Consider the following 72,089-nt stretch of genomic DNA (forward strand, 5'->3'; position numbering starts at 1 on the left):
CAGTGGAACATAGTGTCTGGCTGCCACAATGGCCTCCAGTTCCCCATGAAACTGATGGCTGGACACAGAAATGCTGACTTGGCTGCAAGCACTCACATCTTTCTGATCTGTTGGTCAGCAGCAATGACAGCATGAAGATGACCTTTGCCTGTCTTCAAAGGCTCATGTGAAGGCTCACTGGTAAAACCTAATTTACATCCAGAATAATAATTCAAAGGAGTCTGTAAAATGGAGTTTTAAGCTTTGAAGACCCTAAAATTTTAAAAAGTTAATAAAAAGAAGTAGGAATGGATGACAGGTGCCAATAGCACACTAGGGAAGCATCACTGGTTCAAAGGATCTTGTCCCAGAAATTGAATTTAGTACTTAATTGCTTTGAGGGCTAAACTTTCAGTGGAACAAGAATTTTCTGGCTACAAAACACACCACCAGGGTGGCGCAGTGGTTGAGAATCTGCCTGCCAATGCAGGGGACACGTGTTTGAGCCCTGGTCCAGGAAGATCCCATGTGCCGTGGAGCAACTAAGCCCGTGAGCCACAGCTACTGAGCCTTTGTGCCGCAACTACTGAAGCCTGCGCGCCTAGAGCCTGTGCTCTGCAACAAGAGAAGACACCAGGATGAGAAGCCCACGCACCGCAACAAAGAGTAGTCCCCACTCACAGCAACTAGAGAAAGCCCACACACAGCAACGAAGACCCAACACAGCCAAAAATAAATAAATAAATAAAATAAAATTTAAAAATAAATAAATAAATAAAACATACCACCAATATGGAGAAATACAATCATATGCTCCTCTAAAAACCAATCCAATCAGGCAATGTATTTGATCCTATCTCCTCCTAGTGGGTAGTGGGGGCTACAGCTATGGTCTGAGTGGGTATGACATAGACTACTAATTTCACCCAAATATATGGTCTCCCATTATTTATTATTAACAGACTTCTCATTTTTAGCTGCCCATGTGGATATGTGGGCTATAGATTATACTTTCCAACTTCTGTTGTGGCTGGGGATGGTCTTATAACTAAGTTATGGCCGGTGAGACATGAGCACAAGTGCCATGGAATACTTCTTAGAAGTAGTCTTTTAAAAAGGAAGGCACAGCTTTCCCTTTCTCCTATTTGCTGGTCTGAATGGCAATGTAATAGCTGGATATTAGGCAGCTGTCTTGGACTGTTAGGTAAAGGTCATGTCCTGAAGATGGTAAAGCAACAAAATGGAATGGGACTGGGTCCCAGATATCATGCAGTGCATTTCAGCCACTAGCCTTATTTTATGAGAGAAAAATAAAATTCTATTTTGTGTAAGCAGTTGTTGTTAGGGTTTTTCTATTATTTCAGGCTAAAATTATATAGAACATTTCTATATATAGAAATTATATAGAACATAATTCTAGCTGATATAGTAAGCTTTTTAAATAAAGTGATATTTAAGGTAGGAACCAAAGAATGAATAGAGAAAATTGTGAGACTTACATGCATTTCTTAGAAATCAAGGTTTATTGAGAATAGGCTAAGCAAACAACTCAGGATTCAAGAAAAACAATTTAAAAAATAAAGAAAATAAAAGAAATGGAATTTATAAATATGAAAGCATAAATTACTTAAATAAAATAAAAACCACATAGATTTGACCAATTAAACACAAGTCTATTTCTCTGAAAAATTCAAGGGTATTTTGAGATAAATTGGTGGATTGGACATGTGCCTTTAACTTGGCTCTCTCTAAAAATGCACTAACACAAAAGTGAAGAGATATTTTCAAAAATATAAACCTACAAGGATGGAGGGAATAAGGTATAAGACAGCAGATAAAAATCTTAGTAGCTGGAAAGCAGATGAATAACTTAGTAGAACTGATAAACCAACTACCCATCCTGAAGTAGGAAAAGCTGAGAACCAATCATGGTTAGACTGCAGGATTTTCAGAAGTATTGGATATCAGAACTATTAGCCCTAGACACTCTGGAAATGATGACAGGGTGCCAAATAAGGAGAATTGTGTTAAAATTGCCTGAGAATCAGTTAAATCTCTAATGGTCAAATCATTTTCCCTGACTCCAGTCACGGAGTAACCTACTTTCCCATCCCTAGCGTAAGTCTGGAGTTTTGTTTTCTGACGACTGAAGGAAAAGAGAGTCATCATATTAGAGGGTCCACAGTCAAAACTGAGGGCAGGGGTAATATGCGTAGTGGAAATAGGTGACCATCTAAACAGTGAAAGCTAATTGTTAAAATGCTATTTTAGTCACTGGGACCAATTACAAATATTTCAGTTCTCCTCCTCTCAGACACATGGTAGAATTTCAATTCTATTTCCTCTTTAAAATACATGTGGCTATGTAATTTAATTTCACCATTAAAATGGGAGAAGTGACATATAGTATTTCTGGGCTGGAGCTTTTGGAGACAGTGCATGGTTTAACACATTTACTTTGCCCACTATAGTGATCATGAAAGCCTTTGTAGAGATGGGAGTCTCCAGAAGCCTGGATCCCTCACTGACAGCTGTGAGGAGGGTCCCATGCTGAACTGTATGGGACATGTAGTGTGAGAAAGAAATCAACCTTCATTGTGTTAAATCACTGAGATTTGGAGTAACTGTTTAGTATTGAAGCATAACCTAACCTATCCTGAATAATGCAGGCCTACACTCCACTTCCCCCATTCAATCCTTTACCTTTTCAATCCATACCTTTTTCTCCTGGGTAGGAGATTTTTAAAGAGTTGGGGAATCTGACCAGTCGAAGTGAAAAGACCTAATCACACTGACACTGGGGTTTCTCCAACAACAAGAGCTCCCAGTTCACCTTAGAGTAATAATCAGAATGGACAAGCCCTGATAACACGCTCAAAACTATTACTGAGCTCTTTAGTCTCCCAAACTAAATCAAGAACAGACACCTGAATGAGACTCCTAAAGAAAGTTTCTAAGAAGAAATATAGAAATAAAAACAAAGCAGTATGGTGTAAGGAATAGATCTTAATTTTATCTTTTTCCAAATAGTTATATAATTGATAAAAAACTTTATTAAAACCCTTTTCTCAATGGAAAAAATAAAAATAAAAACAAAGCAAAGCAAAAAAAAGGGTAAATTGGAGAAAATAGAAAGTTTCTAAGAGCAGGAGGAAATTAGTTTCCTAGATGAAACTGCTTACCAATTGTCCTGTACAATGGATGAAAATAAGCTCAAACAAAGACACATCAGTGTTTAATTTTCAAATGCTTGGGACAATGACAATATACTACAAGAAGAACTAAAAATACAGGTCTCAAAAAGAAGATATAAAATAAAATTCACTTTAGACTTCTTAACAAACACATTGGTTTAGAGCTCATGGACAAAATATTTTAAAATTCTGAAGAAAAATTATTTCCAACCTAAAACTCTATAATCAGTCAAACTTACAATCAAGTTTGAGAGTAAAATAAAGATAATTTAATACACTCAAGGTCACAGCAAAATTTACCTTTCATACACCATTCTCTGGAAACTACTAGAAGATATCTATCAAAATGTGAGAGTAATCTAGGAGAGAGAAAGTAAGAAGAAAGAGAAAAGAGATGATCCAAAGCAGAACAAGTGAGGGACTTCCCTGGTGGTCCAGTGGTTAAGACTCCATGCTCCCAGTGCAGGCGGCCCAGGTTCGATCCCTAGTCAGGGAACTAGATCCCACATGCCACAACTAAGAGCCCGCATGCTGCAACTAAAGATTCCACATGCCGCAATGAAGATCCTACGTGCCACAACTAAGACCCAGTGCAGCCAAATAAATAAATATTAAAACAAAACAAAACAAAGAAACAAAAAACAAAGCAGAACAAGTAAAATGAATCTCCACATGATGTTGAAGGATGATCCCAGGATGACACTTGTCTCCAGTATAGTGAACAACTAGTCCAGTTTGGAGCTGTATGACTCAAGAGACAGGCATTTTGAAGGATATCATCAGCAAGTCCCCTGACATATCTTCAATCAGATGAAACTCTTGGAAGATGTAATCTCTTAAAGCTATAGAATAAACCAAAAAAGAGGAAGAATAAAATCCTTGAAATAGGAAACCCAATCAGAATAAAAGGCAAAGGGAATTCCAAGAATGATAGCAAAGGAAAGTTCCAGGATGAGACCTATGCAGCAGACGTAGGGAACAGCCACTCAATTTAAAGGAGAATTGATATCTCAGGAGACATGGGAATGACCATGTGGAAAATTGTACTGAGAGGAATTGGAAGTGTGAGAAGAATAGGTGACATATCTAAAGAAAACCAAGCAAATGAAAAGGCAAGGCAATCATTAACTTCAAGAAAAAAAGTGGGACTTCCCTGGTGATGCAGTAGTTAAGAATCTGCCTGCCAATGCAGGGGACATGGGATAAAACTGGACAGCCAAATGCAAAATAATGAAACTAGACCACTATCTTACACCATACATAAATATCAACTCAAAATGGATTAAAGACTTGAATGTAAGACCTGAAACTATAAAACTCCCAGGAGAAAACATAGGCAGTATGCTCTTTGATATTGGTCTTAATTTCTTCCCCGATATGTCTCTTTAGGCAAGGGAAACAAAAATGAAAATAAACAAATGGGGCTACATCAAACTAAAAAGCTTCTGCACAGCAAAGGAAACCATCAACAAAACAAAAGGACAACCTAAAGAATGGGAGAAGATATTTGCAAATCATATATCCAATAAGGGGTTAATATCCAAAATATATAAAGACTCATATAACTCCACAAAAACAAAACAACCGGATTTAAAAATGAGCAGAGGATCTGAACAGAGATTTTTCCAAAGAAAAAGAGATGGCCAACAGCCGCATCAAAAGATATTCAACCATCACTAATTTTAAGGAAATGCAAATGTTTCGTGTATTTGCAAAGAATAAGATATGTATTTGTGGTTTTATTTTCTTATAAACTAATAATCCAGTTTTTCTGGATCAATTATTCAGCTATTATTTTTAAAGCTCTGATCTATCCAAATCTCAAGTAAAAAAAATGGAAAGATCTGTGCTTTCTCCTTGTTATCTGAATGTGACCTTCATTTCATAGAAAAGATTAATGACCATGAATAGAAATATTACATAATTTTGATCGCTTCATTTATTTATTTTCCTCACATTGCAGTAATTTTCCTACAATAGTCCCTACCTTTTTAACACGTTTTCTCCTTTAATTTGAAAGTTTATTTTTTAAAGTTTCTATTCCATATACTTCAGTGCTGAATCGGAAAAGTATAAGAAAAAGAATGCTTTTAAATATGCAATATTAAAGAGAAACAAATTATCATTGAGTTACTTAAAGATTCTGGAAAGTTAAGGAGAAGCTTTGTTTGTTATAATAATCTGTAACTGCTTTTTCTTTAACAGTTACCCAGATCATTTTTGCAGAGCTGTATTCTGAATATATCATAAGCTAGTGCTGATAACTCTTAAAATAGTAATATTACTGTGCATTACTAATGGGATATAGTCTAACGACAAAAAAAAAAGAACCTCACAGCATTAAAATCTTAAGTTGTTTCCATAGCATCAGGATAAAATTATTTAGTTTTTCAAGCAAATCAATGGCATGGAAAAAGGGAGGAGGGAATCTTACACAATGAGAGAAATTAAGACATACCAACCAAATGCAGTGGATAGTGGATCTTGTTTAATCTTGATTCAAACAATCATAACAACTTTGAAATAATTGGAAACATCTGAATATAGATGGGATATTAAACAATATTAACTTAATTTCTTAGGTGTGGTAAGGGCATTGTAGTGGGTTTTTTTAAGACATTAAAAGTTAGAGATTTATAATGAAGTTTTATGGGTAAAAATTTAGTTTGGAAGGTGAAAATGTTGGGGAGATAGGGTAAACAATTGTGGCAAAATATTGATAATTGTTCTAGCTAGTTATGAGTACCTGGGGGTTCATCGTACTATTCTCCTTCATTATGGGGTTTGAAAATTTTCAAAATAAAAGGTTTTTAAAAATTGATACTGTAAGAAGAGAAGAGGACACCCTTCTGAGATACAGAATCATCACTACCATCACAGATTATACATGTATTAGAAAGATTCTCCAGCCTTTCTGGTTTCATCGTTTGATATGATAACTTCATTCTGAAATAATGCTGCTCATGAATTCTTCTACCACGTGAATCTTGGGGGGTTTTCTAGTCATGACAATGGATTAATGCAAACTGAGCCACCTGATGGCATCACATTACATGCCGTGTGTGTGTGTGTGTGTGTGTGTGTGTGTGTGTGTGTGTGTGAGAGAGAGGTTAATCTCTTTCTGCCTCAGTTTCCCCATCTGTAAGGTGAGGAACTCAGAGCAGCCCTATGTAGTAAGTTCCATTAATATCTCCACCTTAGATGAGAAAACTGAGGCAGAGGTTAAATAACGTGTCCAAGGTTCACAGCTACTAATTATTCCCATAGTTCATGGCAATAAAAGTATATAATTCTGAAAGTTTTCTATGTTATTATATATATATATTTAAATTTCTGCATATAGTCTTTCTTCTCAGGCAAACTGTTACATAAATATTTTCTTTTTGCTCCAAACTCAATTAGCATTATTGAAAGTAGTCTCTACTAATATCATTTCTCCTGTATGGCCCTCAGACAATTGCCTCAACCTTAGGGTTCAGAGATAGTAAAAATAGTATTGTAACCTTACATAGCTCGGTGATACGTACTGGCAAGAGTTGGGAACATTGGGGAGTTCCCTGGTGGTCCCGGGTTCAGTTCCTGGTCGGGGAACTGAGATCCCGCAAGCCACGCGGCTCAGCCAAAATTAAAAAAAAAAACAAAACGAAAAGATCTGGAAACATTGCATCCATTTTCAACCCAGAAAATGTAAGATCCTCTGAGGACGCGTGGTGGCGCTGCACGATAAGGTACAAACCGGAACCGCAGCTGCGTCTCCATTAACAGGCAAAACTCAACAGCAGAGCCTGGAAGCCCACGGGGAGCTTGGATGCCACAGAAGGAGGACTGGGTCCTCTGTAAAGGACTACTCACTGGAATATTTCTGAAGTACCTTGTGGAATAACTACAGTCTCAGAAACGTACTGAGGCCTTTACAGCTCAGCGGAACCACCCTCGCCAGAGGCTATACCGAGCAAGAACAATGGAGGCCAGCAGGAAGCTCATTTGCAGACAAAGGCAAGTCTTTTTCTTCTTTTTCTTCTTGGGCTTAGCTCAGGCGGGCTCTGAATTTAGGCGTTATTCTGTGGTGGAGGAAACTGAGGGGAGCTCTTTTGTAACCAATTTAGCAAAAGACCTGGGTCTGGGGCAGGGGGAACTTTCCAGGCGGGGAGCTAGGGTCATTTCCAAAGGAAACAAACTGTATTTGCAGCTCGATCAGGAGACTGGGGATTTACTGCTAAATGAGAAACTGGACCGCGAAGAACTGTGTGGTCAGACGGAGCCCTGTATGCTGCGTTTCCAGGTGTTGCTAGAGAATCCCTTAGAGTTTTTTCAAGCTGAGCTACAGGTAATAGACATAAATGACCATGCTCCAGTGTTCATGGACAGAGATATGTTGCTAAAAATATCAGAGAGCAGTCCTCCTGGGACTAAGTTTCCTCTGAAGAACGCTCAGGACATGGATGTAGGCCGAAACAATATTGAAAACTATATAATCAGTCCCAACTCCTATTTTCGGGTCCTCACCCGCAAACGCAGCGATGGCAGGAAATATCCGGAACTTGTGCTGAACAAAGTGCTGGATCGGGAGGAGGAACCTGAACTCAGGTTAACCCTCACTGCTCAGGATGGCGGTTCTCCACCCCGGTTTGGCACCGCTCAGGTCTACATCGAAGTCGTGGACATCAACGATAATGCCCCTGAATTTGAGCCGCCTTTCTATACGGTGCAGATCCCCGAGGACAGTTCCATAGGCTACCTGATTGTCAAAGTCTCTGCTACGGATATAGACATAGGAGTCAATAGAGAGATTTCCTATTCACTTTTCCAGGCTTCAGAAGAGATTAGCAAAACCTTTGAGATCAATGCCATGACAGGAGAAATTCGACTGAAAAGACAACTTGATTTCGAAACAACTCAGTCTTATGAGGTCAATATCGAGGCCAGAGATACTGGAAGTCTTTCTGGGAAATGCACCGTTCTGATTCAAGTCATGGATGTGAACGACAATGCTCCAGAAGTCACCATGTCTGCACTCACCAGGCAGATCCCCGAGAACTCGCCTGAGACTGTGGTTGCAGTTTTCAGTGTTTCAGATCTTGATTCTGAAGAGAATGGGAAAATAAGTTGCTACATTCAGGACGATCTACCTTTTTTCCTTAAATCTTCCATGGAAAACTTTTATACCCTAGTAACAGAGAGACCGCTAGACAGAGAGACCAGGGCAGAATACAACGTCAGCATCACCGTCACGGACTTGGGGACACCCAGGCTGAAAACCGAGCACAACATAACCGTGCTGGTGGCCGACGTCAACGACAACGCCCCCGCCTTCACCCAGACCTCCTACACCCTGTCCGTCCGCGAGAACAACAGCCCCGCCCTGCACATCGGCACCGTCCGCGCCACAGACAGAGACGCGGGCGCCAACGCCCAGGTCACCTACTCGCTGCTGCCCCCCCTCGACCCGCAAGTGCCCCTGGCCTCCCTGGTGTCCATCAACCCGGACAACGGCCACCTGTTCGCCCTGAGATCCCTGGACTACGAGGCCCTGCGGGCGTTCGAGTTCCGCGTGGGCGCCGCCGACCGCGGCTCGCCCGCGCTCAGCAGCCAGGCGCTGGTGCGCGTGCTCGTGGCGGACGACAACGACAACGCGCCCTTCGTGCTGTACCCGCTGCAGAACGCCTCGGCGCCCTGCACTGAGCTGGTGCCCAGGGCGGCCGAGGCGGGCTACCTGGTGACCAAGGTGGTGGCGGTGGACGGCGACTCGGGCCAGAACGCCTGGCTGTCGTACCAGCTGCTCAAGGCCACGGAGCCCGGGCTCTTCCGCGTGTGGGCGCACAACGGCGAGGTGCGCACGGCCCGGCTGCTGAGCGAGCGCGACGCGGCCAAGCACAGGCTGGTGGTGCTGGTCAAGGACAACGGCGAGCCGCCGCTCTCGGCCAGCGTCACGCTGCACCTGCTGCTGGTGGACGGCTTCTCGCAGCCCTACCTGCCGGCCCCGGAAGCGGAAGCGGCGGACGCGGCCCCGGCCGCCCCGCTCACCGTCTACCTGGTGGTCGCCTTGGTGTCGGTGTCGTCGCTGTTCCTCTTCTCGGTGCTGGTGTTCATCGCGGTGCGGCTGTGCAGGAGAGGCGGGGCGGCCTCGGTGGGTCGCTGCTCGGTGCCCGAGGGCCCCTTTCCGGGCCACCTGGTGGACGTCAGCGGCACGGGGACCCTGTCCCAGAGCTACCAGTACGAGGTGTGTCTGAAGGGGGACTCTGGGACCAGCGAGTTCAAGTTTCTGAAACCAGTTGTGACCAATTTTCAGGGCCATTCCCCTGGCCCTGATATAGAAGAAACCCCCAACTTTAGGAAAGATTTTGGTTTTAGTATTCAATGACAGCAATTGTTTTTCACGTTCCATATATTTTAAATTGATGATACTTCAAGGTGATTGTTTTTCTGGCAACCTATCATGAACTTATAAACTACACTAAACTTGCTTGCAAATTTTGTTTTAAAGAAAGGTATCTTTTCTTCATTACTGTAAGAATATTAATGGTCCTAAGTCTTGCCTCTCATAACACTGTTGAAGTCAATAAATGTACAAGTCCTTTCTGGCATAGCTTAGAAATGTGTTAGGAAAAAAACAGTGGGAAATTAATTCTATATAATCAGTTGTATTTCCTTGAGTTTTTCTTATTAGTTTTTAAACCATTACGTACATAAGAGCAGTACTGCACTAACACACTGAAGCATGCCCAATCAGGAAGGAGAGAGAACTGGTACAGTGAGAATCTGGCTCTTACTTTATTCTGCTCTCATAGCACTTTAATCTTATTTTCTCTTATCAATTGTGCTTCCTTTCATTAATATACCAGTGTTAGTTTTAATATAGTTATTGTAATTGCTTTCCATTTAGTTTTACTGGTGTAAAAGGGGAGAAAAAGCTACACTGTTTTTATCCAGTGTGATGAAAGGGCATAGCAGGAAATTGGCTTTTCCCACTTGAGAAACATTGGTCATCTTGTGACAGAAAATCCAGTAGCTGTCCAATCTCCATTCATCTTTTCTTCTTTGGTAACACACTCCAAATTTCATTTAGAGCATTAGTGTGCTTAGTCAAAAGAACATGTTTTCCCAGGCTCCTTGGCAGCTAAAACAGGACATTTGACTACATGTATATGCAAATGTTGTTAGAGACTTCCAAGAAGGCCATTAAAAGGGAGGTGGCTCATCTAGGAAGGGGTCCCTTTGTGTCCTCTAACTGCTTCTTGCTGCTTGCAATGTGGGAGTCTTGGTTGGAACACAGTCATATTGAGCCATAAAGCAACACTAAGGATGGAAATAATGGACCAAGACAGTCAGTATAGAATAAACTTTAAAGAGATGAGGATCCCTGATAATCACAGTTATCCTGTCATCCCTGGATTGCTCACTTCTGAGCTTTCTTCACATGAGAAATAAAGGAACTTCTATCTCATTTAAGCCACCATCATTTTAGTTTTGTGCTACCTCCAGTGGAATCCAATCCTAATGCTTTCACAGTAAGATTTTTTGTTAAAATGTTATATAATACAGTAAAATGGACAGATCTTAAGTGTATAGTTTGATCTAACTGATCTTTGTCAAGTTTTCCTTGATTTCTAATTTAGTTAAGAGTACAGAGTGCTTTACATTCATTATCTTTTTAATCCTCTGCCAAACCCTAAGGAAGTTGGCATGTTATTTCCTCTTTTACTTGTTCACAATTCTGAAGTAATAAAAGGAAAAATTTGGAATATATTCTAAGTCTACTTGAATGGAATGTCCCAGTTCTTAACCTGTATGCTATCACAGCAGGCATTAACTGGTGGCATTGTCTTCCTAACCAAGGAAGTGAAATCCTTCTATTGCATGAATTGAACTCCTATGTAGAAATGTAACTTTTAGTCTGTAGCTTGATTTTGTTTCTATACCAGAGATCACACTGCTCTGGACCAATAAACCCAAAGTTCTTACAGAAGCACTGACCTAAGTAAGCTGGGTCAGGTACCACAATTGACCTTCATCATGATCGAATCAGCCTGATTACCTTCCTGTACCTTCTCAACATATCACATTCATTATTGCAGAAATGAAGGCCCTAAACAGGGAGTAGAATTACCCTATGGTTGTATTTCTTGAGGTTTTTTTGTACTATTCCTTCAGTCTTTTTCTGTCACTCCTAATATATATTTTATCTTTTTCTGAAAGTTTATTATATACATTCTGTAAGTCCCTTATTCAAATTAAATATACTGTATTCATTTTAGCACACTATTTCTTTGAAAGCAGTTGCTATTCTAGTATTAGCTCTAAATGAAATAACTAAGTTCAGAAAAGTATAGGCAATGATGTGGAGGAATTTTTATCACTAAATAATGTAAAGATTCTGGAAATTAAATAGAAATAAAGCTGATAGGCTCCAGTTATTTTCTATTAAAACTAACCATATGTCTTTGACAACACCTCTTAAAATTATGCTGAAAAAAGATTTAGAGGGTCATAAATGACTTTATTCTGAAAGGATGGCTCACAAGAGCTGAATCAGACATTCTTCAGCATTTGCTGTGATAATCCAATTTTGTAGAGTGATAAATTTTTGTTGACTCAGATGCTGGGTGCATGAAATTTCATGCTTATGTATTCATTTTCTGTTTCTACTATTAAAAATTACCACAAACTTGGTTGCTTAAAACAATAAAAATGCACTGCTATATAGTTCTGTAGGTCTGATGTCTGATATGGGTATGACTGGGTTAAATTCAAGATGTCACCAGGGGTGCATTCTCTTCTGGTGGCTCTAGAGGAGAATCTATTTCTTTCTCTTTTCCAGCTTCTAGATGCTGCCTACAGTACTTGACTCATGGCCCCTTTCATCCATCTTCAAAGGCAGCAACATTGTGTCTCTTAGTCCACTTCTTCTGTAATCACATACCCCTCTGACCATAGCCAGGAAAGGTTCTGTCCCTCCCAGATAATCCAGGATAACCTACCCCCCAACAAGGTCCTCAATTTACTTATATCTGTGCATTCTCTTTTGCCATGTAAGATAACATATTTACAGATTTGGGGAATTAGGGCATGAACATCTTTCGATGGGTGGCCATTATTCTGCCTACCGCAGGTTGACTGCTTGGAAGAAAATTATCTGGTCTAGCAGGACCAACTGTGGCCAAAGGAAGGCATACAAAGACCTTTATAACAGAAGTTTAGACCCCATTGATTGAATGCTTTAACCCCAGACAAGGTATTTATCAAAAATTGTTCTACAGATTGTTAACAAAAACACTGGATTTATAAAAACATTATGAATCTTTACTGGAATTCAATTTAAATTTTAAAAATGGAAAATCTGAACTAAAGAGTATTTTGGGGTTTTTTTAGATGATGAAAATGTTCTAAAATTGACTGTGGTGATGGATGCACTACTCTGTGAATATACTAAAAGTCACTGAATTGTAGACTTTAAACGAGTGAATTGTATGGTATGTGAATTACATCTCATTAAACCTGTCTTTTAAAAGGAATAAAACAGAAATTATTCTTGTCAGGATAAAAAAAAATCCCAAAACATGGCAGGCCTAACATTTAGACTGCCTTTTTGGGAAATAACTTTCCAATAATTTGAAAGTTTCAAAAACTCATGTCCTCAGGCTTAGGTGTTGAAAAGAAGAGGAAGTAATCTACTCTTTAATAAGGCGTTGATAAAATACTCTCTTTAGAACCATCACTGATTGCAATTTTGCAGTGTCCACTCATCTGCAATTCTATAACATGTACCATGAAAATAATGTACTTGTGAAACTGTTCCCATATTACTTCACAAATATTTTGCTCCTAAACTTAAATTCTTCTCAGCTTAAATGTTAATTAAATTATTTTACTTAATTATTCACCCTGAACAGCTTTAAACAGTCAACATAATGAAAGTCTGCTCTTAGTACTCCTCCTTTGTAACAACACAGCTCTCTCTGAACTCATAAAAACCACAAGAAAATAGAACTAAGTGCTTCATATTACAGAACACGGTTGACACAGCCTATGTGTTACATTTAGAAGAATTTTGCATCCAACGTTAAACCAGAAAAGATAAGACACAGTGAGAACGCATGGTGGCGCTGCAGGTTAAGGTGGTGAGAAACAGAACTGCAGACGTAGCTCCAGGATCCAGCCAGTTTCACACTGCCTGGAAGCTGAAGAACAGCTTTCTCAGTCAGAGCACAATGTGCGTGAAACCTCTTTAAAACTGTATTTAGAGACATAGTTCTGACCTGCTATACTGCAGGACCGGACTACCAGGATCCTGGGCATATATGAAGCTCCTGTGAACTCAGTTTTCAGGAAAGAGCAATGGAGATTGGATGGATGCACAATCTGAGACAAAGGCAAGTCCTAGTTTTCTTTGTTTTGCTGAGCATGTATGGGGCGAGTGCCGATTTGGGGCCCTATTCAGTAGTGGAAGAAACAGAGAGAGGCTCCTTTGTGGCAAATGTAGGAAAAGACCTGGGGCTGGGGTTGACAGAGATGTCCACCCGCGGTGCCCGGATCATTTCCCAGTGGAACAAAGAGCATTTGCAGCTCAAGGTTCAGACTGGGGATTTGCTCATAAATGACAAACTAGATCGAGAGAAGCTATGCGGTCCGAGTGAGCCTTGCATACTACATTTCCAAGTATTAATGGAAAAACCGTTAGAGATATTTCAGGCAGAACTGAGAGTGAAAGACATAAATGACCATTCCCCCGTGTTCACTGAAAGAGAAATGATTCTAAAAATACCGGAAAACAGTCCTATAGGAACTGCATTCCCTCTGAGTAATGCTCTGGACTTGGATGTAGGCAGCAACAATGTTCAGAACTATAAAATCAGCCCCAACTCCCATTTTCGGGTTCTAACCCAAAATCACAGCGACGGCAGAAAATACCCTGAGCTGGTGTTGGACAAAGAGCTGGATCGGGAGGAGGAGCCTGAAATCTCATTAACCCTGACAGCGCTGGATGGTGGCTCTCCGCCTCGGTATGGAACCGCCCAGGTGCGCATTGAAGTGGTGGACAGTAACGATAACGCCCCTGAGTTTGAGCAGTCGCTCTACAAGGTGCATATTCCCGAAGACAGCCCCGTAGGCTCCCTGGTTGTCACTGTCTCTGCCAGCGATGTAGACAGTGGAGTCTATGGAAAAATATCATACACATTCTTTCAGCCTTCAGAAGATATTAGTAAAACTTTGGAGGTAAATCCTATGACAGGCGAAATTCGACTGAGAGAAAAAGTAGATTTTGAAACAGTTCTGTCTTATGAAGTGGACATCAAGGCCACTGATGGGGGAGGTCTTTCAGGAAAATGCACTCTTCTCCTGCAAGTAGTGGATGTGAATGACAATCCTCCAGAAGTGACAGTGTCTGCACTCACCACTCCCATCCCAGAGAACTCCCCTGACATTGTAGTTGCTGTTTTCAGTGTTTCAGATCCTGACTCTGGGGACAATGGGAAAACTATTTCCTCCATCCAGGATGACCTTCCTTTTCTTCTAAAACCTTCAGTCAAGAACTTTTACACCTTAGTAACCCAGAAAACACTAGATAGAGAAGAAAGAGCCGAGTACAACATCACCATCACCGTCACTGACATGGGAACCCCCAGGCTGAAAACCGAGCACAACATAACCGTGCTGGTGGCCGACGTCAACGACAACGCCCCCGCCTTCACCCAGACCTCCTACACCCTGTCCGTCCGCGAGAACAACAGCCCCGCCCTGCGCATCGGCAGCGTCCGCGCCACAGACAGAGACGCGGGCGCCAACGCCCAGGTCACCTACTCGCTGCTGCCGCCCCTCGACCCGCACGTGCCCCTGGCCTCCCTGGTGTCCATCAACCCGGACAACGGCCACCTGTTCGCCCTGAGGTCCCTGGACTACGAGGCCCTGCGGGCGTTCGAGTTCCGCGTGGGCGCCGCCGACCGCGGCTCGCCCGCGCTCAGCAGCCAGGCGCTGGTGCGCGTGCTCGTGGCGGACGACAACGACAACGCGCCCTTCGTGCTGTACCCGCTGCAGAACGCCTCGGCGCCCTGCACCGAGCTGGTGCCCAGGGCGGCCGAGGCGGGCTACCTGGTGACCAAGGTGGTGGCGGTGGACGGCGACTCGGGCCAGAACGCCTGGCTGTCGTACCAGCTGCTCAAGGCCACGGAGCCCGGGCTCTTCCGCGTGTGGGCGCACAACGGCGAGGTGCGCACGGCCCGGCTGCTGAGCGAGCGCGACGCGGCCAAGCACAGGCTGGTGGTGCTGGTCAAGGACAACGGCGAGCCGCCGCTCTCGGCCAGCGTCACGCTGCACCTGCTGCTGGTGGACGGCTTCTCGCAGCCCTACCTGCCGGCCCCGGAAGCGGAAGCGGCGGACGCGGCCCCAGCCGCCCCGCTCACCGTCTACCTGGTGGTCGCCTTGGCGTCGGTGTCGTCGCTCTTCCTCTTCTCGGTGCTGGTGTTCGTCGCGGTGCGGCTGTGCAGGAGGGGCGGGGCGGCCTCGGTGGGTCGCTGCTCGGTGCCCGAGGGCCCCTTTCCGGGCCACCTGGTGGACGTCAGCGGCACGGGGACCCTGTCCCAGAGCTACCAGTACGAGGTGTGTCTGACGGGAGGCTCTGGGAGTAATGAGTTCAAATTCTTGAAGCCGATTCTCCCCAACCTCCCGCCCCAATGCCCTGGGAAAGAAATAGAGGAAAATCGTACCTTCTACAATAGCTTTGGGTTCAATATTCAGTGACCATAATTAACTTTTATATCTCAGAGATATGTTGTTTTGTGGCACTTCCATACCAACATTATTTCCCCCAAAATGTGTGTGTTTGAAGTCGTACTGATGTTACTTTTATATTTTCGCATGTTCTACCCACCTTTAAGTGAATGTTTATCTTTACCTGTGGTTGTAGTTAGATAGCAATTTATTCTCTAACCAATGAGGTCTTAATTTGTAATTAATTTGCCTCCTTAAATAATAACACCAAATCAGTTTTTGCTCATGGCCCTCTCTCCAGTTGAACTTTCATTCACAATTATGCTTATGATAAAATAAAGCAGACCACTTTCAAAGTATTTCAAGTGTTCAAGTATTTCTTCATTTTATTTCTTGCGGTTTTTCTTGTGGTTGAATAATGGTTGCTATTCAGAAATTTCATTCTTTCTTTAAATTCACCACTTTTTTAGTTAACATTTTAAAATGTTTATTACTGCTGAAAATATACCTGAAAAATCATGTCCTATGATACAATCATAAACACCTTGTTAGAATGGGCCAGAAGGCAATTTTCTTAGTGTCTCTTCTTTACTCATCTTGGAGGGTTATTCTGAAGACACATTAATATTGTGGCCACCCACAGAATACTGGAATATGAAGTTATAATTTTCCAGATGTCTCATTAATGTTACAAAGGTATAATGCAACCTAGTTGAATACAGGCTCCCAAATAATAATTTGTTTATTGTAGAGTGGACTTGTTTGCTAATGTGTATAATTTTTTGCCTCATGTGTTATCCCAGAATTTAATATATATACACTGGGCACTAATTTTCAAACTTTAAAAAATCACAGGCAACTGAAAAATTATATTGTATATATTATATAACATACATGTTTTACATGAAGAAATGTTTTGTGAACAGTGCTTAGCTTTTTTGTGATACAATCTGAAATTGCCTGTATTATTCCATTCTATTTAATTTTCAAATGTGGTCATGATCCACTAAATTGATTTCATGACCTACTAATGGGTAGCAATCCAAAGTTTCAAAACCACTTTTCTCAGATATTTGTAGAGTACTGAAAAGTATGAAAAGATAGTCCTTTAACATTCTAATTTTCGAACTTTTTTCAAGTCATTGTAGGAGGAAGTTTTGTTTCATGCTGTACAAGCACCAACCAACCACTCTTGCCTTTAGTAACCTGACTATATTACAGAAGAGAAAGGCTTCATTGTTGGGGGAGGATCTTTCCAATGAATTTCATCAAAAAATCTAAAGTCTGTATGTTGTGGAAGGAAAATGTAGATGAGCAAAATGAGTAAGGGTATAGAAGGAAAGGAAGTGTGTGTGAGAGAGAGAGAGTAGGCATGAGAAAGAGGAGGTGCATGAGGGTGAGTAAAATGATTGCTTTTATGCCTGAGGTGGGGCCACAGACTGGAGTCAATGCCACGCACTGCCTCTTGAAGATATTCTAATCTTAACATTATAGAGGAGCTGGGTATTAGTCACTTAATAATGCCTGGAAGTCAAACCTCTTGCTCTAACAGACCCAAAATAATCTAATGTTTACAGTCCTTGAATGCTAAAATTTCACCACCAGTTCTTTTGAACTCTGTGGACTGATTAATTACTCCTTGAATTCAAGAAAAATGGAGGGAACAAAAGTCTCTCCATGCAGACTAACTAAATTCTAATTTTCTATTTTCAGAAGTGGAACTTGGAGTAAGTTCTTCTTCCCTAAACGAAAGCTTCCTTACATAGAGAACAAAAATTCATATTAATTAATCAAAATTAAGTATTAAGGTTACCTCCTGTGTTTACTGTTCTTAGTGGGGAAAAGATGGAGGACTACTAGCTTAAAGAGATATACAGTATTATAACTGTCAACAACCAAGGTGGGAGTGTTCTAGCAGCTTGTTTCCCCAATAAGCTTGGTCTCTCTCATCTATAATGGGGGAGGGGGAAAGAGCAGTTTAAACAGCTCAGGCAGAAAATCTAACAGGTGCAACAGCAGAGAAAAGGATGAGGTACTTGTCCTCTTGCTTAGAGTTTTTCCAGCTATCTGAACAGGAGGACTTGTCTATTTCTGGAAAGAACTATGTGTTTCCTGACTCTAATGGAGACAGGCCAGGCCTTCAGGAGCTCAGATGCCCAGATATAAGTAAACCAACCAGTTATCTTACAATGTATTGCTAAAAACAGATTTTACTCTTATGCTTCAGATACCTTATTTATAGTTAAATATAAACCAGTGCATAGGAATCCAACTGTATCAGCCAATTTTATATTAAAGGACTATAAGTTGTCCAATGGGAAGAGGTCACTTACAAAATGGAGATGCAAGAGACTGCTCAGCCTCCCAGAATTGATTTTCTTGAAAACCCTTACCAATAAGAACAAAATAACACTTTAGGTTGGAATTTGCCAAGAGTATGGGAAAGAAAGGACATTTTCACATACAAACACATTGTTTTCCTCATCTCCTTTCTACTTCAAGTCCCTATCCTACTACTGCATTCCTGTAGCCACTGATTAATCTAACATGGCCTCTCAGTCCTCTGCTCCAGTTGTCATTAGTGCCTTGGCTACATGCTGTACTTTTTCACTACCCAGAACTGTTCTTTCTATGAAATATGATTTCAGATCTCTCCCTCTGAGAACACAACCTTCTATGCCTTTAGCCCTCTCATCCTGCTACTCCTATCACATCTTGTCTTTGACCTTGTCATGACCTCCATTCCATGATGCTACGACCACCTAACAACCCCCTCCTGTTTTAATTTCCTTCTCATCCAGCTGACTCCCTGTTTTACCACTCCCAATCACTTCATGCTCATATTCTCAATTCTCTTGTTCAACCTGCCTTCACTCTAGGATTTCCTTCACCACCTGATGAAACTGCACATTAGATGAATATAGTTATCTCTTTTCTCTTACACCTGGGATGCTGCACTCTATAAGACAAACTTAGAAAATTATCAATACTATTGCCACTAAGTTTATCACAACCAAACTTAATTGGGCTTTCAAGATCAAGAAATCTTTTTATATTTTCCTAATCAGCTTTCTCTTTTATTCTCCATAACAACTACTTCAAACCTACTTATCTTACTTTAAACTACTCACTCTACTACTTACACACCCCCTTTTAGCAGATGAACTTGCTTAATACCTTAAAGAGAAAACAGAATCCATCAGATGGGAATTATCTCAATTTCCTGTCCCCAAACCTATACTCTTGATAGCATATGTACTTGGAAAATTTCCTCTGCTGAGGTCCCTTCCACCTAAGTCCAATCCCTTCATATATAGGATCCCTGGATCCTATTTTGACCACTTTCTAGGGGCTTCACAGTGATTACATCCTTTCTTGTGTACCTTAATTTTCTGCCTCTTTACTCAATACTGCAAATTAGCATTTTAAAACATTTCTGTAGGCTTAAAAAACCCTCCTGAGTATAAATTCTCCTCCAGATACCAATCTACTTCTTTCTTTTGCAGCTAAATTTCTCAAAAGGATTGACATTTTTATTTCCTTATCCCTCTCACTTTTCATCCCAGTGAAATCTAATTTTTATCACAACCACTCTACTGAAAACTGCTATTGTAAAGCTCATCAAAGATTTCTGGGGCTTCCCTGGTGGCACAGTGGTTGAGAGTCCGCCTGCCAATGCAGGGGACATGGGTTCGTGCCCCGGTCTGGGAGGATCCCACATGCCGCGGAGCGGCTGGGCCCGTGAGCCATGGCCGCTGAGCCTGCGCGTCCGGAGCCTGTGCTCCACAATGGGAGAGGCCACAACAGTGAGAGGCCCATGTACCGCATTTCTGTTTAAGTTAGGTAAGGTTACACTATTGAAATAGAGCAGCACAACTACACAGTGGCTTGTAAAAGTATGTATCTCTTTCTTGTACCAGCCGCAATGTAAATGATTGGGTAGATAGGGCAGCTTTGCTCCTCATGGTCCTTCTGGAACCAAAATTTGTTCCAAGTAATTCCTCTTACATTCCCTGTTTCAGTGTATAATCTACATGACTTGTAGCTGGGTCACTGCCACATCTGGGTTCTAGCTGGCTAGGAGGGAAGAGACACATACAGATGTCTTCCATTCCAGACCCAGAGGTAGCAAATAAAAATTCTGTCCACAATCTGTGAGAACTTAATTAGCCACACCTAACTACAAGGGAGGCTGAGTCACCATGTGCCTCGGTACAGTTCTATTACTATACAGAAAAGGAGAACAGATTTTGGCAGACATCTATCAGAATCCTTACGATGACCATCTTCTTAAATCCAATGGACCATTTTAATACTTATTTTTCTTGAGTTTTCTGAAGGATTTGCTACTGTCGATATTCCTCATCTCCTTGAAATGCTATTTGCTTTTAGTTTCATGATTCTGAACTCTGCATCTTCCTTGTCTTTTTTTAAAAATGCTTCCTTACCTCTCCTTTAAATGAAGATGTTTCTCAGAGTTCTGTGCTAAGCCTCTTCTATTCTTATTTGACACAGTTTTGCTTGGTTCTCTTAGAGATCTCATGGTTTCAAACACCATACACAGGCATACCTCATTTTATTGCACTTTATTGCATTTTGCAGATATTGTGTGTTTTTTACAAATTGAAAGTTTTTACAAATTCAAAGCCCTGCAATGAGCATATCTATCGACACCACTTTTCCAAAGCATTTGCTCACTTTATGTCTCTGTGTCACATTTTGGTAATTCTCACAATATTTCAAACTTTTCATTTTATTATATTTGTTATAATAAAATATAATGGTGATCTGTGATCAGTGATCTTTGATGTTACTATTGTAATTGTTTGGGGGGCACCATGAACTATACCCATATAAGACAGTGAACTTAATAGATAAATGTGTGTTCTGACTGCTCTACCAACTAGATGTTCCCCATCTTTTTCCCTCTCCTTGGGCCTCCCTATTCCCTGAGACACAACAATATTGAAAATAGACCAGTTAAGGGACTTCCCTGGTGGCGCAATGGTTAACAATCCACCTGCCAATGCAGGGGACACGGGTTTGATCCCTGGTCTGGGAGGATCCCACATGCCACGGAGCAACTAAGCCTGTGCACCACAACTACTGAACCTGCGCTCTAGAGCCCGCAAGCCACAACTACTGAAGCCCACGTGCCTAGAGCCTGTGCTCCGCAACAAGAGAAGCCACTGCAACAAGAAGCCTGAGAAGCCCGCGCACCTCAAAGAAGAGTAGCCCCCGCTCGCTGCAACTAGAGAAAGCCCTCACGCAGTAATGAAGGCCCAACTCAGCCAAAAATAAAATAAATAAATTTTAAAAAAATTTTTAAAAGAAAATAGGCCAGTTAATAATCCTACAATTTGCCTTAAGTGTTCAAGTGAAAGGAAGAGTCACATGTCTCTCACCTTAAATCAAAAGACAGAAATGATTAAACTTAGTGAAAAAGGCATGCTGAAAGCCAAGACAAGCTGAAAGCTAGGCCTCCTGCACCAAACAGCCAGGTGTGAATGCAAAGGACAAGTTCTTGAAGGAAATTAAGAGTGCTACTCCAGGGCTTCCCTGGTGGCGCAGTGGTTGAGAATCTGCCTGCTAATGCAGGGGACACGGGTTCGAGCCCTGGTCTGGGAAGATCCCACATGTCGCGGAGCAACTAGGCCCGTGAGCCACAACTACTGAGCCTGCGCATCTGGAGCCTGTACTCCACAACAAGAGAGGCCATGATAGTGAGAGGCCCGCGCACCGCGATGAAGAGTGGCCCCCACTTGCCACAACTGGAGAAAGCCCTCGCACAGAAACGAAGAACCAACACAGCAAAAATAAATAAACTAATTAATTTAAAAAGCAAACATTAAAAAAAAAAGAGTGCTACTCCAGAGAACACATGAATGATAAAGTGAAACAGCCTTATTACTGATAGGGAGAAAGTTCTAGTGACCTGGATAGAACATCAAACCAGATACAACATTGCTTTAAGCCAAAGCTTAATACAGAAAAAGGCCCCAATTCTCTTCAATTCTATGAAGGCTGAGAGAAGTGAGGAAGAAGCAGAAGAAAAATTTGAAGCTAGCAGAGGCTGGTTCATGAGGTTTAAGGAAAGAAGCTGTCTCTAGGACGTGAAAGTGCAAGGTGAAGCAGAAAGTTGATGTAGAAGCTGCAGCAAGTTATCAGGAAGATCTAGTTAAGATAATTCATGAAGTTGGCTACACTATACCACAGATTTTCAATGTCAATGAAATAGTCTTATATTGGAAGAAGATGCCATATATAGGGCTTTCATAGCTAGAGAGTAGAAGTAGGTGCCTTGCTTCAAAGTTTCAAAGGACAGGCTGACTCTTTTGTTAGGGGCTAATGCAGCTGGTGACTTTAAGTTGAAGCCAATGCTTATTGACCATTACGAAAATCCTAGGCCCTTAAGAATTATGCTAAATCTACTCCACCTGTGCTCTTTAAACTGAACAACAAAGCCTGGGTAACAGCACACTTGTTTACAACATAGTTTACTGAGTATTTTAAGCCCACTGTTGAGATCTAGTGCTCAGAAAAAGATTCCTTTCAAAGTATTACTGCTCATCGACAATGCATTTGGTCACCCAGGAGCTCTGATGGAGATGTACAACCAGATTAATATTGCTTTCATGCCTGCTAACACAACATCCATTCTGCAGCCCATGGATCAAGGAATCATTTTGACTTTCAAGTCTTACTATTTTAGAAATACATATCATAAGGCTTTGGCTGCCAAAGATACTGATTTCTCTAATGGATCTGGGCAAAGGAAACTGAAAACCTTTCGGAACAGATTCACCATTCTGGATGCCATTAGAAATTCATGATTCATGGGAAGAGATCAAAATATCAATATAAAAGAGCTTGGAAGAAGTTGATTTCAACCCTCATGACTTTGAGGGGTTCAAGACTTCAGTGGAGGAAGTAACTTGATTTGTGGTGGAAATAGCAAGAGAACTAGAATTAGAAGTGGAGCCTGAAGATGTGATTGAACTGCTGCAATCTCATGGTAAAACTTTCTCATGGATGAGGAGTTGCTTCTTATGGATGAGCAAAGAAAGTGGTTTCTTGAGATGAAATCTACTCCTGGTGAAAATGCTGTGAAGATTATTGAAATGACAACAAAGGATTTAGAATATTACATAAACTTAGTTGATAAAGTAGCGGCAGAGTTTGAGAGGATTGACTCCAATTTTGAAAGAAGTTCTACTGTGGGTAAAATGCTATCAAACAGCATTGCATGCTACAGAGAAACTGTTCATGAAAGGAAGGCTCCATCAATGCAGCAAACTTCATTGTTGCCTTATTTTAAGAAATTGCCACAGCTACTCCAACCTTCAGCAACCATCATCCTGATCAGTCAGCAGCCACCAACATCAAGGCAAGACCTTCCATCAGCAAAAACATTCGACTTGCTGAAGTCTCAGATGATAGTTAACATTTTTTAGCAATAAAGTATTTTTAAGTTAAGGTATGTACATTGTATTTTTACACATAATGCTATTGCACACTTAATAGATTACAGTATAGTGTAAACATAACTTTTATATGCACTGGGAAACCAAAAAATTTGTGATTCACTTTATTGAGATACTCGCTTTATTGCAGTGGTCTGGAATGGAACCCAAAATATCTCTGGGGTATGCCTGTACATGCTGATAAATCTCAAAGTCCACATCTCCAGCCCAGATTTGTTTTGTGTTTCGGTTATATATGTACACACACACACACACACACACACACACATTCCACAGGCACTTACCTCAATATCAACATGTCCCAAGCTAACTTTATCTTTTTCTATTTCAATCTTGGTGGTTGTTTTTTTTTCCAGCATTCCCTGTCTTAGTGAATGACGCACTAACCATCAGTAACCAACCCAGAGAGGTGTTCATTATCCTTGAGTCTTTCCACTTTTTCTCCCCATGCAAGCCATCAGTCACTGGGTCTTAAATATTTTTATCTTCTAAATATCTTTCTAATCACCCTGCTTCTCCTTATCGACACTAGTATTACCTTCATCCAGGCTACCATCACCTCCTAACTGGTCTCTCTGATTCCAGTTATACCCCCTGAAACTGATTATCATACTTCAGCCAATTTTGATTTTTCAAAAATGCAGGTGTAATTATGTTAATCAACTGTTTAAGATCCTACATTGTATTATAAGTGCCTTTAGGATAAATTTTAAAATGCATGCTATAACTCATATAATTGTTTATGTCCTTACTCTGCTTTTTTCCCCCAATCTCATTTTAACATTCTCCCCCTTCCATGGTTTAAAGCTCGAGGCATATTTAGCTTCCCTGTTTCCTTAAAATATCCGTTCAAAACACTTCTTCTTCTCCTGAATGGCTCCTCCAGATCACAACTTGTAGTTCAATACCTTAGGAAAGGTTACAGTGATGTCTAAAAATATGGATTAGATTTTATTTATTTTAACAGGCACTTAACAAGCACTTACTAGCCACTTTGTAAAAATTAACTCATTAGATTCCTATGATAATAATCCTACGAGGTAAACACTATTATTGCCCCTATTTTACAGTTAAGGAAGCAGAGGTACATAACTTGCCCAAGACTTAAGATAGTGAGTAGCAGAACTAGGATTCTAATGTAGACATTTTGGTTCCAGAATCCATGTTCATAACCACTATGCAATGCTGTCTCCTAGGTATAAGATGTCCCTTCTTGGTATTTATATATTATTATTTACCTGTGCATACATTCTGGCATCTTTTAATTACTTGCCTGACCAATTTTCTAGCCTGAGAGCTCCATAAAGACACACATATGTATTTTTAAAAATATACAAGCGAAGAAAGCAATGACATTACTAACTATAATCGACTGAAATCTGTAAGTGTTTACAAGAGTGTAGGGGAGAATATATTTGCAATTACTCAATAAATGGCCTGAATAAAATATAATTTCTTCAGTTCAGGACATTTTAATGGTTCTTCTTGTCGGGCATTCAAAACAGTGATAATTCAGTGCACTTCATGAACCTTGTTTAAATACTGATTCAAACAAACCAACAGTAAAAAATATTTTGGAGGAAAATGTGTAAAACCAAACACAGATTGAATATAAATTATATTAAGCTACCAGCACTAAATTTGTAGATTGTGATAGTGGTATAGTATATATTTTTAAAGTCCTTATCTATTAAAGATACTTAGTGAAGTATTTAGAGGTAAAAATACGTGATGTCTGGGATTTACTTTAAAATACATGAATCTATGAATTACTTGTTCAAAGAGAAAAAAAAAATTCTACTGAAAAAATTCATAGAGACACATGGTGGCGCTGCAGGATAAGATGAAAAGAGTGCTTCTACAACACTGTGGGCTCCATTATTCACGGGAACAGAGAACATCCAACCCACTGAAAAGAGAGAGATTAAGGAGCTTCACCTACAGACCTGCTGGAGGTTTATATACTCTCTAGAAGTTTCCAACTAAAAAAAGAATCAGAGCCTCAGCTTGCAAAATTAGAGCTGAACTTAAATTTTTCCACAAAAGAGGTTTCTTGAAGAAACCATGGAGATCGGAGGGGCACTCGTTCTGCGGAAAAGGCAAGTTCTGATTATCTTTGTTTTACTGGGATTGCCTCAGGCAGGTCCTGAGTCTGTGCGCTATTCTGTGGCAGAGGAAACAGAAATTGGCTCTTTTGTGGCCAATCTGGCAAGGGATCTGGGGCTTGGGGTTGAGGAGCTCTCTTCGCGGGAGGCGCGGGTAGTGTGTGATGATAATGAAAAGCATTTGCACCTCGATTTGCTGACCGGGGATTTGCTCGTAAATGAGAAACTGGACCGGGAAGAGCTGTGTGACTCCACGGAGCCCTGTGTGCTGCATTTTCAGATGGTACTGGAAAACCCTTTACAGTTTTTTCGGGCTGAGCTGCATATCAAAGATATAAATGATCACTCGCCTACATTTCTTGACAAGGAAATAGTTATTAAAATATCAGAGAGTACCACTATTGGAACCACATTCCTAATGGAGAGTGCCCAAGATTTGGATGTAGGAAGCAACAGTCTCCAAAACTACACAGTTAGCCCGAATTCTCACTTCTACATTAAAATTCAAGACAGTGATGATGGAAAGATATACCCTGAACTAGTCCTGCACAGAGCGTTGGACCATGAGGAGGAGCCTGAGCTCACATTAACACTCATAGCACTGGATGGTGGATCCCCGCCCAGGTCTGGGACAACTTTGGTCCTCATCAAGGTCTTGGACATCAATGACAATGCCCCAGAGTTTCCTCAGAAGCTCTACGAGGTGCAGGTCCTGGAGGACACACCTGTTGGCTCTTGGATTATCACCATCTCTGCTAAGGATTTGGATGCAGGAAACTATGGGAAAATATCTTACACATTTTTTCATGCATCAGAAGATATTCGTAAAACATTTGAAATCAATCCACTATCTGGGGAAGTTCATTTGCGATCACACTTGGATTTTGAAGCAATACAGTCATACATTATAAATATTCAGGCAACAGATGGTGGGGGTCTTTCGGAAGAATGCACTCTTCTGGTTAAAGTAATAGATATAAATGACAATCCACCAGAAGTGACCATGTCATCAATTACAAAGATAATTCCAGAGAACGCCTCAGAGACCCTTGTGGCTCTTTTTAGTGTCCGAGACCAAGACGCTGGGGAAAATGGGGGGGTCGTTTGCTCTATTCAAGATGACCTCCCATTTTTTCTGAAACGAACCTTCAAGAACTTTTTCACTCTAGTTGCAGAAAAAGCACTGGACAGAGAGGAAAGAGCCGAGTACAACATCACCATCACCGTCACTGACATGGGAACCCCCAGGCTGAAAACCGAGCACAACATAACCGTGCTGGTGGCCGACGTCAACGACAACGCCCCCGCCTTCACCCAGACCTCCTACACCCTGTCCGTCCGCGAGAACAACAGCCCCGCCCTGCACATCGGCAGCGTCCGCGCCACAGACAGAGACGCGGGCGCCAACGCCCAGGTCACCTACTCGCTGCTGCCGCCCCTCGACCCGCACGTGCCCCTGGCCTCCCTGGTGTCCATCAACCCGGACAACGGCCACCTGTTCGCCCTGAGGTCCCTGGACTACGAGGCCCTGCGGGCGTTCGAGTTCCGCGTGGGCGCCGCCGACCGCGGCTCGCCCGCGCTCAGCAGCCAGGCGCTGGTGCGCGTGCTCGTGGAGGACGACAATGACAACGCGCCCTTCGTGCTGTACCCGCTGCAGAACGCCTCGGCGCCCTGCACCGAGCTGGTGCCCAGGGCGGCCGAGGCGGGCTACCTGGTGACCAAGGTGGTGGCGGTGGACGGCGACTCGGGCCAGAACGCCTGGCTGTCGTACCAGCTGCTCAAGGCCACGGAGCCCGGGCTGTTCGGCGTGTGGGTGCACAACGGCGAGGTGCGCACGGCCCGGCTGCTGAGCGAGCGCGACGCGGCCAAGCACAGGCTGGTGGTGCTGGTCAAGGACAACGGCGAGCCGCCGCTCTCGGCCAGCGTCACGCTGCACCTGCTGCTGGTGGACGGCTTCTCGCAGCCCTACCTGCCGGCCCCGGAGGCGGAAGCGGCGGACGCGGCCCCGGCCGCCCCGCTCACCGTCTACCTGGTGGTCGCCTTGGTGTCGGTGTCGTCGCTCTTCCTCTTCTCGGTGCTGGTGTTCGTCGCGGTGCGGCTGTGCAGGAGGAGCGGGGTGGCCTCGGCGGGTCGCTGCTCGGTGCCCGAGGGCCCCTTTCCGGGCCACCTGGTGGACGTCAGCGGCACGGGGACCCTGTCCCAGAGCTACCAGTACGAGGTGTGTCTCATGGGAGGTACTGGGACGAATGAGTTTAAATTTCTGAAGCCGATTATCCCTAATCTTCCAGTCCAAGACACCGGTAGGCATATAGGGGAAAATGAGAACTTTAGGAATAGCTTTGGATTCAACATTCAATAAAATAATTTACTTTAAACTTCTAATCTTTTGTCATTCTTGGCAAACTGTGGATCCATTTTGCCAATCTGTAATAGATTTTACCTTGGACGGTAGTTGCATGCATTATCATTTCTCATGTTCTCCTCACAATTGCTTTAAAAATCTTTATTTGTGGCTATAATGACATGGAAGAATAATCTGTGTTCTGCTTTTTCATACATTTGGTCAAAATGTCATAGTAATGGAGTTATTGCTAATTTTTTGTTCTGATAATGGCATTGTTATGCAAGACGATGTTATTATTTGGAGGTGCAAACTCAAGTATTAAGAGCAAATGCCACAATGTATGTAATTTACTTCTAGACATTTCATCAAAGCATAGATACAGCAAAAATTAAAAGTGCTGTTGAAGCTGAGTGGAAAGTATATTGGATTTCACTGCACTATTCCCTTTGAAAATTTTCATCACAAAGGGTAAAAGTGCCACCTCTCCAGTATTCAGTAGTAGGGTATCTTGTTTGTTTGTTTTTTGTTATATAGTGTTTTTCAAGAATTCACTTTATGACAAGATAAAAGTGACCACACCGAAAATTATTGATTTCTTAAGTAATTTTCCTTTTTTTTACTGTTGTCGTTGATGCTGTTTGGGGGGAGGAGTCTTATAATGTTCCGGGATTTTATGTTGCTATTTTGTTTTCTTTCAATATACCACATTTGCTGGTTTAAATTTGTATTATTTTATATTGTTCATTATGTAACTCATATGTTCATGGTATCATCTTGAGTAAATACTCCTCCATCAGAAGAGTACAGATAAAAACTTCTTAAGAAATTAAAATGAAAATTCAAACTGGTAGAGAAATAAATTAGGTTCACTTTTCTATTGATTTTTAAAAGTATATATAAAAACATCCTTAATACTTTGTGGCCTCTCTCAGATGTTCACAAAGAAGGAATGGGTCTATATTAATGGTTTATAGATGTCTCATGGTGTTCCAAATTATAATGTCTCCAATCTATAAGTGTACAGTTCAGTGGACACTTTGGTAACTAGAATGTAGTGTGGATATAGAGCTACTGTACATATACATTTCTGTGATTTCTCTCATAAAATTAAATATTATAGACTAGATGATGTAGTAAAATGCAATTTTGCTTGACATAGTGAAATGGGTAAAATAAATTCCAGTTTTTTTAGGAATTTTTTTCTTTGCTTCATGCAGTTTTTACTGGCCTTATTTTGTGTTGCAACAGATATTTACTAGTTGTGAGAATTTTATTAAATAGATATTTAAGCAATACAATCCTGAAAAAGAATGTTTGGGCCCTCTTTATCTCTCAGAGTCATAAGAAGCAAAGCTTATGCTTCTTATGCATAAGAGTAAGAGTAGATAACAAAATATCCTATTTGAATGATACAGAAACAAACTTGTACACTACCAGATAGAATGGAATTCAAGGTCAGATATTTTATATAAGAAAATTTGGTGATGATTGAAGAGGTGTCAAAATCACCTGGGGTGGGGGGGAAGAGACTGATTACTTAGCAATGTTATTGGGAAAACTGGCTCACTATATAAAGAAACAAAATCCTTATCTCATGTGATATAAAAATAAACTTCATGTGGATCTAAGAGGTGAATTTGAAATATTTAACTGGAAAAAATGTAACAAGTCCAAGTAAAAATATCTTTATGACCTTATTATTGATTTCAATTTCTTAAACAAGGTTTTAAAAGTACAAACAATAAGGATAAAAATTGACAAATATTACTACCTCAAAACTAGAGGATAGCCCAGACAAGCTAGCAGATGACAGACAGGGAGAAGCTACTTGCAGCATTTTCACTGAAAAGGATTAATATTTAGATAATTCAGATAAGTTTTACAGATAGCAAAAGTCAGAAAGTCGGGAGAGCCAATAGAATATTTTTAAAAGGCCAAAAGGGAAAGGAAATTCAAAAGAGGGGAAAACAGAAAGTCTGAGAAGAACATGAAGTGATACTCAACCTCATTAGTTGCTGATACACATGATAAAATAGCAGTTTATACCCACAGCATTAGTAAAGATGACAAATTTCCATCAAGTGGAACCATAGGAAATTGCATATACACCCCATTTTGAAGGCGTTTCAATAGTATTTAATGAAATTTAGTATGTACATACTTTATGATCCAGCAATTCTACTTTGGGGCATATAAGCCAGAAAATTCTTACACAGCTTTACAAAATGAAGTGCATGCTAACGTTCATCTTGGGAAAGCAAAGAATAGGAGTCTATCTACATATCCATCAGTAAAGCAATTGATAAATAAAATGTGGAACATGTTTGTGAAGGATTATTATGCCACTGCACTCAAAAGGAGTGAACTAGGTGTACAGACAACCACATGAATAAATTCCAAATGTTTCAAAAGGAAGAAAGAGCCTGAGATTTATTGTACGTACCATATATATCCATATAATACATAATATCTTAAACTTATAGAAATATACAAATATATAAACATTGGAAGAAGAGAAGAAGGAACAAATGTAGGAAAGAAGATGCGTGTTTCTACATAGGAGTGCAGACAGAAGTGTGAGCTATACCAATGTCAATGATAAGACATTGTTTAAATTGATTGCAGCATTACAGAGTTGATTTAGTATTGATCAGATGAAGCTGGTTTAAAAAAAAAACATTATTTCTCTATCCTCTCAATAAGATCAATTTCCCATACTCCATGAAAGCTAAAAATTTGCTTGTCATTTTAAGACATAACAATATCCTTGAGAATTTACCTTTTTAATAAGGGTGGTATACATTATGTACACCAACACTTCCACTGAAAAAAAATAGCTAATAAAACACTAATATATTGTCAGGTCACAGTTAATGTTTAAAGGTAACTCAGAGAGAGAAAATCAGCCCCAAGTCCACTTTTTTCCTTGGGAACAATTGGAATTCTGGGATATGTGAACCTCTATTTTCATGGTGTATACGGGGGAGGAAATCAAAGCCTGACAAACTGAGAAGCTGATAGAAGAACCTCACTTTAATAAATATGGAATCCTAAGAATTACACCTTTATGGCAGTATTAAACTGGAAATGGATGAGCCCTTGTATGTAATTTCAGCCTTGAACTTGAGTTTTAGCGTTGAACTTGATTTAAGGTGGTCATTGACAAATAGTGCTCCCAGATCCTGATAGAACGAAATGCAGACCTTCTACGAAAGAAGGTTTATTCATCTTAATCCTAGAACTATTCATATAAATAATTTTTATGTTCTTAACTTGAATATAAAGATAACTGCACGCACAAGGAAACATGACACCATGAGTGAGGGCCAGCAGAAAACATAAAACACTTGCAAACACACATAAACTTGCAAACACTTCAAATATTTTGATTATCAGAAACAGTCTACAAGAAGCTAACAACTTTAACTGAAATAAAAGTTACACCTGAAAATGTACAGGGAACAAGAAACAATAAAATGTGAAAGATTAAGAAAGAACCAAATAGAGCTCCTAGAACTGAAAAATATGATAATCAAAATTTTAAACTGAATAAAAGATTTAATAGAAAACTAGATGCAGTGAAATAAAGAATTTGTGGAGTGAAAGATAGGTCAGACTATAACTTACCCCACATATAGCTCAGAGTGTTAATAAGGTGGAAAATATGGAGGAGGTGGTTAGAAATGCAGAACAGAGTAAAAAAGTTTAACATATATTTAACCAGAATTTCAGGAGAGATGAGAAAGAATAATGGCTGGGAATTGTCCAGAATTGATGAAAACCTTAATGCACAGATTCAATACACCCAAATAAACCTAACAGGATAAATGAAAGATAACCATACCTGGAAACATCATTGTGAAATTTCAGAAAGACAAGACAAATTTCAAAAGACTTTTCTTTTTAAAGAAAAGTCATAGGAAAAAGACATTTTATCTTTAAACACATGACAGACTGAAAGCTATGTTCCATGTTGACAATTTCTCAACAGTATTAATGGAAACTAAAAGAAAGATACCTTCCAAGTGCTGAAAGAAATCAGTAAACCTTCCTGCCTAAATAGTCTCTGCATATGAGTCATCAAATGAGAGAATCAAATCAACTGGATGTCAGTTGGTTTTAAATTAATCAAGATCATGGGAAAGAAGTGGTATAAAGCTATTTTTCAAATATAACTTTATAGTTTTACTCTGTCCCTCCCTTGCCACAGTTCTGAGTCCAGGAGTTTGACCTACTCTGCTTCTAGCCTTCTTCATCCCTGGTGATATGTAATTCTACCCTAATCTAGTAGATCTATATGACCATGGCCAATTTCTGAAAATGGTAGTCTTTTAGAGCTGCGCCTCTGAAATCACAAATTCAAATGTACTTCTCTTAATCTACAACTTACATTCTTTCTCAAAGGGCTTCAATCACCACTCATACCAATAAATCCCACATTTGTCTCTGCAGCCCAAACCTCTTTCCTCAACTTAATTTATATAATGTAAGATCATTTATGTAACAATTTATATGGATACTCCATGGACACCTCAAACTCAACGTGTTTTAAATTAAAACTTTCGGGCTTCCCTGGTGGCGCAGTGGTTGAGAGTCCGCCTGCCGATGCAGGGGACACGGGTTTGTGCCCTGGTCCAGGAAGATCCCACGTGCCGCGGAGTGGCTGGGCCCGTGAGCCATGGCCGCTGAGCCTGCGCGTCCGGAGCCTGTGCTCCACAACGGGAGAGGCCACAACAGTGAGAGGCCCGCATACCGCAAAAAAAAAAAAAAAAAAAAAAGCAGTAAATTAAAACTTTCTATTCCTCAAAACTAAATGTCTTCTCCAGCTCTAAACATGTTCCTCTTTTCTCCTCTTCCTGTGTTTACTCTATCAGTTAATAGCACTAACACTCTCCCAGTTCCCTAAGCCTGAAAAAAAGTACATTGACTTTTACTCCTTCTTATTCTACTCTGTGTCTAATCACCATATCCTGTATATTTTATCTTTATCATTCTAATACAACTCTATAACTGCATTTCTAGGTGACAGCAATATTATCTCTTACCTGTATTAATGGAACAACTTCTAATCCATCCCTTGCCTCTAGTCTTAACTCCTCTGTGATTTACCTTCAACTCTGAAACAGGATGATCTTCTTGAAAAATAAGAACACAGTCATGTCACTTTTCTATTTAAAACACTTTAATAATCTTGCATTTCTATTGATGTAGATTCCAAATGACTTGGCATGGCTTACAAAATACTTGCTGATCTTTCCAATCTCAACTCTCACCATTTCTCTCCTCTTACTCTATGGCTCAGCCATACTGATCCTATTTCAGTTCTTCCAAAATACTTCTTTCATTTTTGAATTTGCACAATCATGTTTTTAGTTTGCTGGAAATTTTACCCCACACCCAATTTTTGTTTGGATTACTCAAACTCGTTTTTCATGTATCAAATTAGAATAAACTTTTTCTGGAAAAGTCTTTCCTCTACTTCAAATCCTGGTTAGATGACCCTCATCTATGCTCTTATATTAGCATGAACTTTTGCTATCATGGCATTCATTATGCTCTATTTTAAATGTGTGACCACTTTTCTGCCTCCATCTTTCAGGACAGAAACTATGTTTGTCTGTTTACCACTCTATCCCTAACACAAAGTGTATGCTCAATAAATATTTGCTGAAAAAATTAATGAATGGATGATAATATATTTAGAATTATGTCTCTGGAAGTCCTGGGTCTACAAAACAGAATTCAGTTCCACAACTAAACTGGGTTCTAGTTTGTTCAACTTTTTAAAAATGTTAACAGAAACTGGATAGGTCTTACATTATTCACTATTGTTGAGCACTTACTTTTGACTACACTTATGGAGTATCCCTAAATAAACAGTACCATTTACTCAGCCTGAAATGTCCAGCCTCCCCAAAACAATTATTTGTACATACCAGTTCAGTTTTAAATACATGACATTATCTTTATTGTCTTTTCAAAGCACATTTGCTGATATCTAAAGAAGACTAAGATCTTTGGTTCCTGTTTCCAATTTTCCTGGGAACCTCTTGCTCACTAAGTCAATTACATTAAAAAGTCCTCTTAACTATTTTTAGTTGTTTAGGTTGTTTAGTTGTGTTGTCTTCACAGAGATAGCATAACTTATTTGAGGTTGGGACTATATCTTAATTATGCTTTTTATAGCCACCACAGCTCTAGAGATTGTGGTTTATTGTGTTAAAGACTGAATAGTAACAGCATCACAAGAACAAAACTGAGAAAAGAAAATAGGAATATAGGAGAAAGTATAATTCAGAGTCATCAACAAACACGCAAGATAAATTAATATTTTGTCTCAAACTTATTTGGCTTTGTTTAAAACCTGAGACTCCTCAGAGTCGCGTGGTGGCGCTGCAGGATAAGATGGGGAAATTTTTGTACTATCAGATGCTCTGGTTACTGTGAACCACTGGAACTGAGAGCTCCAGAGAAGCAGTGGTGATAAAAAGAGGCTTTCAAGAGAAAGCTAGGGAGCCAACAACGCCCTTGCCACCGAATTGCAAGTCTATAGATTCTCAATGGTCCAGGCTAATAGCTGAGAGGAGCAGTTTGAGACTGAATTGAAATATTTCCGCGGAAAGACGTTTGGCTAGGGAGCCAGGGAGCCATGGAGCCGGCAGAAGGAAGTCCTCAGCAGATAAGGCAAGCGCTGCTTTTCTTTGTTTTCCTGGGAGGGTCTTTGGTGTATTCAGAGACCTGGCGCTATTCTGTGGCAGAGGAAACGGAGATCGGCTCTTTTATAGGCAACGTGGTGAAAGACATAGGTTTGGGCGTGGAAGACCTGGCTGCGCGGGGGGCCAGAGTCATCTTTGATGACTATAAACCATACTTGCTGTTGGATCGGCAGACTGGCAACTTGATCTTAAATGAGAAACTGGACCGGGAGGCGCTTTGCGATCTCACCGAGCCATGCATATTAAATTTCCAGATATTAGTTGAAAATCCTTTGCAATTTTTTCGAGCTGAGCTTAGGGTCAAAGACATAAATGATCACACTCCCACGTTTCTAGACAAACATATACTTCTGAAAATCTCAGAAAGTGCTACTCCAGGAACCTCATTCCAAATGGATAGTGCTCAGGACTTGGATGTAGGAAAGAATGCTGTTCAAAACTACACACTAAGCCCCAATCCTCATTTCCACCTTAAACTGCAAGACAGTGAGGAGGGTAGAAAATACGCAGAGCTGTTGCTGGACCAACCTCTGGATCGAGAAAAGGAGCCTGAACTTAGATTAACACTAACAGCCCTGGATGGTGGGTCTCCGCCCAGGTCTGCAACTGCACTGGTGCGTGTGTTGGTCTCAGATATCAATGACAATGCCCCAGAGTTTGAGAGGTCCGTCTATGAGGTTTTGGTACCAGAAAACAGCCCTCTGGACTCCTTGGTCGTCAAGGTGTCTGCTACAGATTTAGATGCAGGAATAAATGGAGAACTATCTTATTCATTTTCCCACGTCTCCAGAGACATACGGAAAACATTTGAAATCCATCCCATTTCTGGCGAAGTCCGTTTAAAAGCACTTCTGGATTTCGAGTTAATTAAGTCTTATACAATAAATATTCAGGCCATTGACGGTGGGAGCCTTTCAGGAAAATCGGCAATTTTAGTTAGTGTTGTAGATGTGAATGACAACCCACCAGAAATAGTCATAACATCTCTTACCAGCCCCATACCGGAAAATTCGTCACCTGAAATGGTAGTCGCTGTCTTTAGCCTACGAGACCAAGACTCTGGGGACAACGGGAGGATGGTTTGCTCAATTCAGGACAATCTCCCCTTTCTCTTGAAGCCTACCTTCAAAAATTTCTACACCCTGGTAACAGAGAGCCCTCTGGACAGAGAGAGCAGAGCCCAGTACAACGTCACCATCACCATCACAGATATGGGAACCCCCAGGCTGAAAACCGAGCACAACATAACCGTGCTGGTGGCCGACGTCAACGACAACGCCCCCGCCTTCACCCAGACCTCCTACACCCTGTCCGTCCGCGAGAACAACAGCCCCGCCCTGCACATCGGCAGCGTCCGCGCCACAGACAGAGACGCGGGCGCCAACGCCCAGGTCACCTACTCGCTGCTGCCGCCCCTCGACCCGCACGTGCCCCTGGCCTCCCTGGTGTCCATCAACCCGGACAACGGCCACCTGTTCGCCCTGAGGTCCCTGGACTACGAGGCCCTAAGAGCGTTCGAGTTCCGCGTGGGCGCCGCCGACCGCGGCTCGCCCGCGCTCAGCAGCCAGGCGCTGGTGCGCGTGCTCGTGGCGGACGACAATGACAACGCGCCCTTCGTGCTGTACCCGCTGCAGAACGCCTCGGCGCCCTGCACCGAGCTGGTGCCCAGGGCGGCCGAGGCGGGCTACCTGGTGACCAAGGTGGTGGCGGTGGACGGCGACTCGGGCCAGAACGCCTGGCTGTCGTACCAGCTGCTCAAGGCCACGGAGCCCGGGCTCTTCCGCGTGTGGGCGCACAACGGCGAGGTGCGCACGGCCCGGCTGCTGAGCGAGCGCGACGCGGCCAAGCACAGGCTGGTGGTGCTGGTCAAGGACAACGGCGAGCCGCCGCTCTCGGCCAGCGTCACGCTGCACGTGCTGCTGGTGGACGGCTTCTCGCAGCCCTACCTGCCGGCCCCGGAGGCGGAAGCGGCGGACGCGGCCCCGGCCGCCCAGCTCACCGTCTACCTGGTGGTGGCCTTGGTGTCGGTGTCTTCGCTCTTCCTATTCTCGGTGCTGGTGTTCATCGCGGTGCGGCTGTGCAGGAGGGGCGGGGCGGCTTCGGTGGGTCGCTGCTCGGTGCCCGAGGGCCACTTTCCGGGCCACCTGGTGGACGTCAGCGGCACGGGGACCTTGTCCCAGAGCTACCAGTACGAGGTGTGTCTGAAGCGGGGCTCTGGGACCAGCGAGTTCAAGTTTCTGAAGTCTGTTGCCTCCAATCATCAGGAGTCTGTAAATGATGTAGAGAACTCAAACTTTATAAATGGTTTTGGATTCAATTAGGAATTTTTTGGTTTTTCAGAGCATTCGGGATGAAAGTTAGTTTTCTCTAAATATACTGTTTCCATCAGCTTTTTGGCCGTATAGAATTTCTTGATTTTTTTTTCTGATTTCATTTTGCTAGTTAAGGAGATTAGAAATTTTATTTGAGAATATACTCATACTTACTATTATTTCTATTTTGATTGAGACAAAGAACTTTCAATTTTACTTCATTACTGAAAAGTCATGAATATTTGTTAGTTTTTCAACTTTTCATCATCAAGCACTATTGATTTGAAGATGACCCCAAACCCATTCTCTGATTGTTGTCCAGAAATTTTTTCTAAATTTTTGATGTTGTGGTTACTTAGGAGATGAGCATGATACAAATATAATGAATTATTAGTAAATCTTCTGTTTAATCTGATGCCTCCTTGTCTTAAACTTTTAAATGTAGAAATATCTGAAAAATGGCATGTTTTTGTTTCACAGTACTATTAAATAGAAAAGACTACAATTTATCCTATAGTTAACGGTGTTTTCTCTTTTTTTATCAACATGCAGTATATAATATATGAGCAGTATTGAAAGATTATTAGGTTATTTTAGGATATTTAAATAATAGATTCCTTTTGTGGTGTCTGTCTAGCCCACCCCATCTTTTTCTGGAAACTTCTCTCTTCAGTAAAAATGTACTGTCGCAGCCATGTTTATTTTATATGACCCATCTCCCTCTGTGATTTCAAACAACAAGACAAGGTGGTAGACATTACTGATCCAAGCTGACCCAATCTCATTATCTATGCTTTAAAAAATGACTTTAGAAACTGGTTATAGTACCTCTGTTAGAAACTTAACAAGAAAGTGATACCATGTTGGCTAAATACATGAAAGAAGCACAGAAAGCCAATCTACTTAGAGACAAAAAGGAAGGAGATGCCTCACTGTGGATTTTCCAATCGCTCCCAAATGTGCTTTCTCTCTTGAGCTTTTGGAAATATGAAATTTTAAAATAAATTTCCCTCTAAATAAGATAGCTAAGTGGATTTGTTCTCTTATCAAAAGCACTTTTAGATATGCTTGCATGGATAGGACCTTACTATTAATTTGAGATGTTAAAATTGTGGTTTTCATATTAATGTAATATTTAGGATCAAAAGGCTGTGGAATATTAGTAGTCTGTAAGGGACAAGAACAAGCGTTTGTTAGAATATACAATTTTGAGAATAATTGATGGATATATCCAAACTGTACAGTCTTTGGAGTGTTCAATAGAAATTAGAAATTCTTAGAAAATTCTACAAGTTTTTGAATATCATTAGTGTCGTAACAGCTTTACTGCAAAATAACACTGATAATGTAAAATGTGTTCTAAGAGATGTATGCCTTATTTGTAGGCTCATTATAGCCTTGTTATTATGTTCTTTCTTTTTTATAATATATTCCTTTGCTTAGGGGAACCACGGTATTTTGTCATACAGTGAAAAAACATTTTAGATCGTTTTGAATTATTTCAAATTACTATTCAAAGGAGCATAGAAAAAAAGTCACTTGAGAACATGCTGTCTTGTTTATTTAGCTCATACAATGAACTAGGATGTTAGCAAAACAGGGTGCTTCTACATTAGGAGGACAATCCATCTATCAGAATTGTAAAATTAATTTATTCATTGATCTATTTAACAAATATTTGTTGAGTATCTACTAGGTGCCAGGAACTATTGTAGATGTTGATGGATGTAGAAGTGAACAAAACAAAGTTCTTAAACTCAAGGGTGACACAGAAAAGAAACAATTAAATGTGTACATATATGCTGTATAAGATGGTGACCAATGCTAGGGAGAAAAAGCAGGAGGAGATATGGGAAGTGCCCTCATATGCATTTTTCCACAGTTTGAAAGTTTCATAAAATCATAAAATCTCTGACCTTATGTAGAAAGGGTATTATAAATTGGAATGAACTAATAGCTTTTTCCTTGATATGATTCAACCAATGGAAACCACAATTCTGGCATATAGGGTGCCTAGAATTTGAAAGGAAATCTAGAGGAATTCAAACTTTTTGCTGGAGAACTTTAAGAAATCACATAGGTATGTACTGTTATTTTTACAAGATGACTGATCACTTTTCAGTCTTCTTTCACTTCTCAGTTCTCCTCAGAATACCCCACCCAGACGACAGGTTCTAGAAGATAGGGACAATGTCTGGATTGCTTACTGATGTATTTCAGAGCCTAGTACATAGATATCAGTCACACTCCTTTGAATGAAGGAATGAATAGTTATAATTGCATGGTTTTCTGATTACATCATCTCCCCCAAACCATTTCCAAACTCCCAATAGCCATCTAGATTATTATATACAGAGAGAATTAAATTGCAGCAATTCTTTTCGAAGACAACGCATGATGGCGCTGCAGGCTAAGACGTCAAAAAAAAAAAAGCCCAGGAAATGCGACGAATTCTACCTCAGATCTCCAGCGGAAGAGAAAAACCTGCAAGCAAAGCTCAGCACCAAAAACTCCAGGGAATGCTGCTCGCCGACATTTCTGGACAGGTTACCCACTGGGAGATCCACCACTGTCTCAGTCCCATTTCTACCTAAGATAGAGCTGGCCCCTGTTCCTGGAAAGGCGTTTGTGGGAGTAAAGATGGAGGCCGGAGGGGAGCGCTTTCCTAAACAAAGGCAAGTCCTGATTCTCTTTCTCTTGCTGGGAGTGGCTCTGGCAGGCTGGGAATCCCGTCGCTATTTCGTGATGGAGGAAACTGAGAGCGGCTCCTTTGTGGCCAATCTTGCTAAGGACCTGGGGCTGGGAGTGGGGGAGCTAGCTGCGCGAGAAGCCCGGGTGGTCTCCGAGGACAACGAACCCTGGTTGCAGCTTGATCTACAGACTGGGGAGTTGATATTAAGTGAGAAACTGGACCGGGAGGAGATGTGCGGCCCCACAGATCCATGTGTAATGCATTTCCAAGTGTTACTGAAAAAACCACTGGGAGTATTTCGAGCTGAGCTACTGGTGAGAGACATAAACGATCATTCTCCTGAGTTTCCTGAAAGAGAAATGACGCTGAAAATCCTAGAGACTAGCCCTCCTGGGACCGTGTTTCCTCTGAAAACAGCCCAGGATTTGGACGTGGGCAACAACAACATCCAAAACTACAATATCAGTCACAACTCTTACTTCCATGTTTCCACCCGCAACTGGGGGGACGGCAGGAAATACCCAGAGCTGGTGCTGGACAAAGAGCTGGATCGAGAAGAGCAGGCCGAGCTCAGATTAACCCTCACAGCGCTGGATGGCGGCTCTCCGCCCAGGTCTGGCACTGCCCAGGTCCGAATCTCGGTCTTGGACGTTAATGACAACGCCCCTGAGTTTGCACAGACGCACTACCAGGTGCAGGTCCCAGAGAACAGCCCTGTAGGCACCCTAGTTGTCACGGTCTCAGCTAGGGATTTGGACACTGGAACAAACGGAGAGATATCATATTCCCTTTTTTATAGTTCTCAAGAGATAAGCACAACTTTTGAGCTAAGCAGCACTTCAGGAGAAGTTCGACTAATTAAAAAACTAGATTTTGAGACAATATCCTCATATGAGCTGTATGTAGATGCGTCTGATGGTGGGGGACTTTCTGGAAAATGCTCTGTCTCCATTGAGGTGATGGATGTTAACGATAACTCCCCAGAACTAACTATTTCATCACTTACCAGCCCCATTCCTGAAAATTCCCCCGAGACAGAAGTGGCCCTGTTTAGGATTCGAGACCGAGACTCAGGGGACAACGGAAGGGTGACTTGCTCCATCCAGGATGATCTCCCCTTCCTCCTGAAACCGTCTGCAGAGAATTTCTACACCCTAGTAACAAATGGGGCGCTGGACAGAGAGAGGAAAGCCCAATATAATATCACCATCACCGTCACAGATATGGGGACACCGAGACTGGAAACCCAGCACAACATAACCGTGCTGGTGTCCGACGTCAACGACAACGCCCCCGCCTTCACCCAGACCTCCTACACCCTGACCGTCCGCGAGAACAACAGCCCCGCCCTGCACATCGGCACCGTCCGCGCCACAGACAGAGACGCGGGCGCCAACGCCCAGGTCACCTACTCGCTGCTGCACCCCCTCGACCCGCACGTGCCCCTGGCCTCCCTGGTGTCCATCAACCCGGACAACGGCCACCTGTTCACCCTGAGGTCCCTGGACTACGAGGCCCTGCGGGCGTTCGAGTTCCGCGTGGGCGCCGCCGACCGCGGCTCGCCCGCGCTCAGCAGCCAGGCGCTGGTGCGCGTGCTCGTGGAGGACGACAACGACAACGCGCCCTTCGTGCTGTACCCGCTGCAGAACGCCTCGGCGCCCTGCACCGAGCTGGTGCCCAGGGCGGCCGAGGCGGGCTACCTGGTGACCAAGGTGGTGGCGGTGGACGGCGACTCGGGCCAGAACGCCTGGCTGTCGTACCAGCTGCTCAAGGCCACGGAGCCCGGGCTCTTCCGCGTGTGGGCGCACAACGGCGAGGTGCGCACGGCCCGGCTGCTGAGCGAGCGCGACGCGGCCAAGCACAGGCTGGTGGTGCTGGTCAAGGACAACGGCGAGCCGCCGCTCTCGGCCAGCGTCACGCTGCACCTGCTGCTGGTGGACGGCTTCTCGCAGCCCTACCTGCCGGCCCCGGAAGCGGAAGCGGCGGACGCGGCCCCGGCCGCCCCGCTCACCGTCTACCTGGTGGTCGCCTTGGCATCAGTGTCATCGCTCTTCCTCTTCTCGGTGCTGGTGTTCGTCGCGGTGCGGCTGTGCAGGAGGGGCGGGGCGGCCTCGGTGGGTCGCTGCTCGGTGCCCGAGGGCCCCTTTCCGGGCCACCTGGTGGACGTCAGCGGCACGGGGACCCTGTCCCAGAGCTACCAGTACGAGGTGTGTCTGACGGGAGGCTCTGGGAGTAATGAGTTCAAATTCTTGAAGCCTGTCTTCCCCAATATTCTAGAATCGGACCTTGGGAGGAAGTCAGAAAGAAGTTCAACCTTCCAGGATAGTTAGGTATCTGAAACTTCCCCACTGCGAACATTAGTTTTGTCTCCTACACCTTTCCCTTTTTTAACCTAGTAGTAATCTTTAATGCTACTTGTCTTTCTTCTTTTCTAGTTTTTCTTAGTAATACTACTCATTGTTTTGTTGGCCTGTTTGTCCTATAATTATTTTTACAATTATTGTTAGTAAAAATTTTATAGCAGGAAATTTCATATTTCTGATTAAACTTTTAGTATTTATTTCTAAATGATAATATGAAAGTTAGCCTCTCAGAATAAAAGTAACTAAGTTTAAAAGTACACTTCTCACTATATGACACTACATAAAAATGTCTGATCCCTTTTTATCATACTTCATTTTTTAATTACTGGAAGTTAAAGTTTTTATTATTTACACAGTTAGACTTGTCTATAATACGTCTTCTGTTTGGAGTGGAATCAATTTATATTTACTTATGTTCAATTTCTTCCAAGCTCTGTTTGGATTTTTGTTTTACCAATAGGCAGCAACATGTATAATTTCATGCTATTTATTTAGAAAATCACACTTGGAATCGTTAGACTTTCACTCTGAAATATTGCATATGTTATCTCATGCAAGTATATATTTATCATCTATTCTTTCTCATCTAAATCAATGTTGAAAATACTTGTAAGTTCTTCATTATATCTAACTGAAGTTGTGATCCTGTTAAAGAGTTTACTGATACCAGGTTGACTATGTTTAAGGAGTTCTTTAGACGTGACCAAGTAATGCATTGCCTGCAATTGTCCCTTGCTGTTGGAGACTAATTCTCAAGTGAGCTCCAAATTCTGCCTAGAGGAGCTTTTGATGACACAGCATTCCAATATCTGCTTGCCTTTGGATGACCACATTGTTCTGGTTAATAGGGAATTTGAAAGAAAATGCATTGTAGAACTAATATTACTTAAGCAAAGAAAACTTAGTAAAGGATATGTTGGTGAGGGAGTTGAATGATTTGAAGAAATAATCAGCTCTGTTGTCAGGACTCCTCTATCTCCAGGAGCCTCATAAGTGGATACTATAGAATGGTGTGGTTGGCAGAGTAATGGCCCCCTAAAGATATCCACATCCTAATCCCTGGAACCTGTGAATATTCTGTGTTGTATTGCAGAAGGAAATTAAGGTTCAGAGGAATTAAGGTTGCTAGTCAGTTAGTCTTAAAATAGGGAGAATATCTAGATGATCTGGATGGGCCTGATTCAGTCAGTTGAAAGGCCTTAGAGCAGAGCTGAGTCTTCCCTGAGATGAAGAAATTCTGACTGTGGGCAGCAGCTTCTCATGCCCCAGACTTCCAGCCTGCTCTTTCTAATTGCCTGCTCTACAGATTTTGGACTTGCCTAGCCAGCTCACCCAACCAAGTAAGTCGCTTCCTTGCAATAAATCTCTTAATATATATCTCCTGCTGGTTCTGTATCTCTGGTTGAACCCTGACTGATACAGATGTTGGTACCTGGAAGTGGAGTGCTGCTGTAACAAGTAACTAAAAATATGGAAATTGCTTTGGAATTGAGCGGCAGGCATAGGCTGGAAGAATTTTGAAGCGCATGATGGAAAAAGCCTAGATTGCTTTGGACAGACTGTTAGGTGAAATACAGATGTTAATAACTTTGCTAGCGAAGACTCAGAGGGAAGTAAGGAGTATGGTGGAGAAAACATATATTGCCTTATAGATTATCTAAATCAAAACCTTAGGAGACTTGGTAGTAATATGGATGTTACTTGGTAGTAATATGGTAGTAATATGGATGTTCCCTGGTGGCACAGTGGTTAAGACTCCACCTGCCAATGCAGGGGACAGGGGTTCGAGCCCTGGTCCAGAAAGATCCTACATGCTGCAGAGCAACTAAGCCTGTGTGCCACAACTACTGAAGCCTGTGCACCTAGAGCCCATGCTCTGCAACAAGAGAAGCCACTGCAGCGAGAAGCCCACGCACTCTGTGCACCACAACAAAGAGTAGTCCCTGCTCACCATAACTAGAGAAAGCCCGGGCACAGCAACAAAGACCCAACACAGCCATAAATAAATAAATAAATTAAAAAAATGTTTAAAGTCACTGCTGATGAGGGCTCAGAAAGAAATGAGGAAAATGTTATTGGAAACTGGAGGAAATAGAATCCTTGCTACATAGTGGCTGAAAACTTAGCTGAATTGTGTCCTGCAGTGGAAATGTGGGAGGAAAAGGACTTGTAAGCAATGAACTTGCATATTTAGCTGAGGAGATTTGGGCTGAGAAGGCATGGGTTGAAAGTGCAGCGTGGTTTCTTCTTGCTGCTTATAGTAAAATGTGAGAAGAACGAAATAGATTGAGGGAAGGACTGTTAAGCAAAAAGGAACCAGAATAGGGCTTCCCTGGTGGCGCAGTGGTTGAGAGTCTGCCTACCGATGTAGGGGACACGGGTTCGTGCCCGGGTCCGGGAAGATCCCACATGCCGCGGAGCGGCTGGGCCCGTGAGCCATGACCACTGAGCCTGTGCGTCCGGAGCCTGTGCTCCACAACGGGAGAGGCCACAACAGTGAGAGGCCCATGTACCACAAAAAAAAAAAAAAAAGGAACCAGAATATGATGATTTGAGAAATTCTCAGCCTATTCTGATTGTAAAAGATGCTAAAATTAGGAAAGTGTGTTCTGGAGAGAAAGCCAAGGATGTCACAGGTGTACACTATTTGTACTAGGCATACACATTGAGATGATACTATAATGAGATGTGATCTTTGAGGACCTTAAATATATTTTTTTATGTGGGATGGATGTGAATCTTTGGGGGCCAGAGGGTGGACTGTGGTAGGGAGAATAATGGCCCCACAAAGTATCTATGTCCTAATCTCTGGAACCTGTGAATATCTTATGTTATGTGGCAAAGGGGAATTAAAGTTGCAGATGGAATTAAGGTTGATAATCAGCTAACCTTATAAGGAGATTACCCTAGATTATCCAGATGGGTCCAGTGTAGTCACAAGAGCCTTTAATAAGAAGTGGAAGTGAGAAACAGAAAAGTCAGTATCAGAGTGATGTTCTGCGAAAAAGACTGAACCAGCCATTACTGAGTTTGAAGATAGACGGGAGCCACAAGTGAGGGAATGTAGACAGCCTCTAGAAGCTAGAAAAGGCAAGAAAATGTATTCTCCCTTAAAGCCTCCAGAAAGGAATATAGTTCTACCTTAACTTTAGCCCAGTTTAACTTCTGACCTCCAGAACGGTAAGATAATTTTATGTTGTTAAGCCACTAAGTTTATGGTAATTTGTTACAGCAGCTATAGGACATGAATACAAATGGCTACCAACAAAGCCATTTCCAAGCCCATTTTTCTTTTCCTTCCCCTACTCTAGGCCAAAGTATTCATATTCCCATAATCTCTTGCAGGTAGGAGTGTCATATAACTCTGTTATTGCTACTGATGTAAAAGTATAATTGGGAATTGGGCTTAAGGGAAATATTTTTGAAAGGGCTAATCTGAGGTGGCATGTTCCTTAGGACTTTGCCCATTTTCCTTTTTCTTAACTGGCATGGGTACTGATGAGTAAGCCTTGAGTTGAAGCAGCCAACTTGCAACCATGAGATGAATACCATAGAACAAAGGTTATATACTAAGTATGATAAGATGGAAAGCCCCTGAATTTCTTACAGCATTGTCAAGATGCTGCAACACCTCTATGCTACCTTCTCCCAGGCTTTATTTTGCACTTTATAAATAAACCCCTATGTGATTAAACAACTGTAGTCAGGTTTTCTGTTGATTACAGACAAATGCATTCCAAGCTGACACATCTCTCCTCCTCGTGAGTAAGGTTGATTTACACAGTTGTCTGACTAGGTCCTATGTTGTCTGTTTAAGATGTATGAGATGCTTGTCAGAAAAAATAGTTTTACCTTCCCTTAGGTGTTATCAAGGGACAGTACTCTGACTGACTTTATATCTTTATTCAGTCATTTCTCAATTTGACTAATATAAACATACACAGATAATTGAATTTTCAAAGGAATCTTCCTAGTTGGTAGCAACCCAAAAAGTTGAGTTTTGGAAAACAGAATGAGAAAGTGACCTGATAAATGCCAGCTATACTATTAACCTGCATCAGTGGTGTCCTTACAAGATGACTGGAAGTTTAGAACACTTGTTTCCCTCTCTGGCAGGGAAGTGGCACAGCCAAAAATTTTACTTAGTAAAATAAATTGACTAAATATGAGTCCTGAAAATCTTCATAAGCAGATCAGCAGTCTACATGTTTTGGTAGAATATGCCTGATGGAAGGATCAGAAATTCCTAACAACATTTTCAGTACACAGAGATGTGCGTTTTGAGGCCTCAGTGTGTCAGGAGCCATTACTCCTTTCCTGTCTTACTTTACAAATATTGATAAGGTGTAGAATTTAAAGGCATCTCCAAAGGCTTCCTACTTATGTCTTTCTTGGACTGATCTGGAATATCTTGAAAAGAACATTCCTTCCAGTTTATTAGCATAATCATGAAAAATCAATAAAAATCTATCATGATACATGATGGAATTGCCTCAAGAAGCTTTAGAACTCCTTAGCTTCATCCAGAGTGTTTGTGTATTTGTGTATGTTTGTTTATGTGTACATTTGAGTGTGTGTGTATGTGTGTGTCTAGGGGAGTAGCTTTAGCAGATGGTAAAGGTGCATCTCTGTTATATATGCAGAGATATATACCAGAGTAACAATGCTTTTCCATAGCTTTTCCACACTGTAAAGACATTTTCCCTTTAGTGCATAAATGTATGTCATAAAATTGCCATTACTGGGACTTCCCTGGTGGCGCAGTGGTTAAGAATCCGCCTGCCAATGCAGGGGACACGGGTTCAATCCCTCATCTGGGAAGATACCACATGCCACAGAGCAACTAAGCCCATGTGCCACAACTACTGAGCCTGCGCTCCAGGGCTCGCATGCCGCAACTACTGAGCTTGTGCTCTAGGGCCCGTGTGCTGCAACTACTGAAGCCTGCATGCCTGGAGCCCATGCTCCACAAGAGAGAAGCCACCACAATCAGAAGCCCACACACAGCAACAAAGAGCAGCCCCCACTCACCACAACTATAGAAAGCCCGTGCGTAGCAATGAAGACCCAGCGCAGCCAAAAAAATAAAAAATAATACAATTTTAAAAAATAAAAATTTGCATGGAAAAAGGAAATGTGATTTAAAAAATTTAAAAATAAAACTGCCATTACTAACATATCCTAAAATAGATTATATTTGCAAACTGAAGGATGTTTCTCTTTGTAAATTTAACAGTGCCAGCATTATTGGATCTAGAAGTGTAGTAGCCCTCTTGGTCTTGAAGGAGCATCCCAGGGGAGGGAAGTGTAGACCAGACTTGGTCCTTTTTTCCCCAGTGGGCTCAGGAAACAATAAAATTGATGTCAGGATGTGTCAGGGCTGGAATTAGGGTGAGGCCAAGTTGTGCAAGTGTAGGGTTGGATCCTGTCTTTATTTAAAATATTAATATTTTGTTCATCATGAATTATTTCATTAAGTTTGACTTTTTAGAATATTGCATTAAGTAGTATCTATCTTTACTACTAAGTTTTTGGGTGACCCATTAATTTTGCTTCTGAGATGCTTGCCTTACCCTAGTCCTGGTCCTTTTGGTAGTTTCCATCTTGCCAGTTCAAATGGCCATCATAGCAGTAGTTTCGGTAGTCACAGCTGAAATCTGAGTGGTGAGATCTGAATCAAGTCCATCTCCATTCTGAATACGAGCTAGCAGCAGCAACAGTAGAAGAATACAAAGATCCAAGGAGATCTGACAAACTGGAGTCCTGCAGACTGGGAACAGAAGAGTACCTGTATGGCTGTGATTCATCAGGCAAACTGTTTATATGTTTTTCTTCCAGGTGGCATGCAGCAGTGTGAAAAATGTTATCTATTGGGGGATAACATTTGCAACTTCATTGTTGAGAGTTTTTGCATCTATGTTCATGAGGGATATTTGTCTCTCTATATTTTTTCATGTTATCCCCTTGTCAGGTTTAGTTTCAGGATTATACTGGTCTCATAAAATGAGTTGACGATTGTTTATTCCACCTCTCTTTTATGAAAGAGGTTGTGTAAGATATTTATTATTTCTTCTTTATGTATTTGATAGAATTTACCAGAAGCCATGTGTGGCTACCGTTCTCTTTGTGGGGAAAATTTGAATTGCAAATTGAACTTCTTAATTAGATATGCTGCAATTCCAATTTTCTATTTCCTCTTGTGTCAGTTGGTAACTTGTGTTTTTTAAACAATTTGTCCACATTACCCAAGATGTTAATACACTGGCATGAAGTTATTGATAATATTCCTTTATTATCTTTTCAATATAGTTAGGATCTATAGTGGTACCCCTCTTTCCTTCTAGTTATTGGTAAACATGTTTTCTCTCCTTTTGCCTTTATGAGTATTGCAGTGAGTATATCAGTTTTATTAATCTTTCTTTTTTTAAACCAACCTTGTCTTTGTTATTTTCCTATTACTTTCTGTTTTCTGGTTCATTGATTTCCACTCATACGTTTTAATTTCTTTTCTTATACCTACTTTGGGTTTAGTTTTCTATTCTTTTTCTAGTTTCTCTGAAAGCTTAGATTGTTGACTCTTTTCTAATACAGATTAAAATATATAAATATATAATTTAAAGTTATAAATTTCTTTCTATGCATTAATTAAGCTGCATTTCATGAATTTTGATACATTGTTATTTTATTACCATTAAGTTTGAATTTATCTACAGTTTCCCTGTTGATTTCTTCTTTGATCTATTGCTTAACTAGAAGTATTGCTTAATTTCCAAATATCCAGGGATATTATTTTTGATATCCAAAATAATTCTGTTTTGATCTGAGAACTTACTCTGTACAATTTCAATCCTTTGAAATTTATTGAGTTTTGCTGTTTTGTTGTTGTTATCTAACATATGGGTTATCTTGATAAGTTTTGCATGTGTACTTGAAAGAAATGCATATTCTACAGTTGTGCGTAGTGTTCTGTAAATATCAATTAAGCCAAATTGCTTTGATAATGTTGTTTAAATATTCTTTATCCTTACCACATTTCCTACATGTTCTATCAATTACTGAGAGAAAAATATTAATTCTTCAACTATAACTGTGTATTTGTCTGTTTCTTCTTTCAATTCTAGCATTTTTTTAAACCTCATGTATTGTGAAGCTCTGTTGTTAGATGTGCACATCAGTAGGATTATTTTATCTTCTTGTTGAATTGACATTAAGCACTATGAAACATCCCTTTTAGTTTCTAGTAATACTTTAAATCCGATATTACTAGAGTCATCCATATTTCTTATGCTTGGGGTTTGTATAATATATCTATTTTCATCCTTTTGCTTTCATCCTGTCTTTATATTTTAAGTTCATCGTTGGTAAACTACATAGAGTTGGATCTTGCTTTTTTATCTCCAGTATTATCATTTCTGCCTTGTAATGGGAGAGTGCATTCTATTTATATTTAATATATTTATTTATATAATTGTGGCTATTGAATTTTTTAATTCACACTCTCTGTTTTCACTCCTTTGTTTTTTGTTTTCTGTTTTCTTTTGGCTTAATTCTGTATTTTTTGGTATTCCATTTTATGTCCTAAATTGACTTTTTACCTGTAACATTTTTGGGGGTATTTCCTCTAAGAATAAGAATATACAGCCTTTACTTATCATGGTCTACCTTAACTTAGTATTATACTACTTCATCTACAATGTGAAAAGCTTCCTATTACGTAATTATCATCCTTTTTGCCATGGCACAGATCAGTTTCAGACACAGGAGAGATATTTAAGAATTCTTATGATGGAGAATCTCTGTGAATAAAATCGAATTGGAAAATATTTTAGAAAGACCTTAAAATCTACTATGTGGAAGGTATTTCATACTGGAGAGAACTATAATGAGAGTAATCAATATGGAAAAGCCTTCAGCCTGTTTCCAAACTTAAATGTGCATAAGAGAACTCATACTGAAGAGAAATCCTGTGAATTCACTAGCTATGTGACAGCCTTCATTAATCATTCACTTGTTAAGACACACTGGACACAACCCTAACAATGTAATGAATGTAGAGAGCTCTTCAGCTGTTCTTTGTATCTTAGGACTCATGTGAAATTCACACTGGAGAAGAATACTATGAATATATAAAATGTAGGAACGCTTCTGTTCATTCTTCATGCATTGCTATACGTGTAAGAACTCACAGTAGAGTTAGGCTTTATATTTATATAATGTGAAAAGGCGTTCCATTTCTTTCATCTCTAAGAAAATGTGAAAACTCTCATTGGAGAAAAATTCTATGAAGGTAAAAAATGTGGAAAAATCTTCAATTGTCCCTCATCCTTTAGTTGCAAATGTGAGAACTCATATTGAAAATATACCCAATGAATGTAAAAGAATGTGAGAAAGTTTTTATTTCTTCTACATCCCTTAAAGTACCTGTAAGAACTCGAATTGGAGAGAAGCATTATGAATATAAGGAATGTGAGAAAACCTTCACTTATTCTTCAAAGATTACTCTACAAATGAGAAAACACCAGATATGAGCTCTACACATGTAAGGAATGCACAGTTCCCTTCCTCTTTTACTAACCACATGAGTACAAATATTGGAGAGAGGCCCTATAATTGTAAACAATGTGACAAATCCTTCTTTCTTCACATTTTACTGTACATGTGATAACACAAATTGGAGAGAAACACTGTGAATATATGAAATGCAGGAATGCCTTTGGCTGTTCTTCATCACTTAGGAAACTTGTAAGAACTCACACTGAAAAGAAATCCTATTGGTATTTGAAGTGTAGGACAATCTTAACTTGTATCTATTTCTTTCAAAGCCATGTGAAAATTCACATTAGAGAGAAACCATATAAGTGTAATAAGTGTGGGAAAGTATAATTCCTAACACTTTAGGGCATATATGAGGACACACACTGAAGAGAGACCATATAAATGTAAAGAATGTGGGAAAACCTTCAGGTCTTTCTCATTCTTTAGTCAGCAAGTGAGAACTCATACTGGGAGATAGGAATTTGAAGAATGTGGAAAATCCTTTAGTTTTCCCTAATACTCCAAAAACATATGAAAACTCACATTGGAGAGAAACCCAATGAATACAATCAATGTAGGAGAACCTTCAGGTGCATCTCTTCTTTGTTATGCATAAGGAAAGCAATACCAGAGGAGAAATGTTTTAAATGTTATATAAATACGGAATTGCTTTATTAGTGTCTCTCTCATCTTTGAAGTGATCCCCTAGCTCATAATTTATAGTTTTCATTTTCTAATATAAACCTCTATGGTAATAACTTGCTCCCAGTACTCTTTCAGCTATTTCACACAACTTTCAATATGTATTATTTTCATTGTGGTTCACCTATGTATATTGTCTCATTTCCATTGTGAAATCTCAGACTGAAGTAAAGTGTATTTTTTAATATGCAAGTAAGTGTATTTGAAATTAGCTTTGTTATGTTTCTAATTGATTTCCACTATATGCAATGCATGTGGTCCTCGTGATATTGATTTTGGTACTTGTTGGGATTTTCTTTCTGGCCTACTGTGCCAGACCCTGGGATTTGCCTACCTGGTAGTTATTCTACCCTTCTTCCTTACTATGAAAACTTAGAAATTTTCAGGTTTTTTTTTTTTTTTTTTTTTTTTTTTTTGCTGTACGCGGGCCTCTCACTGTTGTGGCCTCCCCCATTGCGGAGCACAGGCTCCGGACGCACAGGCCCAGCGGCCATGGCTCACGGGCCCAGCCTCTCCGTGGCATGTGGGATCCTCCCAGACCGGGGCACGAACCCGTATCCCCTGCATCAGCAGGCGGACTCTCAACCACTGCGCCACCAGGGAAGCCCAAATTTTCAGGTTATTGACCTTAACTGTTGAGAGATGTATCTTCAGCATTTTTGTGGCTAGTGTAGTATATAACAATTGTTTTGGTTAATAAGTAGTTGATATAAATTTAAAATGTTCAAAATTATCAAAAAAATATGGTTTCATCAGACTCAGTAATTTAACCTTTTGTACTTTTCTCCTCCTTTAAGTTGGACACAACAATTCAAGTTGAAAAGAGAGAACTTGGAACCATGAGGGTGAAAGCTAGGGGTAATGATGGTTGTGCTGGATTATGTTATATGAGGCTTAGAATTACATTTTCTAGAATCCTCTTGCTGTATGGTTAGAATTAGACAAAAGAGGAACGTACAGGAGATTTGAAATGCAAAAATGAAGAAGCCATTAATCTCAAAAGGATGTGGAAGTAGCGGATTGACAGACAGATCCTGAACTGTTCAGAAGTTCCAGACTTCAAGCTTATCTTCCTGACTACTGTCTTTGAAGAATAACATCAACCCTGAGCCAATCACAAGCACTTCAGTCGCCTCAGAGGTAGCAGTTTCCACAAACATCTCCATGAGCTCACCCTTCATGGTCCTACTTTGGTGGATAGATGTGCACAGCTGTTTGAATTTCCTTGCAAACTCAAAACTGTCCATTTATACCACTGTTACAGAATATTGTGTTTAAAGGCTTTCTCCAATCCTCTGATTACCTCTTCTCCACATTTGTGAAAGGTCTAATTTCTATAGTGAGCACATAGTTCTCCTAATACTTCCAGTGACTCTGTTTTTCCTGAGTCATAAAATGTTGCAGCAAAAGAAAACAAACAAATGAGTAAGTTTGCTCCCCTACTGCAATTGTTGAGTGGCTATACTATCCTTGTGTTGCCTATTTCTAGACTCTCCCAGGAGAGAAATAAGCCCCTTGCTGATTTGTGGGAATTTTATGTTAATCAAAACGGAATGAAATTCCTAAATGATAAACATAGTATTGTTAAATTAAAACTATCGATGTAATTCACCATATTAACAAAATAAAGAACATATATATGATCATCTCAAAAAATGCATAGAAAGTCTTTGAAAAATTCAAAATGCATTTTGTGAAAACTTTCAACACACTAGAGGATGGGAACATCCTCATTGTGGTTTTAAAAAAAACTACTAAAATCCTAAAGCTAACATCATACTTACTGGTAAAATATTGAATGCTTCCCCATAATATTACAGACAAAGCCAGAAAGTTCTCACTCCTTCTGTTCAACATTATAATGGAAGATCTAGTCAATGTAAAAAGCCAGGAAAATAAATAAAAGGCACAGATATTTAAAATATTTGTCTTTATTTACAGATGACCTAATTGTATATGTTGAAAATCCTAAAGAACCTACAAGAAAACCACTATGACTAATGAGTAGATTTAGCAAGGTTGCAGAATATAAGACTAATATATAAAAATAAATTGTTTCTATATAATCGCAAGTAACAAATGGAAAATAAAAGTTTAATGCTACCATTTACAGTAGCATCAAAAAGATACATTAAGAATAGATTTAACTAAAGATGTGCAAGACTTCCACACTGAAAATTATAAAACATTGCAAACAAAAATTGAGAAGATTTAAATAAATGGAGAAACATACCATGTTCATGGATTGAAGACTCAAAACTTTTAAGATGTTCACAATTACCAAAATGATCTCTAGAGAAATGGAAATCCAAGTAGGCTGTTTTGTGGAAATTGGCAAGTGACAAGCAAATATATATATATATCAAGACACCTTGTATAGTTGCAATAATCAAGACAGTGAAGTATTGGCAAAAGGATCAATAAATAAACTAGATAAAGAGAAAATAATCAAGTTTTTTTTTTCTTTTTAGTATCATTACATATTCATAGCATCTATGGACTTAACTTGTTTTAATCAAGTATACATTTTTGGTCCATTTTTGCAAGTAACTTGTCACAACTTAGCCAGCAGGAGACTCACCAAACAGGCTCCTGTGGACTTTTGACCCAACCTATGATTTTGAAAGCGTCCTTGCTTTCTGGAAATAGCAAGAGGTCACAAAATTATTCTATATTCTGCTGATCCAGACATGTATACAACTATTCTTACAAAGAGCTTTGGTTTTTTTCCCATTGAATAAAGGTGTTAGAGAATAAAATCTTGGGATCCTGGAAAGTTGGAAGATAGCGTACAAGGAGTAATGGGTTAGAAGCATGATGAATATATGGGAGTAAACACAAAGTGTGAAGACCTATATGTGATAAGTATATGTTAATAAGTTAATGTGATAAGTATATGTGATAAGTATATGTTAATAAGTTAATGGCCACCAGAGGGCATTCCACCAAGAAACAGTCACTAAACATTGGAACAGACAAAATTATTGATCCTTTTGACATCAGACAGACTCTTTCATCAGCCAGGCCACTGCTGGCATGATGAGCAGATGAACAAAGAGGCCACAGTGGCAAAGATAAAAGCTATTCAAGTACCTAACTTACCAAGGTTGATCTAGGTGCTTCCACATCCAAATTTCCAATATGCCAGCAATAGAGACAAACACTAAGCCCTTTACTTTATATGGCAGGAATGGCTTCAGTTAACATTGCTCTCAATGACCTGTTTGGGGAACTTGTGCTTCCCTTTTCTGAAACTCTGGGCTCTGCAGAGTTAGAAGTCCTTGTCCTTAAAGGGAAACATTTCCACCAGGGGATATAGCATGATTCCCGCTATACTATAAGCTAAAGCTATATCCTCAATCCTTTTGGTTCCATATGACCAGGGTCCAGCAGACAAGAGAGGAGCCACCAACTTGACAGGGGAAACTGACCCTGATCATCAGGAGGAAGTAGGGCTGCTATGACACACAGGGTTCAAGGAAAAATATGTTTGGCACATAGTTGACCCGCTTGAGTGCCGCCTGGTACACACTAATTGGATATTTGCAACAATCCCACATTGAGATTGGGATTGAAGCCCATGCGCCCAGAGTCCGTGCTCCTCAACGAGAAGCCACCGCAATGAGAAACCCGTGCACCGCAACGAAGAGTAGCCCCCGCTCAACGCATCAAGCAGTGATGACAAGGACTCATATCTCTTGGGGATGAACGTATGGATTATACCACCAAATAAACCACCAAGACCAGCAGACATGATAGTGAAGGTGAAAAGAAACCTAGAATGGATAGTAGAGAAGGGAGAAAATGATTATCAGTTCTAACCCTGAAACCAGTTTCAGTGGTAGAGACTATAGGTCATCCCATTAAACTTTCTCTTCTAAGTTTCCCCCAGGAAGAGAAGACCAGCAGAACGATGAAGGAGCTGCTCCACGAATATGTGTGAAGAAAAGGATCTGAGAGGCACAGAAGGTGGACTATAAGGACATGGACATGCACCACTGAAATTCCCTTTCCATTGAAGTCTTGATTCTGGGAATGCCAGGAGTGTTATCAGTAGGCACCCTTCAGCTGTCACACCCTTTTCAGGGCAGCCCACATCCAATGACTGATCAATGTGGAAATATAAAGACCTAGCCATTTCAGCTAGCTCAGCACAACTCTAAAGGGACATTTTAGCTTCAGAGTTCCCCACTTCTCTCTTTGCTGAATCCTGCCTCTGTCACCTCTACCCCATGGATGTTAATCTCAAAGAACTCCCTAGCAAATATCCTACTTATCTCAATCTCAGAGTCTGCTTCTTAGAGATCCCAACTCAGTAACACAGCTCCTGGCTTGCTATTGGACCACGGTAGAGACTGAACCCCTGACTGTGGGACATAAAGTGAACATGTGATCTGAGGTGTCTATAATTTACCCAATTCATCAAACCATAAAATTGTAGCATGTGTAGCAGCACTCCATCTTCAAGTGGAAGTAGTAATACAAGATCTTACGTAAGCAGGTCTGGAGAGCATAAATATGTTTCATAAGTGGATGGTTTATACTGGCAATACACCTACTGCTCCTGCATTACCACCTCTCTTTCAACCTACATCTATGGCCTTATTGGTAATTGGATATATGCAACAATCCCATATTGAAAGGGCTTGAAGACAAGGGCTCATATCTATTGGGGATGAACGTCTGTATTATACCACCAGATAAGCCACCAAAACCAGCAGACATGCTAGTGAAGGTGAAAAGAAACCTAGAATAGATAGTAGAGAAGGGAATGATCAGCTCATTCCCTGTGATCAGATCACTAAAGAGGGAAAATTTGAGCCTAATATTAAAATATTTCCTCACAGAAATCTGACACAAACCATAAGGAGACTAGTAATGTATTACATCCCACAGGACTGGCTCGGAAAGGCAGAAGGGAAAGGAACTCCTCATGCTAGGAAAGACCTTTATGGGTTTGTTTTTTGTTCTTTGTTTTTTAATTGAAGTATAGTTAACTTACAATATCATTTTACTTTCAGAAGTACAACATAGTGATTCAATATTTTTATAGATTATACTCCATATAAAGTTATTATAAAGTGTTGGCTAAATTCCCTCTACTGTACATTATATCTTTGTATCTTATTTATCTTATATTTAGTAGTTTGTACTATTTAATCCCCTTCATCTATCTTGCCCCTCTCCCCTTGATAGGAAAGAACCTTGAGTGGTACATCTGACTGTTCACTTTTCTTGGAAAGAAAGATGGCCCGAGGTATGTATTTGCATTTGTATTAGTTTTCTAGGGCTGCCATAACAGAGTACCACAAACTGGGTGGCTTAAATAATAGAAATTCATTGTCTCACAGTTTTTGAGGCTAGAGGTCTGAAATCAAGGTGTTAGTAGGGTGGGTTCTTTGTGAAGGCTGAGAGGGAGAATCTGCTCCATTTCTGTTTCCTTGGATGTGGATGCCATCTTCTCCCTATCTTCTCCTTCTCTTCACATGGACTTCCCTCTATGTGTGTCTGTCTCTTTGTTTAAATTTCCCCTTTTTATAAGGACGTCAACCATCCTGGATTAAGACCCATCCTAATGACCTTGTTTTAACTTGATTACCTCTGTTAAGACCCTATCTCCAAATGAAGTTACATTCTGAGGTACTGGGGTTTAGGATGCCGATATATCTTTTTCAGCAAGGACACAATTCAGTCCATAACAGCATTTATTCATGAGTGGTGGCTAATGGTTTAGCCTATATGCCATGGGATAAAAGGGAATAAGATTAGAGGGTTGGTAACAAGAAAGTCTGGGTATCATCTCTTGCTCTGAGCCTCTTCCGAGGTGTTAATGTAATATTAAATTTCCCTCATTACATAACCTATTTATCATTCCTTTACCAACAGCTACTATTTTTTCTTCTTTCCATTTTATCCCAAACTTTTCTACCTTTGGAAGGGACATTAGGTTCAGCCACTATGCTGGTGTAGATTGCAGACTGCAATACACTCTAGCAAGTGCTTCTCCCTCTGTCCACTCTGTTCCCATAGAGTAAGGTACATAGTTGCAGAACTAGTGGGCTATCTTTACCACCAGGCAATATAGTGGCATTCACTGTTAATCCCAATTTTGCCAGATGGTGTGAAGGTACATCCTGCCCCATTAGGCCCTTGGGAATTCTGACATAAGGTTAAAAACATAGTTATAGTTCCTTGCTTAGGAATCCATTTATGTTTCCTGTCCTTGTAATTGCAGCCCTGGTCCTATGACCAACGCAACAGGTAGGAGAAAAAAAAAAGATGAGGTTATATGAAGAAGAAAGTACACCAGCACCTTCCCCAACCCTTCTGCCCCAGATCCACCAGGAAAACAAGAGAAATCTATTCAGTGAGGACACTCCTTTAGCCCTGCTCATGTTGAGTGTGAGCACATTCTCATGAATGTGTGTAAACCAGCCCTTCGTGCTTTTATCTCCCCCTGTTTTAGACAATCAGTGTTTTAATTGCCTGTTCCAATTCTCTATCAGAATATTACTCTGAGGGGGATATCTCTCTGCCCACTGTTGGACATTATGGGCTGTAAAGTGAGGTCATTGGTCTGAAGAAATGATAGTCCGCTATACAAATTGGTGCAATATCTTCTCTTCCAATTCTCTCACAATATTCTGAGCATTTGCATTTACCACCAGGTAAGCGAAGTCCAGACCAGAATTAGTGTCTACTCCTATCATGACCCATTTGTAGCCCCATAAGGCTACCAGTAACAGCCAGCTGTGTTCAAGGGCTTTCCCTCCATGAAGTTAGTCACACAGCTATCTGCATTCTCTGTGTATTTCGTTGACAGATGAAACAGTTCTTACTGGCATTTTATGCCTCAGAGGGTACAAGAGGAATATGTTTAGGTTCAGCCCATCTCTGCATTGCTGCAAACCCTCAACCTCATGGACCCACTTGGCCACCTCAAGCAAACACACAGGTGTATCTTCTTGTTGATTCCAATCATTTTGGCCACTGTGCATGAGTCAGTAAAAAGCCAAACATAGTGGCTTTTTTCCATTGTTCAATCCTTCCATCACTGGTGAGTAAACAGCATGCAATTCAGCCCACCAAGCTGATTTGTTTTTACCTTCTTGCATCAGAGTGATGGCCTTCCAAACAGGATGTTGTCCATTCACCTTGGAATGTACAAACCAAGCAGCTCTGTCAGCCAGGCAAGGGCTCTCTATGGGGCTTTATGGGAAGTGCTTGTGTCTTTTTGTACACCAAGGGAGTAAACACCCCTCAAGTGGAAATTCTCTTGTCCAAAGTCCCAGTAGTCATCTCTGGGAAGCACTCACAGGCTCTGGCCATAAGCCCTAGTATATGCCTCACATAGGGCTATTGTACAGAGAATTTGTCCCCACCAGCACTCCAGCTTCCATTCTACACTGTATGGCTCAGGCAATCTTACTGGTTCCCATTTAGCATGTCCAGTTAATATTGCTTGAAAGGTGGATTTACATACCTCCTATTTGACAATACTAGGCAGGGGAAGTGTTCCGCAGTCAGATTCAGTGTCCATCTCCCAAATACAATCTGGTAAAAAAGACACAAACACTTCACATAAAGCCTGTTCTTTTTTTTTTAACATCTTTATTGGAGAATAATTGCTTTACAATGGTGTGTTAGTTTCTGCTTTATAACAAAGTGAATCAGTTATAAATATACATATATTCCCATATCTCTTCCCTCTTGCGTCTCCCTCCCTCCCACCCTCCCTATCCCACTCCTCCAGGTGGTCACAAACCACCGAGCTGATCTCCCTGTGCTATGCGGCTGCTTCCCACTAGCTATATGTTTTACATTTGGTAGTGTACATATGTCCATGACACTCTCTCACTTTGTCACAACTTACCCTTCCCCCTCCCCATATCGTCAAGTCCATTCTCTAGTAAGTTCAAACATACCGAGTCTCCTACAAACTTTTACTGTAATTCTAACAACTCATTTGTTCCTAACTGTAGCCTCTATTAGGACTTCATCCACAGGTTTTTTTTTAATAGAACTTTATTGGAGTATAATTGCTTCACAATACTGTGTTAGTTTCTGTTGCACAACAAAGTGAATCAGCCATATGCATACACATGTCCCCATATCCCCTCCCTCTTGAGCCTCCCTCCCATCCTCCCTATCCCACCCCTCTAGGTCATTGCAAAGCACCAAGCCATCTCCCTGTGCTATACTGCTCCTTCCCACTAGACAACTATTTTACATTCGGTAGTGTATAGCATCCACAGGTTTTGATTTTACAATACTAGGTAGGGGAAGTGTTCCCTCGCCCTACATAATATGCATTCCCATATAACATTCAGGAAAAGTTGACACACTTCTTTTTTTAAATTTATTTATTTTTTATTTTATTTTTGGCTGCATTGGGCCTTCGTTGCTGCACATGGGCTTTCTCTAGTTGCGGTGAGCGGGGGCTACTCTTCGTTGCGGTGCACGGGTTTCTCATTGCGGTGGCTTCTCGTTGAGGAGCATGGGCTCTGGGCTCACAGGCTTCAGTACTTGTGGATCCTGGGCTCCAGAGCGCAGGCTCAGTAGTTGTGGTGCATGGGCTTAGTTGCTCCGTGGCATGTGGGATCTTCCCTGACCAGGGCTTGAACCCATGTCCCCTGCATTGGCAGGCCGATTCTTAACCACTGCGCCACCAAGGAAGCCCCACACTTCTTTACATAATTCTAACTTTCATAATCCTATCAACCATTACCTTTTTAGGTAATCTTAATCTAATCTAATCTTAATCTAATTGGGTTTCACCAGTGGGCTTTGGTACCACAGTTGAGTCCTGGAAACTTCTCTTCTCCAGCCCCTGACCATTTTACCCACTCCAGTGCAAAAGTCTTTGGCTACCCAGTGAGGAGTTGAGCCAAGTGACCTTGGCCCGTTTTTCAATCTTTACCTTATAAATCTGCCTGCCCACTCTCCCATGCAATTTCCAGTCAGGTTTCTCATTGTAATGTCTGCCTTCTGACTTTTAAAATTTCTCCAAACAGGGGTAAATAGAGTGGACCTGTTTGGCGTCCTTTAATGTTGAGAGATCAAAGGCGGGGGGACGGGTTCCTTTGGCCCACCCAACCTTAGGTAGTGCTGTATTAAAACTTTGTTTTAACCCAATCAATGTCCATTTTATTCACTCCATTTTTTAAATAACCATCTAAGGATTTCTACTCTTGTGGAATGAGTCCTGTGACTCCCCTTTCTGTTTTCTCTTTGTTTTGCTCCTATCGATATTCACTTCATTCATCTTATTGCTTTTTTAAAAATATTTATTTATTTACCTATTTATAATTTATTTATTTATTTAGCCGCACCAGGTCTTAGGTGCAGCAGGTGGGATCTTCGTTGTGGCATACAGGATCTAGTTCCCTGACCAGAGATCGAACCCGGGCACCCTTCATTCGGAGCACGGGGTCTTAACCAGTGGATCACCAGGGAAGTCCCTCATCTTATTACTTAATAACCGTTTAAAAATTTCTACCTCCTTGGGAAGAGTCCTGTGACTGCTCCCTTGGCCTCTCCCCATTCTCTAGTTAATTAACTTAATGTTTTTATTAACATCTGTAAGACCCAGTGAGGGGAAGCTAAGATAGCAAATTTGATGCTTCCTGAACCTTTATTTTTTTAATTTACTTTTGTCTGCATTGGGTCTTTGTTGCTGCGCATGGACTCTAGTTGTGGCGTGTCGGGGCTACTCTTTGTTGGGGTGCACGGGCTACTCATTGCGGTGGCTTCTTTTGTTGCGGAGCACGGGCTCTACGCGTGTGGGCTTCAGTAGTTGTGGCTCATGGGCTCTAGAGCCCAGGCTCAGTAGTTGTGGTGCACAGGCTTAGTTGCTCCGCGGCATGTGGGATCCTCCCAGACCAGGGCTCGAACCCATGTTCCCTGCATTAGCAGGCAGATTCTTAACCACTGCACCACCAGGGAAGCTCTGAACGCTTTTTTGATTTGGCAACAATAGGATTATATGGGATGCCCATGTGAAAGGGCCCCTTTAACCTCAGAATTTACCGTGACATTGGTAACAGGTATATTCAGCGGGTGAATATCCTACTCATCATAAAGCCAGTACCACAGGGTTTGCATATGAAGCGTATCAGCTATTTCATCTGAAGTTTTCCACTTGGCATTCATAGGGGAAGACAAACACTGCAGGGTAAACAGACCTTGCAGTGGCTTTTATCTAGTCCATCAGGCTGGCTGTTCCCTCAGGAATAATCTCTTGTGTATCTGAATCACATATAGTCGTCTGTGATTTTTCCATAGCGAGCTGTGGGCCCTGTATCAACCCAAACATGCTCTTCCACTCTGCAGCACTCAAAACCAAAGACACAGCCCTCACATTAGTTATGATTCATTTCAGTAAAGGTTCTTCAGGAAGCTGATGATACTGATCTACAAAATGAAACAATTCCTTCACACTACAACCCCTGGCTTCAGGAGTTTCTTGGTTTTGTCCTCTCCCCCTCCCACCCACCCCATGTTGATTACCTTCTTTGTGACCAGAGATCTTAGAGGACTTTCTGTTGTCCCTGCACATTTTTTTACCGTGGGGGCAGCTTTGAGGCTAGTGGCCCAAGCTCAGACTCACTGAAATCTGAGTTTGGACCAGCATCAAGGTCTAACCCAGCATTCTCTTTTACTTTTAGTTTAGCTATTACAGATAACAATAACCAAGGGATTGTATGTTTAGCATCCTTCTTATTATTTTGCACTTCCTTATACACCCAGTGATTCCATTCCCCAGGATTTGGATTCCACTGGTAACTTTTACCTTTAGTAACTGACTGCAGCAAGCTGCTGCTCCATACCATGGGTGACCATGTGGCCCAGGATTCAGAGGTTCTTCATCCCGTGCCCTTTCATCCTTTCTCTTCCCAAACTATATGTTTCCGTGAGCCAGGGCTAATCTAGCAAATCCCACGTCACTGACGCCAACTCTTGTGTTCTGAGCACCCAATTTCAATGTGAGGAAAGGGGGTTTTCTTCCACACCTCCAACAAGCAATGCTCTGACACCAGCTGGGTATTCTACAATTCAACTCAGTTCTCACACTATCTCCCCTGAGATGGCATCTGATTCCACAAGTTGAGAACTCAGTCCCACAAGACTCCCCCCACCACCCCAACTGCAGATGCCAATTGCGAGCCTAGGTTGTTACCAGTGCTTCTGACCAACTGGCTACAGGTTGGAGGGTCCCAAGAGTCCCTTCTCAGACTCCAAACACCAGTGGCAAGCCCAGGTTGCTTCTGACCTGTACTTCTGACCGACTGGAAATCAGAGGTTCCCACAAAGCTTGGGTTTGATTAATTTGCTAGAGTGGCGCAGAACTCAGAGAAACATTTTACTTACTAAATTACCAGTTTATTATAAAAGGGTATAACTCAGGAACAGCCAGATGGAAGAGATGCGTAGTGCAGGGTATGGGGAAAGGGGCACAGAGCTCCCATGCCCTCCTAATGTGCCACTCTCCCCAAATATCCATGTGTTCACCAACTGAGAAGCTCTCTGAACCCTGTCCTTTTGGGTTTTTCTGGAGGCTTCATTACATAGGCATGGTTGATTAAATCATTGGTCATTGGTGATTAAACTTAATCTCCAGTCCCTCTCTCCTCCCCAGATGTCAGGGGAAGGACTGAAAGTTCTAACCCTCTAATTACATGTTTGGTTCTCCTGGCAACCAGCATCCCATCCTTAGGTGCTGGTCCAAAAGTCACCTCATTAACATAACATAACAAGAGACACCTTTATTGCTCTCTTCACTTCACTTAGAAAATTCCAAGGGTTTTAAGAGCCGTATCAGAAACCGAGGACAAAGATCAAATATATATTTCCTATTATAAATCACAATATCACACTGGGTGAGAGATATGTTTACGGAACTCTCTCAGAATGGAGTACAGAGTATGTAGATATATGTGCCTCATATGAATGCTCACTAAATGTTCAACATTGCCGTTGTGAATATTAATACTGAAATTGAAAGGAAGGTCAATTATGTGGCTTTTTACTTTAAAAACATTACATAATGCTTACTATGTGCCAGGCATAGTTCTATCCATAAGATATAAATAGCCCTTTCCCCAACTATACCAGTATTTGCTGGTAAATGAACATGAAAATCTTAAAGCCCTTGACCCTCTGACTCCTCCTGGCCAACATAAGCAGACTTTTACTACTTGCCAGAGGAAAGCAGTATCCCCTTTCCTGGAAATCATACAACAAACTTATGAGGCAGGTGCTTTACAAAGTGACACTTGTTCTTCTCCACATCTGTCCCTCTAATCTGCATTCGTTTTAGGCTATAACCTATGGAAAAGTATACTCTCCATTCTGGGGGAGATAACTTTCACAGAAAGAGTTGCAAAGCCTGACCAATACATACCAGCAGGATACGGGGAAAATGTGAGAGTGGATTTTGAGGGTATTGGACCAGGGTACAGAATAGAAGCCTAGATTTGGTAGAATTAAATAACATGGAGAACTTTCCCATGACTTGGGATTTAAGCTTCTGGCAAGGATACCTGGACCAGATCCTAATACTTTGGCCAGAAAGGTCAAAGGCTTTTTGAAGATTAGACGCAATTAATGGCTAATAAATGTAGTAGAGATATGAACTATCCTTGGACCTAGTATGGAGGAGAATATCAGAAGGCTCGGAGAGGTGGGAATGTTAGAATGGGTTTACTGTGTAACCCCTGAGAACCCAACAATTATGTTCCCTAAGATGGCCCAGAAGTGAGGCTTCTAGTGAGGAAAATACTGACATTTTTGTAAAGCTCAGTGGGTAGCTATCCCCTATAGACCAGGGTTTGTGGTATTGATGCTGGCAAGGAACTGAGCTCTCTGGCATGAATGAGGATAATGAGATTTCAGAACAACAGAGACCAAATGGCTTCACATAATTAGTGGCAAAGTAGATTTAACTACTGCAGCAGCAGCGAGACCATCATGGCAACCAAGGTGTTTTTACACATAGGGATTGTGGCTATGCCTAATAAACCATGGTGTTCCTGGGAGTGAGAAAGATAGACAGCCAAATAAAATGTTGCTTGACTTGTTTAATAAAGATATTTGAGAGCTGGTATACAGCTACTGCAATGGACAATTGCAGTCCCTCACCCTGTTTTTAGATGTGTCAGATCACATACCAGAGCCTGTTAGAAGGGGAGGATGACCCTCTTTAAGGAAGGGCAATGCCACTGCAGCTAAAGACTCTAAGTGTTCCTTCTATCCTTTCCTAAAGAGATCTGCAGCTGTTTGCCTGGGTAACTGCACTTGGGAAAGTGGATTATCCAGACTTCTCAAGGAAGGTGAAATATAGTTCCTGAGCAGACTCTGATAAGAGGTGACCTAAAACACCATAATGGTCCTTCAGTTATAATACAGGCTTATAGAGATGAAGAGATGAATGGAATTTAGGCCCAGATCCATCTCAAAGTGGGTCCAAAGTATCCACAGACCTACCATGTGATTATTTCCTAGGTCCCTCAGTGTATAATTGGGATAGATATACTCATCAGCTGGAAGAAGCCTGTGCAGAAAAGAATTAATGTAGCAGGCTTAATACTCTACCCTTACAAGGCCCTGCTTGCAAGGTTGGCCCTTGGCTGTTATCTGGGAACTTGGATTTGGGGAGCATTTCCACTGTCCCTTACCACTGGCTTTCTTGGCATTCTGAACTCACAGATCCTAATCGCCTATATCTGACTCTAAGGGAAAATCTGATACTGTCTTCTAAGCACCATTTCAGTTATAGCATGAGCTGTGCTAAACTGAAAGCAGCCACAGGCTCAATAAAGGGAACACAGATGCTGTGCCTGTTGCAGATTTAGGAAACCCCCTTGTGGGGCCCTAAAAAGAGAAAACATGGATGCTGGCTGGACCATCTGGACCACTTACAGATGCCCACAAGAAAGGCTTATTTTCTGATGGGGCCATCTGTAATTGAGGTGCTGACTGGCTCTATATTTTTCTTTCTTTTTTTTTTTTTTTGCGGTATGCGGGCCTCTCACTGTTGTGGCCTCTCCCACTGCGGAGCACAGGCTCCGGACGCGCAGGCTCCTGGGCCCAGCCGCTCTGCGGCATGTGGGATCTTCCCAGACCGGGGCACGAACCTGTGTCCCCTGCATCAGCAGGTGGACTCTCAACCACTGCGCCACCAGGGAAGCCCTGGCTCTATATTTCTGGTAGAGATATACAGAGACTGGTTGCATTTCTAACTTGTGAGTACTGTGGAAAGCTGCAAGTTGGGGGAAGGCACATCACAGCAACTACGACCCCCTCCACCCATTCCTGACAGATCAGGCTCTGGACCCCCAATGGGGTATGTTCCACTGCTATTGACTTGTGTTCAGATTTCTAGATTGGTTGCAGTTTGCATCAATGAACTGATAGTGTGACTCTATTTCCCTCACCTTTTACCTAGTACACACATCTTATTAAGGCAATTTGACTGTTAAATGCAACTATCCCCAGAAAGAGACTGATCTGTGTAAATCCATTTCGAAAACCTTTGAAAATTCAGCATATCATTATGATAAATTCCTTAACATGATATGACTTTATGGTAAAAATTATATAAAAAATTGTTTCTGTGAAAATGCTTTTGTCTTGCATACGACCCTTTCAGACAAAAGATCTGGGTAAGAGTAGAGGATGACTAAAAAAATATAAAGTTATAATTGCTGAATGGGACACATTGATTTTTTAACAATGAAGAAAACAGCCCGGGGAGGCACAGAGAGTGGGGAGGACATTAACGATTTGTTTGTTTTTCAGAACTCTTCCTGGAAGCTTCCCTCTCTTCTTGAAGGAAAACTCCCCGTGCTGCTTTTCCAAGCTGCTATGAGCATTCTGGATTCAAATGGACTGCTGAGCCCACAATCACACCTGACAGTGCTGACTATGAGGCAGCAGAGAATGGCTCCAGCTCTTGCACTTTCCATGCAGAACACTTCCAGATGCTGTCCACACCTGAGAGGTGGATAAAGTGATGTCATGCACAAGCAAAACTGTTTGGAACCGACTGCCTCGGGAAGCCCCTTTGAAACCAAAAACTGAACTGAATTATTTGGACTGAACTGAGAATCCTGGAGTAGGAGGCCCCATGGTTAGAGGCCATCTTGAAGTCTCTGTTAACCAGTACTGCCTAACTAATGTATGTCCTGCTTGGGGTGCCCTAACAATGTAAACTCTCTGTTTCTAGAGGTACTACATGTGCCCTCTGGGACTGTATTTCTTCCATGTGTACCCTGCTATCATGACACTGCCTCAGCCCTACAAGGCATTTGTGTCAGCTTCAACTTCCTAGCCAGAGTTGTGCTGTGCCTGACTTGATGCCTTGGGTCAGGTGAAAAGGTTACAACAAAAACTTAAGCAGGAAGATACCTGGCTTTCTAAAGTAGGCCTTTACGGTTAGTGGGATTTGTTTAACTGGCCAAATCTAGGACCCATGGAGGGCATAACTGAGGCCAATATTGTATGTTGGTCTCACCCTGCTACATGGGGTCCTACTGATGATAATCTTGTTGTAAAGACACCTTGGCCAAGGGCCAAGGGGATGGGCTGTGCAGGAAAGAGTTACCATAGCAGGCCTGAGACTCCTATCCTTAGAAAGGCCTGCTTGCAAGGTTGGCCCTTTGTTGGCATCTAGGACTTGGATTTGGAGACTGTCCCCAACATTTCATAACTGATAAAGGTCATTTACTGTGCCTAAACTGTATACACAAACAACGTAGTTTATGCTAGGCAGGGAATGCCCATGTGTCCAGCACCCAATAAAACCGCTGGATTTCAGGTAAGCTTCGCTGGTAGACAACACTTCATACGTGTTGTTTCAATCTGATGCTAGAAGAATGAAGCACATTCTGTGTGAATCCAAGGGAAGAGGACTCTTAGAAATTTCTATCTACTTTCCTCCAGATTTTGTCCAATGCACCTTTTCCCTTTGCTGATTTTTCTTTGTATCCTTTTACTGTATCATTTTACATACTCACAGTCATGAGTCTGACTATATGCTGAGTCTCATGAGTCTTTCTAGCAAATCACCAAACCTGGGGATGGTCTTAGAAACTTTCAATGTCAAATCCTTTCATTTGTTCCCTGACTGGTACGGTAAGAAACATTATAGTGGAAAACCTGAAATTTCCCTTTCCCTAGCCAAGATAGTAAATAAGTAACACTGCATCCTAATTTCAGAGATTAGCACTACATTCTAAAAGTTAAAGTATGCAGAGGTGATAGTCTCCTCATATCCTCATTTAATTCACCTGTTCACCCCCTGCAAAAACTGGATGGATCATAGTGATGACAATGGACTGCAATTTGCTTAATCAACTGGCAGCTCCAATTACAGCTGCCATACCAGTGGTTATCTTTACTGGAGTAGATTAGTATAACCTTTAGCACTTGGTAGGTGGCTATTTTTCTGGTGAATGCGTTCATCTTAAACTCCACCAGTGAATAAAATCAAAAGCAGTTCATCTTCTCATAACAGGGCAGCAAAATATATTCACTGTCTTGCCCCAGAGCTATGTTAACTCTTTCCCTTACTTTTGTAACATACTCCACAAAGACCTCAACATTGAACATTCTACAGAACATAATGTTAGACTACCATATTGATGACATCATGCTAATTGGGCCTAATGAGCAGTAACTGAAAAGGACCCTAGATGGCCTAGCAGGACACATGCATGTCAAAGAGTAAAAGATTAGCCCCATGAAGATTCAGGGGCCTGCCCCATCAGTGATGATTCTAGGGGTCTGGGGCATGCCAGGAAATCCCCCCCCAAGGTAAAATACAAGTTATCTCTTGCATCTCTTACCACTAAAAGAGAGGCACTGTCTTTGGGGACCTCTCTGGATTTTAGAGGCAGCATATACCATATTTGGAACTCAAAATGCTGCCAGGTTTGAGCAGGGCCTGGAGTAAGAAAAAGATACGTGGCAGGTTGATACTATAATACTAGCCAATCTGATGTGATCTAGTCAATCTGATGTTGCTAAAAATGCCAGTAGTGGCTAAGGATGCTGTGTGGAGTTTCCAGCAAGCCACAGTAGGATGATTATAGTGCAAATCTTATAGTGCAGATCCATGCCTTCTATAGCAGATAATTTCTGTGTCCTTGTAAGTAGACACTGTCAGGCTCCTGAGCCCTAGTAGAGACTGAGTGGCTGACTATGGGACATCAAATGATCATCATGTCATAAGAGCTGCTTAACGTGGGCTTGGTATCATCGGAGCCACTAAACCATAAAGATTTTTTCTTTTTGTTTTTTTTTAAGAACTGATTTTATTTGGGTAACTGACTAAAGGAGTCTCATTTGTAACCAAGATGGAATTCACAGTATGTTGTTACATTCACACTTAAAAAATGTATCTCTATGTACAGGAATTTGCAAATTGATATAAACATACATTGCTTCCAAGTACATTTCTCCCCTTCTTCCTGGAGGAAAAAGAATAGAGCCATCCAGCAAGTCAACTCCTTCAAAATAACTTTAACACAAAGGACGTAAGTATCTCTAAATCAAAAAAGTGGGGCCTCCCTGGTGGCGCAGTGGTTAAGAGTCCGCCTGCCGATGCAGGGGATATGGGTTCGTGCCCCGGTCTGGGAGGATCCCATATGCCGCGGAGCGGCTGGGCCCGTGAGCCATGGCCGCTGGGCCTGCGCATCCGGAGCCTGTGCTCCGCAACGGGAGAGGCCACAACAGTGAGAGGCCCGTACACCGCAAAAAAAAAAAAAAAAGTGGTTCATCTGACCTGCAGATGTCACGGGAGAAAACATCATGGAATGACAGCAATGACAACAGCTTGACTTCAGATGGAACCGGACTATTGAAAATGGAGTTTCCAGGAAAAATAGGCACTGATTTCTAGAAGGAAATTCACTCCTTACTGAAGCTATTTATTGAGCCAATATGGCTGGTTAACATTCTCACTAGTGTAAAGTATCCCAGTGCAGAACTCGCGGACGACGCCGGTTGAAACCAAACGCACAGTCGGGTCACAACTGGCGCTGCCTGGGTTCCACTGAGAGCCGCTGTCCCCACTCGCCAGATGTGGAGGACCACCCCAATTTCATCTCAGGGGCCCGGTCCATTTCTTCCCATACTGCAACTGTCTAGCATTATACAAGGTACCCTGCTGCTTACCCACTTAAACTACTTTTCAAGTTAATTAGAAAAACCTTTAAAAAACAAAGGAAGAAAGAAAGGCGCTGTGAGTAGTACCAAAAATTCAAGGAAGAAATAATTCCAATCTTATACAAACACTACCATAGAATAGAAAAAAAGGGAGAACACGCCCTTAAAATATTTTGCATAACCCTGATATCAAGAAAGGAAAATTAAAAGCCAATATCACTCACTGACATAAAGTAAAAGAGAAAAAATCATACAATAATTTTTAGAGACACAGAAAAAGGATTGGATAAAATTCTGTTTATAATGGGGGGAAAAACTCCTTAAATTAGAAATAAAACTTCCTTAATCTTTAAATGATATGAAAACATGTACAGCAAAACACATTAATTGTGAAATGTTCACAGCTTTCCTCTGAGATCAGAAACAAGACACAAATGCCCACTATTACATTTATTTGATATTGTACTGGAACTTTTGGCCAGCATGATAAGGCAAAGAAATACAAGTTATGTAGACTGCAGAGTAAAAAGCAAAGTTGTTATTATTTGTAGATGATATTAAGGAGTACAAAGAAAATCCAAAAGTACCTACAGATAAAATATTATAATTAATGAGTTTAGTAAAGTTGCCGAATTTGAAAAATCAATATAAAATCAATTTATTTTATAAACCAGTAAACAGAAATTGACATTTTAAATAAAGATAGAATTTATAATAATAATAAAAATCAAGTAGCTAGGAATAAGTCTAACTAATAACGTATAAGGCCTCTACGGAGAAACCATATGCCTTTGTGAAGAGACACTAAGATGACTCATATAAATGGAGAAATATATATATGATGTTCCTGAATTGGAAGATTCAATGTTTTAAAGTTATCAATTCTCTTCTCCCCCAGGACAACATTACTTTAAACATTACAACATTACTTTAAAATTCATATGAAAGAATAAAATAAGAGCTAGGAAACTTCTTAAGAAAAAAAGTAGGATTAAAAATTTGCCTGATTTATTATTGACTTGTTATAAAGCTATATTAATCAAGATAGTCTGCTATTGGTGCACAGGCAGAAAATTTGGCAAATGTAATAGATTAGGGAGCTCAAAAATAGACTTATATATATATGGAATGTTTGAACATTACAGAGATGGCAATTCAGAATGTCTTAGTCTGCTCAGGCTCCTCTAACAAAATACCATAGACTGGTGGCTTAAACAACAGATATTTATTTCGCATAGTTCTGGAGGCTAGGAAGTCAAAGACCAAGGTGCCAGCAGTTGGTTTCTGTTTGGTTTTTTTTTAACATCTTTATTGGAGTATAATTGCTTTACAATGGTGTGTTAGTTTCTGCTTTATAACAAAGTGAATCAGCTATACATATACATATATCCCCATATCTCTTCCCTCTTGCGTCTCCCTCCCTCCCACCCTCCTTATCTCACCCCTCTAGGTGGACACAAAGCACTGAGCTGATCTCCCTGTGCTATGTGGCTGCTTCCCACTAGCTATCTATTTTACATTTGGTAGTGTATATATGTGTATCCCACTCTCTCACTTCGTCCCAGCTTACCCTTCCCCCTCCCTGTGTCCTCAAATCCATTCTCTATGTAGCAGTTGGTTTCTTAATGATGGCCTTCTTCCTGGCTTATAGGCTGCAGCCTCCTCACCATGTACGTATATATACACCATGTATGTATACATACACCATGTATGTATACATGGCGGAAAGAAGCTCTGATATTTCTGATATTTCTTCCTCTTCTTATAAAGACACTAATCCCATCATGGGCTCCACCCTCATGACTTTATCTAAACCTAATTAGTGCCCAAAGGCCCCTCCTCCTAACACCATCACAGTGGGGGCTAGGGCTTCAATATATGAACTAGGGTAGGGGGTAGGGCACAAACATTCAGTCCATAATACAGATCAATGAGAAAAGATGAAATGTTCAATTAAAAATGGTTATCCATACAGAAAAGGATTAAATTGGGTCTTAATTTAAAAATCAACTTCAAATGGTTCTAAGACTCATATGTCAAAAACAAAAACAAAACCCAAAACAGCGTTCAAGCTCTTAGTGGAAAATACAGGTAAATGGATTTTAGACCTTGGGGTAGAAATAATTTCTTTAAAAAGACACTGACCAGCGCTTCCCTGGTGGTGCAGCGGTTGAGAATCTGTCTGCTAATGCAGGGGACACGGGTTTGAGCCCTGGTCTGGGAGGATCCCACATGCCGCAGAGCAACTAGGCCCGTGAGCCACAACTACTGAGCCTGCGCGTCTGGAGCCTGTGCTCCACAACAAGAGAGGCCGCGATATAGTGAGAGGCCCGTGCACCTCGATGAAGAGTGGCCCCCACTTGCCACAACTAGAGAAAGCCCTCGCACAGAAACGAAGACCCAACACAGCAAAAATTAATTAATTAATTAATAAACTTCTACCCCCAACATCTTACCAAAAAAAAAAAAGACACTGACCATAGAATAAAAGAGTAATACATTTGTAATAAAATCAAGACACTTCATTCATCAAGAGACATCTTAAAGATGGGAAAAGGTACAAACCAGGAGAGGATACTCACATATATACTCTGACAAAGAATTAATATCAAGGATATATAAAGAACTCCTACAAACCAATATAAATAAAAATAACAATAGAAAAATGGTAAAAGACATGAACAAACATTTCACAGAAGAAACATATAACCAATAGATGCACAAAGAGATGTTCTTTTGCTGTAATTAGAAAAATATAGATCAAAACCAAGATAAGGTAGATTTTTTTGT

At 41.2% G+C, this 72,089-nt stretch overlaps 5 protein-coding genes across 5 annotated transcripts; all 5 read left to right on the top strand.

Annotated features, from left to right (window-relative positions):
• Positions 1 to 7,083: 7,083 nt before the first annotated feature.
• On the top strand, positions 7,084 to 11,413 carry LOC132486392 (protocadherin beta-8-like). Its single transcript, XM_060093485.1, has 2 exons — positions 7,084 to 7,169; positions 7,363 to 11,413. Exon 2 carries the CDS (start codon positions 7,441 to 7,443, stop codon positions 9,532 to 9,534), a length of 2,094 nt encoding a protein of 697 aa, XP_059949468.1. The 5' UTR covers positions 7,084 to 7,169; positions 7,363 to 7,440; the 3' UTR covers positions 9,535 to 11,413.
• A 1,638-nt stretch (positions 11,414 to 13,051) lies between these two features.
• Positions 13,052 to 16,218, top strand: LOC132486393 (protocadherin beta-16). The gene has a single exon (XM_060093486.1). The coding sequence runs from the start codon at positions 13,509 to 13,511 to the stop codon at positions 15,906 to 15,908; it is 2,400 nt and encodes a 799-aa protein (XP_059949469.1). The 5' UTR covers positions 13,052 to 13,508; the 3' UTR covers positions 15,909 to 16,218.
• Positions 16,219 to 25,261: 9,043 nt separating this feature from the next.
• Positions 25,262 to 27,970, top strand: LOC132485481 (protocadherin beta-14). The gene has a single exon (XM_060092022.1). The coding sequence runs from the start codon at positions 25,427 to 25,429 to the stop codon at positions 27,824 to 27,826; it is 2,400 nt and encodes a 799-aa protein (XP_059948005.1). The 5' UTR covers positions 25,262 to 25,426; the 3' UTR covers positions 27,827 to 27,970.
• A 6,293-nt stretch (positions 27,971 to 34,263) lies between these two features.
• Positions 34,264 to 36,922, top strand: LOC132485482 (protocadherin beta-18-like). The gene has a single exon (XM_060092023.1). The coding sequence runs from the start codon at positions 34,461 to 34,463 to the stop codon at positions 36,846 to 36,848; it is 2,388 nt and encodes a 795-aa protein (XP_059948006.1). The 5' UTR covers positions 34,264 to 34,460; the 3' UTR covers positions 36,849 to 36,922.
• A 2,394-nt stretch (positions 36,923 to 39,316) lies between these two features.
• Positions 39,317 to 41,993, top strand: LOC132485483 (protocadherin beta-15-like). Its single transcript, XM_060092024.1, has one exon. It carries the CDS (start codon positions 39,480 to 39,482, stop codon positions 41,859 to 41,861), a length of 2,382 nt encoding a protein of 793 aa, XP_059948007.1. The 5' UTR covers positions 39,317 to 39,479; the 3' UTR covers positions 41,862 to 41,993.
• The last annotated feature ends 30,096 nt before the right edge of the window (positions 41,994 to 72,089 follow it).

This window comes from Mesoplodon densirostris, chromosome 3 (assembly GCF_025265405.1).
Source record: "Mesoplodon densirostris isolate mMesDen1 chromosome 3, mMesDen1 primary haplotype, whole genome shotgun sequence".
NCBI classification, from domain to species: domain Eukaryota; kingdom Metazoa; phylum Chordata; class Mammalia; order Artiodactyla; family Ziphiidae; genus Mesoplodon; species Mesoplodon densirostris.

Bases quoted from the DNA above. Each gene is read 5' to 3' on its own strand.
- LOC132486392 (XM_060093485.1), top strand. From the start codon at position 7,441: ATGCTGCGTTTCCAGGTGTTGCTAGAGAATCCCTTAGAGTTTTTTCAA.
- LOC132486393 (XM_060093486.1), top strand. From the start codon at position 13,509: ATGGAGATTGGATGGATGCACAATCTGAGACAAAGGCAAGTCCTAGTT.
- LOC132485481 (XM_060092022.1), top strand. From the start codon at position 25,427: ATGGAGATCGGAGGGGCACTCGTTCTGCGGAAAAGGCAAGTTCTGATT.
- LOC132485482 (XM_060092023.1), top strand. From the start codon at position 34,461: ATGGAGCCGGCAGAAGGAAGTCCTCAGCAGATAAGGCAAGCGCTGCTT.
- LOC132485483 (XM_060092024.1), top strand. From the start codon at position 39,480: ATGGAGGCCGGAGGGGAGCGCTTTCCTAAACAAAGGCAAGTCCTGATT.